Source organism: Trichomycterus rosablanca, chromosome 16, assembly GCF_030014385.1.
Source record: "Trichomycterus rosablanca isolate fTriRos1 chromosome 16, fTriRos1.hap1, whole genome shotgun sequence".
Lineage (NCBI taxonomy): Eukaryota > Metazoa > Chordata > Actinopteri > Siluriformes > Trichomycteridae > Trichomycterus > Trichomycterus rosablanca.
The window spans coordinates 1442052-1514140 of NC_086003.1; the positions used below are offsets into that span (position 1 = coordinate 1442052).

The window sequence follows — 72089 nt, forward strand, 5'->3', positions numbered from 1 at the left end:
TCAGTCGCATCGTAGAAACAGCTCCTGAGTTTTCTCATGATTGAAGAACAAACTCTGTGGCTCCAGCGTCATTAATTCTATTGCAAATGAAATGTGCTTTCAGTTTGTGCTGTCCGTGTCTGTGTGTGTGTGTGTGTGTGTTTTTCCTGAACGTCGGCTTTATTTCGCTGTGATAGGTTTGTGCTTGCGTCCCTACGTCAGGTACGTTTCTACATTTACGGGCAGGAATTGAAATATTTGGGACGTTATCAAAAACTCGGTTTGTTATGGAAGAATAAACTGATGGTCAGTTTTTGATGATTTGTTGACATGATGATGAATTTTTGCTCCGTTAGCCAGTAAACAGCCCCTCTGCCATCCCCACATCCATTTCATTCTTTGGAAAACATTCAGCCGGGGGCACAAGCACCCGCGCCCGGCTCCCGCTTCTTTCTCCTTCGTCTCGCTCCCTTGTGTTCTGAAAAAAATCAGACTTTGGTACAAGTGCTGGACGCCGACGAGGCCCCGCCCGGACTGCCCTCGTCCATCCATTTGTCCAGGCTGCGTCGGCGCGCGTTCATGAAGAAGTTGCTAACGGTGGTCAGTTCCAGTCCCAGCTGCTGAGAGATGGTCAGCTGCATCTCCTTGGACGGGCGCTTGTTCTCCTTGAAGATGGCCAGTAACGTTCTCCGCTGCAGGTCGGTGAAGACCAGCCGCGATTTCTTTGGTGTGTTGCCCCTGTCCTTGCCGGAGTCTTGCTCTTTTCTTTTGCATGCTTCTCCATGAGAGCCAGGGGGACGAAAAGAGAGAGAAGAAAAGACAAAACGGTGTATTAATGGGCGGTCAGAAACAAACACTCATTCATTCATCATTTATTATTCGTTTTTTATTATTACTGCTTTATAATGGTCACCACCAGTGGATGGATGACACCTAGAGGTGAGGATCAAACCCAGGTTCTGAGGATTTTAGGGATCTGGCTGTGAGTCTATACCAATAACCTGTAATATGAGGTTCTAAGCTCTGCCAGCTCACTTTAGTCTTGATCTGGACTTGACTTTGACTCTTAGCGGTCCTGGACGTCCTGGTGTCCAAGACGTGCCGTTTGACGTTTTCCATCCCTATTCCATTCTAATTCTCGCCCACTGGTCTTTATGTCCCGATGTCCCCGCGCTGCTACCAACCCCAATCAATGTCTTATTTTCGCAGGGTCCTTCCAGGAGCCTTGATTATCTGAGAAGAAGCGTGCTGCCCTTCAGGTAATTGCCTCCGTGGCTACTAAGATCCGTCAAACGATCCAGTAGGCGCGAGGAGAAGCTGCCGGGTATTTTTAGGCCTCGGCGCGGCCACTTTAAAAAGGTTTTAACACACGATCTGCGGGTCGGTACCAGCCGGAGGGAAACGCAGGCACGATCAAAACAACAGAACGGTACTGAAATAGAACAGCAGTGTGATGAGAGCTTTCAACCTGGTAGCAGGAGCACACGGCCAAAAGTGTCTGGACACCTGACCGACTGATTCCAAAAACCAGCGATATTAAAATAGAGTGACCTCTGTGTGATCTTTTCAGCTAGAACAGCGGCCGCTCTTCTAATAAGGCTTCTCACAAGGCTTTGAAGTGTGTCTGTGTAAAAAATTTGACAGCATTCGTCTAATGTCGGTCAAGAAAGCCTCAACTGAGATTCCGGTCCAGTGTAGTTTCTTTAAACCGAGCTTTTCTTCATGTCTTTATAGGGGACAGTCAGAATGGAACTGGAAAGGGCCTTCCCTAAACTGTTGCTTCAAGGTTATAAGCATAATTCCCTTTATAGAATTGATTTATTACACGTATTTGGTTTAGAAGTGGTGTCCCAATACTTTTACAGCATTTAGCAGACGCTTTTATCCAAAACGATTTACAGTACTGTGACAGTATACAGTCTATAGAAATTGAGGGTTAAGGACCTTGCTCAAGGGCCCAACATTGGCAATCTGGCACTGGTGGGGCTTGAACAAGTGACCTTTTGATTACTAGTCCAGTATCTTAACCACTAGGCTAGGTTTTATTAATGTATTCACTTCTTAATTCACCGATTTATCCTTGACGGTGCTGCCGTGGGCCTGGTGCCACTTGGCATTACTGGGTGCCAGGACAGGGCAACAGTACACTGCAAAACATTGCACACTTACACAATTACCCACTCGTATTTAGGGGCAATTTGAGCAAGGCAGTTCACCTTCAGAATGTAGTAAAGCCAGTGATTAGGGATCAAACCCACATACACAGGACACACAGGTTTACCAGCTTTGCCATGGTGCCACCCTTCTCATGCCTCACTCTTTTTCTTTTGTTTAGTGGTCCGTCAACACAATGTAAGCCAGGTCTAGTTACAACGCCAGGAAATTCTAATACCCCCGAGATGTCAGTTCACCACCCCCCAGCCTCCCTTCCCCCTCTTACTGGACAAATGACTGCAGGAGACGTCAATTTGGGGACCTTGCTATTGTCCCCGGCTTCTTCGATTAATGGTTCCCCTGGTCACCGCTAACCTAATCAGTTCAGTCCTCGGGCCTCGGGTGTTGCGTCTCAATTTTGTCTATTATATGAAAAGGTGAACGCTGTTCAGTACTTTAATCCCTATTAGTTTTGAAATTAGACCTATAAAAAACGTACAGAAGGTGGATTGGCTGCTTTGATTTGGACGTACATGATTAAACGAGTAGATGTGTGTCTGCTGCTCGGTGAAGGACCCACTGCAAACCTGATCGCAGCTGGATAAGTGAGCATTGCACAGCAGGATGGGTTCATTGACTGCCTAACCCACCGCAATCCTGACCAGGATAAACTGGTTAGTTAAAATTAATAAACTGCAGTAAAGTAAAAAGCATCAGGGCAGCAGTGGTAGGAATTTTAAATTCCCTTGACAGGTTATTTCTGTGTCTTACCCCCCACTTGACAAATTACATTGTGGGGGAGGTCAGATGGGGCATTTAAATTTGTCCCCAACCTCCTGTGCTTTCTCCTGCCCCTGTTTAGCACTAACCTAATCAAGCAGGTATCATGACGAATGTGTATGAATGTGAATGAACGAGGGTCTGAAGATCAGAGCTTTAATTTTAGTATTGTAAGTAAAATAGGGCTGATATCATTTGGGTACCGTATTACTGGAACGTCTTGTCCATATTTGGCGTCCGAGGCAAAACCGATTCAAGGTCTGTTCAAAATATTAAATAATAATAATAATATTTAGGTTTCAGGTAAGACCCTGTGTAGAATTCAAAGCAGAAATAAGAAGGACGATGCCATGGGGTTGTTTTTCAGGGGTTGCTCTAAACCCCTTAGTTCTAGTGAAGGAAAATCAGAATGCTTCAGCATACCAAGACATTTTTGACAATCATACGCTTCCAACTATGTGGGAACACTTTGGGGAAGGCCCTTTTCTCCTCCAGCATGAAAGAAAGCAAGGTCCATAACGGCATCGAACACCGCTGGGATGAAATAGAATGAAGATTGTGAGCCAGGCCAGCTCATCCAACATATCAACACAGACACACTCCAAAGTAGGAGTGAAAGCCTTACCAGAAGAATGGATTTATTATGGTATGTTATTCATTCATTCATTCATTTTCTTCTCCGTTTATCCAATTTGGATCGCGGGGGGTGCTGGAGCCTATGCCAGCTTTTCAATGGGCGCAAGGCACACAGTAACACCCTGGACGGGACGCCAGCCCATCGCAGGGCGGACACACACACACACACACACACATTCACCTATAGGGCAATTCAGTGTCTCCAATCAACCTGACTGCATGTTTTTGGACTGTGGAAGGAAACCGGAGCTCCCGGAGGAAACCCATGCAGACTCGGACAGGACCCGGACCGCCCCGCCTGGGGATCGAACCCAGGACCTTCTCGCTGTGAGGCGACAGTGCTACCCACTAAGCCATTTATTTATCCTTTTAAAGCATCTTTTCAAGATTTCTTTTCATAAACGTGTCTATTTCATTTGATTTAATAATAAGCAGTCCTGTGCTGTCCTAAACTCTGCTTCATTAGGGGGTTTATTATTATTTATAAATGAATAAATGTCCGAATCATGTAAAGCAAGACGTACAGCACATATAACAACAATTACAGCATGGAGACGATTATTTTCATGTGATCTGTAGCCACACACACACACACACACACGGCTGAAGATTTCATTTGATTACTCCTCTGAATTAAGTATGCACAAGCGAGGCCAGGCGAGATCAATAAAAATTAGGTTGAGTGAGCAATTGAGAACAAAACTATCATTTAGGAGGAAATTGTGAGTTAGGGTGCAAATAAACACTAACACCTACCCCCCCCCCCCCCCACCCCTTTATAAGACACACAACAAAACTAAAATATAATATATACACCGATCAGCCATAACATTAAAACCACCTCCTTGTTTCTACACTCACTGTCCATTTTATCAGCTCCACTTACCATATAGAAGCACTTTGTAGTTCTACAATTACTGACTGTAGTACATTTATTTCTCTACATGCTTTGTTACCCCCTTTCATGCTGTTCTTCAATGGTCAGGACCCCCACAGGACCACCACAGAGCTGGTATGAGTGGATCAGACACAGCAGCGCTGCTGGAGTTTTAAAATACCGTGTCCACTCACTGTTCACTCTATTAGACACTCCTACCTAGTTGGTCCACCTTGTAGATGTAAAGTCAGAGACGATCGCTCATCTATTGCTGCTGTTTGAGTCGCTCATCTTCTAGACCTTCATCAGTGGTCACAGGACGCTGCCCACGGGGCGCTGTTGGCTGGATATTTTTGGTTAGTGGACTATTCTCAGTTCAGCAGTGACAGTGAGGTGTTTAAAAACTCCAGCAGCGCTGCTGTGTCTGATCCACCCATACCAGCACAACACACACTAACACACCACCACCATGTCAGTGTCACTGCAGTGCTGAGAATGATCCACCATCCAAATAATACCTGCTCTGTGGGGGTCCTGTGGGGGTCCTGACCATTGAAGAACAGCATGAACGGGGGTAACAAAGCATGCAGAGAAACAGATGGACTACAGTCAGTAATTGTAGAACTACAAAGTGCTTCTATATGGTAAGTGGAGCTGATAACATGGACAGTGAGTGCAGAAACAAGGAGGTGGTTTTAATGTTATGGCTTATTAGTGTGTTTATATATAATATACTATAAAATTTCCTGAGGTAAGCAGGCAGACATTTAGAGAGCAGCATCCATGCAGCCTCATCACACCACAGTGTTACAGCTAAATATTTGATAGAGAGAAATGTTCAGGTCTCTATACTGCATGTATAATTCATACCCGATGCAAAGCTGCATAAACGCTATAATAGCTTTAAGGAGTGCATGGCTGCTGTCTGTAGAGCTCTATATGCACCCTGACAATACTGAAATACTGAAATACTGAAAAAGCACCACTCATTTATACTGAACCTGCAGCTTTAACCTGGATTTAGAATTTTTAAATGCATCTGCATCTTTAATTTCATCTGGAAATGTTCAGCGCATCAGCATTTTAATCTGGTTTAAAATATTTATGTCAAAATGACTTTTTAACATCAATAAAATGCATCAGTATGAGAATGATATTCCCGTCCTAAACCTAATGTGCTTAGATCAGTTTCTCTAACATCTCTAACATCTCTAACATCCTTTTATCTCACTATAAATCATGTAGAAATTCTGGATGAACTAAAAACATGAAATAATGAATTAAAAACAAATATTTGTCAATAAACTAATAAAATAATATCTCTTAATAATGACGAATTTCTATCCATAGTTATCTTTATTCATAGATTAATATTTTGTGGCTTGCAAGTCGCACAATCCACAAACGCTGTTAGGTTATTGACCAGTAGGGAGCAGCATTGACTCATAGCTCGTTCCCGTCCATACACAGAAACCTGAGTACTGAGGACCATCATCAGCATAAGACTAAAAACAGTTTAGGAACCCTTGTTCTAACAGGAAAACACTCTGGTCATAAATATTCCTGTCCTGTGTACCTGTTGTCGTTCTAACACAGTGATCCCCAAACTTTTTTGCAGCACGGATATATATAAGATATAATTTCATGGACCGGCAGGGATGGGAGGATTTAAAATATAATAACTGTACTGCTCACAAATGATGGGAAACCTGAGCGTTTTTCGCTGCGACGAGACACTCCCACCTAGTGGTGATAGGAGACAATAACCCTTAAAGTGTGTTGGAAATTGAAGCAGTGTTTTCATCCCTAATTATTTATTCTTTCTGTGCAGCCTGGTAATAAATGGCACACCGGTACTGGTCCGTGGCCCGGTGGTTGGGGACCACTGCTCTAACACATCTGATACACCTGTCTTATCTGAAATAAATAAAAGCAAGTAATAGAATAAATAGATAAATCAAATTTACTTTTAACATTTTTGAATCACAAATTATTAATATTATTATCAGATCTGAGTCACAGTGGGTCCAAATCCTAACCAGAAACTCTGGGAAAAAGGCAAAAACACACCCATACACCGCCATATCATCACTTAGTTACACCTACTACTATAATAAAGTTTAATGTTCTACATGAATCTGTGCAGATTCCTTCTGGGTGCTTCTGGGTGCTTGGGGATCCTCCGTATCCACCTCTCGTAATTGCAGAAGGTGGATCGGCCCAAACAAGTTGTGTCTAAGGTGTATTGGTGCTCTGTCTGGTACAGGATTGAACACAATCATGCTGAGAACTAAGCGATGCATGAATTATTGAATTATCTTAAACACACTGATCACAAATAAACTCCAGTTTGCTATTTCTGTTTGTTTAATTCATTTATTCTATTATTTGTTTAGTTCGTCTCTGTGTATCTGCCTGGTTTCAAGGGGCTCAAACTGTGATTCACGATAACGGAATCATCAACGATGCTCATCAAGTTCCCGTCCGAACTAAAAGTGAAACTACTGTTAGAAGGGATTTGGCATTTCCACAGTGGGGGGGGTGAAAACTTTGGGGCTTTTCAAACAGGGTAAGGGTTAAATCGATCGTTCTAATCAATACCGTTAGGTTTCCCTGGCCTTTCATCAAATGAGCAGGAGCTTCCCCGTCTCTCCGGGTTTATTTTTCTGCTCTGCCAAATGTAAATCGATGTTGGGCGTCTACAGTAAGGGCATCAAACTCACGTCCGGGAGGAACACTGGCCTGCAGAGGCTAGCAAGAACGGATCAGTCAGCTCATCAGGACCGGCATAATTAATCGAATCAGATGCGCAAAATGAAGGTGACCGCTAACTGGTTCCACGTTTATTCTGACACATTTGCTGTGACGAACCTACGCAAAGAAAAACTGTACAAATGCAAACGAGCGATAAACAAGTTATAAAAAAGGATAAAACGTGAGCAACACAAACGTACGCATGCTAACCTCCCCTTAACCCGAACAGTTCATCATTTATTTATTACATTCTCGTTTATCTTTAGTAACAGACTTTTCCCACATCAGTGTCTGGATTGGCATCTGTATTGGGAACACTGGGAACAAAGTAAAGCACAGCCGGAATACCAGTCCATCACAGCAGCTCTAACATGCGCTTCATGTAAAATAGAACTGTAGAAATATGGGTGGCAGAGGGGTGGTCGGAAAATTGTATATTTATATATTGGAATTGGAGCTAATAGTAGTACAACAGCAGCCTCGCTCAGGGGCCAAACCAGTGGCAACCTGGTTGTGGTAGGGCTAGAACCAGTGGCCTTCTGGTTACTGGTCCAGTACCTTAACCACTGAACCACTTCTGCACTGTTTTCTAATGCTTCTTTGAGGGCCTGATGTACATCAATACAGAAAAGTGTGTAATTAGCATTCAATTCTATCATTCTATTGTATTCTTCTGATATAACTTAATAATATTAATATTATTAAGTAATTTAATACTACTACTATTTTTATTTTTTGGTTATAAGCAGTGAGGGTGGGAGGAGGAGTAATCGCTCGTGTCTGAGAGACAGTCCAGATTTAGCTCCATCTGATTTCCACCTTTTTGGACGCTCAAAGAAGCTTTAAGGGGAAGAAGATTTTCATGTGATGATGATGATGCTGACGGCATTAAAAAGTTGAACACCAGAGCTGGGATCTCGAATACATCGTATCGAGTATCAGCTCTGCCATCCGGCTGGGCTGAGCGGCCACATGAACAACGATTGGCCTGTTGTTCATATAGGGGTTAGCTTCGTTCTCCTCAATCAGAGCGAGGATCGGCATTGGTGGAAAGGAAGCATGACGCAATTGGGCAACTGGACGTGACTAAAAGGGAGAAAAAGGGAAAAAATGCATAAATAAAATATATTTTGCGGAAGGCGACTGTGTAGAAAAGTGATGAATAAATAGAGTTTAAAAAAGTGAAGATCCCTTGTATGAATGTTTTTGTCATTTATACATACAGTATACACGTCTACAGTGTGATGACATTCTTTTTCCGCATGTACCACCTTCCCCTGGAGCCGAGAGGTCAAGAGTCTTGTTTAAGAGCCCAACAGTGGATTGAAACCCACAGCCTTCCAGTTGCTAACCCACTAGGCTACCGCTGCCTGCATATAGTGTACAATAAATCAACATGCATTTATATTCTTCTTGTTTATTTCCAATCTATCATTATTGCTTCTAAATATACGGAAAACGATTCAGCATTTCAGTTTCCTACTATGCAGAAGATGGATTGGCTGCTCCAAATCACATTTTAGGAGTGTGGGTACGTGTGTGGTGCCCTGTAATGGACTGGCATCTTGTATAGCTTGTTTTTTCTTTACATTGTATGAATTTAGAACATTTAATGTCAGTGAACAAAAAACTAAACATTACTTATGACCGATGGAGTAAATAATGTCACCGGCAGACGTGAGTGGAATGAAATGAAACAGAACAGCACTTTTCCCTACAGCGCTCGATACACGGTTAGATGGGCTTCCCTGCAAAAACATCCCACAGTGGTAAAATCATTAAATGTTATGATGCAGAATCAAGCTCTTCTGTTTCTTGTGTTGTAATAGAAAGCATTATTTTATAAATGTATATTATTTTTTCTGTATTTTTGTATATATAACCTATTGTTTGTGTTTGTGCAGCAGCAGAATCCTCTCAGGATAAAATGCCTGGTCTGGAGGAACACAAGCCGTCAGCGAGTGCTACTGAATTATACATGGAGATGCAGTCTAACCGGCACACGCTGAGAAGACGCGGCTCCGTCTCCATTTGTTTCCTCCTGTAAGCCTAATGTTTACTCCAGACAGAGACGGGTCAAAGAGACGGGGCATTGACAAAACGGATGCTCATTTCAGACAGACAGAAAGACAGACAGCAGACCCCCGACTTAAGCTTCGGAGGAACGGCTCAGGCGAAACCGAAATGCCAATTAAACCAATAGTCGATGGCTTAATAGCTAATAAAGTATGCAAGGGAAGCTAATAGCTAATAGTGCAATCGTTACACGCTATTTATAGACGGCGCTGACCAGGATGCTACAGACCCATCACACAAGACAAGCCAGACGTTCTGATTTCTCTGGTTTCTCTGGACGAGCACAATGCCATCACTTCCACTTTTAGTAGAATATTTTTATAAAACCCTCACTAATCATATAAGTCATATTAATATATTTTTTTTGTATTTATTTATTTATTTTTAATGCATTTTCTCCTCATTTTCCTCCCGATTGCATCCGAGGAGAGCACGTCGCTGTACACGCCTCTTCCGACACGTGTGCAGCCCTCCTCTTCTCGTCCTGCATTCTGCACGGGCGTCTCTTCCGCCAATCAGGGTCCTTACACAGCGTATGAAGACCCACCCACCCACACATAGTCCGGCCCCCACACTGCAGATACGGTGGCCAATTAGTATCTGCTGCAGGCACTGCCAATTATGTCCAGGCGACCGGTGGCAATGCCGAGTTTCGAACCGTGGAGTTCAGAATCTCGGTGCTGGCGTGCTAGCGGAATATCCCGCTGTGCCACCTGGGTGCCAGTAATATTAATGTTAACGTCAATAAAACCTTCTATTGGTTCTCCAAAAAGGATTGAATACAGCTTCACTCAACACCGGTCTGGTCTGGAACAATACTACATTTATTTGTATACGATAAAGCAGGATTTTATACACTTGATTTTAAACACTTAATAATTAGAAAAAGGTGCCCGCATACTCGGCACGCTGGCACTGTTGCCTCACAGCAAGAAGGTCCTGGGTTTGATCTCCAGGCAGGGCGGTCTGGGTCCTTTCTGTGTGGAGTTTGCATGTTCTCCCTGTGTCTGTGTGGGTTTCCTACCACAGTCCAAAAACATGCAGTCAGGTTAACTGGAGACACTGAATTGCCCTATAGGTGAATGAGTGTGTGTGTGTGTGTGTGTGTGTGTATGTGTGTCTGCCCTACGATGGACTGGCGCCCCATCCAGGGTGTTACTGTGTGCCTTGCGGCCATTGAAAAGCTGGGATACAGCGGGATTGGATAAGCGGTTAAGAAAGTGAGCGAGTGTCCACATACTTTCGGCTACAAAGTGTATAATACATATATAAGTGTATTATATATATATATATATATATATATATATATATATATATATTGTAAGATATTTCTTTTATATTCCATTTTCTATAAGGGACTGGGAAACGAAGCTCAGATTGCGACGCTCGTTCTGCATGAAAGCTATACAATACTCAGTCCTGCGTATCCTACATGTGTGTGTGTGTGTGTGTGTGTGTGTGTGTGTGTGAGTAATTGGTGTTGGATGGAATGGAAAGGGGGGCCCGGCAATCAATATTTCACCACAAAACATGAGCAGCAATGATGTTTCCTTGATGAGTGAAACCTTCACATAACAGACCAGTGATCCACACACACACACACACACACACACACACTGCTGAAATACGGGTCAGTATGGACTTACATACACCTTCATTGCTTCAGATCAGGCACATGTCCATGCTATCGTCCCTATTGTGGAGTGGAGATGTCTAGCAGCATTGGGTTGGGTTGGAACATTCACTACTGAGCTACAAACTTTCTCTTACAATATATCGGCGCTAGAGCTATTTAATTACAAGAGCTTAAGTGATTACCATTACAATGTGGGTAGTCTATGACAAAGGCATACCTCTACTGGACTCTGGAGCAGTGAAAGCACATTCAATAAAGTGATAAACAAAGCCGTATCATCTGTCCCAAAGCAAGCAACCCCATCCAGCACCCTACAGATGAACTAGAACCTCCAGCATCAGTACCTGAGCTCACTGATCCCAGTATCATGTTCCAGAATCTAGTGGAAAGGTTTTTCCAGAGGCGTGGATGCTGTTACAACAGCAATCGGGAATAGAATGGGGAGGTAAATATTTTCCAGACCTTTAACTGTTTGTCATTAGCCAAAAAAGGTTGAAGCACTGAGCTACACACCTACGTACACGGTTTAAGAATATAATGTCCCGTTCGTTATACTCTAGTAAGGCTTCCTAGCTGTGTTAGAAGATATCATATCACCACCATCTGACTGGGACATCATCCACTCTTACAGCGCTGTGTGTGTGTGTATGTGTGTGTGTGTGAGTGGGAGTAAAAGGACTTGGTAAATGCATTATATTACAGCCTTGCACTTAGCTGTGTCATATTGTGCATATGCGGATGCTCTTAATGTGCAGCTCAGGCACTTGAGATCGTGAGTGAGAGATGCTGAGAGAGAAGAAACGCTGAATATAAAGCAACACCATCACTTTTCAGGAGAACATCTACAGACTGAATATGTGCCGTACGTGTAGTTATTCTGTGTAGAGTGAAACTGACGAGCAATTCGGCTCCATCACCATGTTGTGTCTAGGGTCTGTGGTATAATTTATACTGTACAGCATACAGTAAACACGGTAAAAACTAGAGTACCAGGTACAAACCCATGTAGACTTTAGTCATACTGACTGTGTCTGGAGGTGAAGTCTGAGCCCAGTTTGTGTGCCACTCACAACCTAAACTGCCTCAGATTTTTTACATTTAAGGAAAATATCAGTGCCAGGCAGAGCAGAATTAAGAATACGATTTCAGACACCCCTAAAATGGACCGTACCATTTCTCATCTCGTCTGCCTGCCTTCACTTCCATTACTGGTCGTGTCTTCATGTTAATGTGAGCAGCTATCTGGCTTGTTTAATCCACTTTATTGCTTAATGAGTGTCTGAATTAGATTGTGTCGGCTGCATATTGTTAAATGCTAACATCAGCTAGTCTCTAAGTTTTGCCTGAAGTTATAGTTTAGCTAACTAATGGGGGTGAAGTGAAGGAAATGGGGGTCCAATTGTTATTTACGAGGGCCTACCACAATCCCACAGTATTTCAAACCATGGTACTTCACAAACATCTCATTTCAAACAGACTCCTATTTCCTCAGCAAGACTTGTGTGTCCTTGGGTGTGTTCGAAAACCTACTGAGCTGCCTTGCTGTCAAACGTGCTACTTAGACAGCGATTCCATCAGTTTTCGCTAACTAAGCTAACACAGTTAGCCTCATGCCATTCAAGCCAATGGGACGAGGTGGCACAACGCACCAGCATGTCAACTAACTAACTAACGGTTAAATTTGCTGACAAGCCCCGAATTTGCAAATAAAAACACTTGTGCACGTTTATACAATTATTTTTCTTTGAGAAAAGACATGCCGCACTGAATGCTGGGATTGCCTTCACCGTTAAGGCAGCGTCGGACGCTCCCTCGTTATTCTGTCAAAATACCATTCAGATTTAAGGTGACTTACTAGGCAGCATTTTAAGGCATCTAGGTTTTCGAACACACCCCCTATAACTGACCTGCCTGCTTGTAAATCTACATTGGTGTATTAATCGTACAAAGTGTTAGCCTAATAAACAAAATAAAAGCTAAAGAGAATAAACACACAACTCTTGTGTTTTGTGTTAATGTTTATTAGATAATTATTATATGTTAATGCTTCGCCTCTTTTATTACATTCATTTCTTGCACTTTTAAATCTTGCTCTTATTTCTGTTCTGCTTGTTCCTTTGTGCTTTGCTGCCTTTGCATCTTTCAATCATATAAATTCAGACAAAGTTAAAATCCACAACGTTTGCTTCAGTTAATTTCAGTTTAAAGGCATGAATTTATTATGACTGTTGTGGAACATTGATGCATGAGCAAGTTTGCCACACATGTGCCAGCCAATCAGAAGGAAGGATCGTTTCTTGGTCTTGGTATAGGATTTGCTTAGGTGCATTATTACAACACAAAGGTAATGAAATAGGATTATTTGCTTGTAAGAGACTGGACAGTCCCTCTAAGATTGGGAGCTGGGTTGCGTATCAGCTTTCTTTCGCCACCACTCTCTAATCCCCCATGTGCTTTGGCAGCAGAATGAAAGATCACCTGATCTGAGAGTTAGGCTGATACCGCCGGTGCTGGGCTCACACATTTCTCACTAATCAGATGGATAACGGGAAGTCTGAAAGTTCGTCCTGAGGGATCACACACACACACGCTGACATGTCGGGGCAGCCACTGATGACATCAGCAGTACAAAGGTTTGTTTGCAGCCAGAGTTATCGATCAGTGTAGATACAGCCAATCAGTGCACTCGGTCACACTGTGATGTAACAATGCGGCCTGTGATTAAATAATCTCATGTCGTGTCAGTAAAACACATGGGGTACGATAATGACTATAAAATAATCTTAATTATTTTACTCTGTATTAAAAAATGCTGTTAACTATTAGCTGTTTTACATGGTGTTCACTAGTTCATAGGGTTCACTAGTAATAAATTAGTAATACAATAAATATATCTTATGTATATTCATACACATGCATTTGTATGTGTATGTATATCTTGTATATGTATGTACTGTATGTATTATATCTATGTGTACACGTATATATGTTTACGTATGTGTATATACAGTATATGTACATACGTGTTTCTACTAGCCCATCTCAAGGTGCAATAATACTCGTCACTTTATTATTATTATTATATATTTATACCTGAAACCGTTTCATACTTGAAACTATATACTGGAAACTGTAATTTTAACTGTATACTTGAAACTACATCATCCTGCACATTCATTCATTTACATATTTACACATCTGCACATTCAAATGTTTATTCATTTATTCATCCATTTATTTAATCCTACTTGCATGGTGGACTTGCTACAGCTATCCAATATCTGTAAAATACCGTGTGTTTGTATACTTATATCTGTAAAATAAGCTCTATCTATCTATCTATCTATCTATCTATCTATCTATCTATCTATCTATCTATCTATCTATCTATCTATCTATCTATCTATCTATCTATCTATCTATCTATCTATTATCCATCCATCCATCCATCCATCCATCCATCCATCCATCCATCCATCCATCCACCCACCCACCCATCCATCCATCCATCCATCCATCCATCCATCCATCGTTCACAGCATTAGCTGCACAAATTCAGTGCAAAATAAGGACACAAACATGTAGCACTAAATCTTTACAATAAAATTAGTTTGTTTTAAAGCATAAACAGATTTGGCATCACTAATTTACTATAATGAGTAATGTTAATAGTTACATACATGTTACATACAGCTAATTGGCCAATTTCAACAAAGCTCACTTGTAACTCTGGTAATCGTGTTTACCTATGTACTCATTTGACATTATACTTAAATAAAATGGAATTTAATAATAAAATTAAACATCGGATCTGAACGAATTTTCCATGTATGTAATATTTATGTTACTTCATGTTAATTGCAGTGATGTGACATAATTACAGTTTTTACCTCTTTGTAAAATACACAAACAACTCCAAGTTTCTAATTTACTGGGGCTGGTAGAAAATGGCTAAACTAAATTTCTTACAGCCTCAAATAGAGACGTGTCTTTAAAAATGAGCAAAATCTCATTTAAATATTTCATACAATGGGTGTGAAATACTGGGCATTGTTAACGTGTGTATATTCAAAGCTTATTTTCAAGTCCTGCTCCAGTCCTGCTGTCCTACTGACGCATAATACTGTGTAACTCACAATCATAATACTTTGTTTAAGATTTATTGTCCACAGATGTGGAGCCTTACTGACTGTACATTTCATCATAAATTGCAAATACGTGATTCTAATGTAAGAGAGGAGCTTAACCTACGTAAGGACATACAGTAAATGTATTTTACTCAAACCTTTTGAATATTGTTTTACATGAGCACATTTTCTTAGTCAGCCACATCATAGCAACTAAAAAGATGAATAGTTTATTGAGCTGCACAGATATTTAAATTCGAAGTAATTCAGGTTGTGTCTGCGAAGCTCAAACAAGTAAAAGTGCAGTGAAGTGGGAGGCAGACCGAGACAGACGGACGGCACTATGACATGACATTATTAACTCTTAAACCCAGAATAAAGTCTGGCTCGCTCTCAGACTGATGTAAGACTAAGAAAGATGTGAGTCTTCAAACGGATCCTTCACACAAACCCTCAATTCAGAGAGCAAAACTCAAAACTCACAGCATTTCAGTCTGTTTACTGGCCGCAACACGGCTGGAGTTTTTTTAATCAGCTGAAAGACCAAAAGCTTTTGCTCTTTGCTCCAGTGTTGCGTATGTTGACCATCATCCCACTATCAGAACACCACTGTTTGTCCAGTGTTTTAGAGATAAAGAGAAAAGCTGAAGCTTCTGAGAAGATTCAGTACTTAATTCTAGTAGGAACTTAACGTAATCAATCTTAAAATAAATAATAAAACACTTTTAATTACAGACTTACCTACATTTATATTCGCATATGTGACATTTTATAAATAGCCAAGATGAATGTATGTAGTTTAATACTGTTTTAATCTAAAACAGGAACATGTGCCATTATTTAGTTTAGCAAATTATTTGAATACTTTTGTAAACAATCATATAATGTGTAGTATGTAATTAAAGAAAAACCCCTTACTAAACTGTAAAGACATTTATTATCTGATGGCGTGTGGGGATTGCTTACAGTTCTGTAAAAACAACTACAGGGTTTTGTCACGTTTTTGCACAATATCTGTTTTCATATGAAGATAAATAAACGTTTAACTGTGTGGTATCATTCTGTAATTAATTCATACATATTTACTGAGACATACATAATTATAAGCACTAAGTATTTCTAATCACAATCATGAGTATTATTTATAATTTGTATATAACATGTATTTATATTTATATTTAATCCTGCTTTCCAAATTGAACCTGCAGTGATTTAGTCATGTTATGCTACATCATTAGACATCTAATGGGATCTTATTTTGTAATGTGTACATAAGAATGACATTTTTATACAGTGTATTGGTGTTTCTTGCTCTAACGCACCTGATTTTGAGGTTAGTGCTGAAGCAAAGCAAGATGAGTAAAAGGTTTGGTCTAAAATGCCCCTAAAACCCATTATAGTCTTAACCTGGAAAAATACTAGGAAATTCACTGAAAGTGACCTGACTATTTATGAAATGTACAGTATTTTTATTTAAGTCTAATTAATCTAATTATGTAGTTGTTATTTACTGTAATATTAAAGTGTGGTTAAAATCATGTTTTACTATTCTCATTTCATTCTGTGGTTCCTAATCAGACACCAAATTACCGCAGAATGCCAGAATCAATGTCTCTATTACTAGTTTTTGTTCCTTGTCTCCTTTATTTTACCCTGTATTTGATAGAACTTCAGCATTTGAGACTTTTGAGACTTTTATGTTACCGGAATGCCCGAATAAATATCCTCTCATTTTTTCTGATACCCCTGACAGTCCTTGTTATTTCTGTGGCTAAACAATGACCCTTTAAACAGTATTTTAAAGTCACTCAGTAACAGATAAGGATACTTAACATTGTCCTTTAATAAAAACAAATCTGACCTAACAGCTATTATAAAATACTTTGTTTAGTAATAAATAACTGTTATTCTAACACTCCCCTCTCTGCAGCTCACTTTTTCAGCTCTAGTTTCAAATCTGGCAACCCTGAGCTCTTGAATTGAGCAGCCTTGGATCAAACATCATTTTTAAACAATCACACCATCCACTAAACCCCAGAACGGACCTGATGGGAGGATATTTTAGGCTACATGGAGTCAGTCAGGGAAGGCTACTGGAGAAAAAAAATCCCCCATCCGTCAGCTTTACCGGAATGAGTCCGGTATCCGGTTCCAGATCAATGCCATCCACACGTTTATGTTATTGTTGCCAACATTAATGCCCTTTTAATCTTTTAGAGATTACCCCCATCGATCTAGAGCTGTTCAGCTACAACAGATTTGTTTGAGACAGCCGTGTCATAACTAGCCAAAACTAAAAGCCAACACGAGAGTGAAAACATTGTACAGTGAGCACTGGACCTGCAGTTCTAGAGCTGACACACACTCTTCTATTGTTTACACTATAATACCTCAATATTATAATTACTTTACTATTAAAATCACACTTAAATTACACTTATTCACTGTAAATTGTGCATTATACTATTAAATAGTGACAAGCTCACGTTATCCAATATAATCAATCATTTTTCTGATGACTACCATGCTAATCTGATTTACTGGTATACTGGTATGCTACCTTATAACAAACTGGGATATATTGCATTGTATTGCTCTGTTAATGTAAATTATGTTACCAGCTCTACTCACATTTGCAAGTGAGACATTAACATTATAATGTACGTTTTGTTTCTACCAAGCTGGTTGATTTTTCACTCTTTTCTGTAAATGTATATTAAAAATCAATAAAAGTCTTCACATGCATAGATCAAACCTTGTCTTAAAATTAATTTGCTATTAATAGTATATTGTTTTAGTCTGAGATTATTACTAATCGTTTTGGAAACAAGTTTATAGTTTAATTAATGTGTTCTGTTCATCAAACAACATGATCATGCTGGATATCATGCTATACATCCTGTCCTGGATCAAAGCACAAGGTAAAACATGTGATGTGCTATATCATATCAGTTATACAGACCTGATTTACCTAAAAGTATCTTAATTGATATTTAAAAATGTTCTAATTTTGATTCTTATTTAAAACAGGCTTTTTAAATCTCTGAAGAGAATTTTGCCATGAACCCTGTTTAAGATTTAAAACTGTGAGGATAAACACTGGGGATTTTGCTTGATTTGATTTATATCCAATCACAATGCGGTACAACAGCACAGACGCTCCATTATTCTTCCCTTCAGAAACAGAAATGGAACAAAGCTAAATTCAGAACAAGAACCAAAACAGCACAAGCTTCTTATTTTATTCCGGTTAAAAAGATCAGGAAGGTTTTTGTCTTGTTTTGCTTTTTGGCTGCGGGGTTACGCGGACACTTCTATCAATAATTCATCTTCTGCTGCTTCTTTTCAATTCCCCCTGCCTGCCTCACCATCACATAATACCCCCCAACCCCCCAACCCCCCTAACCCTCCACAAAAAAGCGCCAGACCCCACCGCCATCTGCGAGAACGAGATTACAAAATGCGCCAAATATGATGCGCCAATTCGCTGTTATAGATTTGATTTATATAAAGACGCGACCTAAACCGCGTCTGTCAGCGTGAACCTGCCTGTGTTTTGGTATGCAGCTCGATTCTTATTTACAGATTCCTGTCTTTATTTCCTTAAATAATATTCAGCCACTTCTTTTATTGTAAATATTTGTTCCTCGTGCAAATATATAACCAACGTTTACCTACAGAGCAGCACATTTATATTGTTTATATTATTATATTCTAATGCGCACATTAATAGATAATTGCAAGTGTTGCCAACTTCAATTCACACTGATCGCAGAGTAATAATGCACTCATATATTTATAGACAAATAAATACATTTCAATTTAATTTCTCACAACCATTATTAATAGGTTAGATACAACAACAATCCCAGACCCAGACAATCATCCTCACAAGCAACTTATAGGTACAATTACAGCAGTACATGATGAGTCTGGTGTTTTAAATCTAATCAATCGATTCGAGAGCATTAAACACAAACCAAACGCTTCACTCTTTAAACTAAATCTAAATGATCCATGTAAAACATTTACTCCAGCCTTTATTCTGCTGCAAACGAACAAAGGAAAGTGAGCTGGGAATCCACTGACCATCGCTAGAGGGGGCAACAACCCTGGGCAGGGAGAGATTCGCCCCCTTGTCCAGATTCAACATTCACCTCAGAGCTTAGAATCAACAACACCATCAACCCCATCACAGACCACCTTTATTAAAGAAAACACGATTTTCTCTGCCAAACAAAAACACCTTTATGAGACTCGGTCACAGCATCAGTTAAACCTTTTATTTTAATCACAGCTTCTAATGATGCTTCTGAACAGATACAACAACGAGCAATGCAAATCATGCATAAGAATGAGGATGTTATTATAAACACTACTAAGATTTTTGCTATAGCATTATTAAATTAAAAAGTGCATTTTTAATGCTGATATATTCAAGTTTAAAAAGCAAATATATATATATATATATATATATATATATATATATATATATAGATGCGAATGTTTTGAATGTTTGTATTGGTGTGATTTATTAGGGCTAAAAAATATGCTTTCTTGAGAAAAAAAAAAGAGAGTGAAATAAGCTGGAATAATCAATCTTTTTTTTGGACTTTGAAACAATCTTTATTGGCGATCAATATTGATGACAATACTGTAATCGACCAAGAGTCAAAGGGTCCAGTCAGATCAACAAACAACAATCGGGTGTTTTGTAGACTGGTTGTTTTTATTTAGCACATTTATAGGAATTATATTTGTGTAAACACACATTTGTTTTTCTAAATTATTGAAATTTTACTGAATTTATGATCAATAGATTGTGAATAGTGTTTTGGAGTTTTTTTTAAGTAAGATGGTATTACTATGACATTGATCTGAGACTGTTATGGAAATAAGATTCGTGTAAATATATTTTACTATAATTATATAGTTTATTTGTGCACATTAAAATTTGGAAAACAATCACATTATAAAAACACCTGATAACAAAACAATCTTGTTTGTCAATCAATATTGATCGTGTTTATTGATCAATAGTCTAAGGGTCTTAGGTCGAGATAAAAAATGATGTGTTTTTGTGCGGTTGTATTATTATGATTAAAGTTATTTTACTGCTGTAACCAAATAAAATCCCAAAACAAATCAGAATGAATCTCTTTCTTACCTGCAAGCCTGAGCGCGGACATCCTCTGGAACTCGGGCTCCTGCAGCCACTTCCACATGCGGCGGAAAGTCTCCCGGCCGGACTTGAGTTTACTCCAGGGCTTGGGGTTGCGGAGCAGGTCGGACAGGGTTCCCTGCGAGCGGCACAGCACACGCTGGGCAAAGATGGCCTGCGGGATGCTGTAGCGCTTGAGCTCGGCGGTGATGCGCTGCGCGACCTCTTTGGTGTTAATCTCTTCGAGCTGCTGCTGCTGCTGCTGATGGTGCTGCTGCGGCTGCTGCTGATGGTGCTGCACCCCCGCGGAGGAGGAGGAGGAGGAAGAGGAGGAAGGCGGCCTGTCCCGGCCGGAGCACGCCAGCATGGGGGCGTGCGGGTGCGGGTGATGCATGGCCGCTCCGGGATGCATTCCGTTCAGGTGCGGCGGCATCATGCTGGCCACGGGGCCGCCGAGACCTCGCGTCAGGTGCTGCTGGTCTCCGCGGGCCAGCATGGCTGCGTGCGTGTCGAAGTTGGAGCCCAGCATCTTGTCGTGGCCGCCGCCGTTGGCGCCGTAGCCGTGCTGCGCGCCGTGTACGGGACCCAAGCCGTTCCCGAGCGGGCTCAAACTCGGCGCCACGCCGCTCATGTCCTTGTGGTAGGCGCTGTATAGGTTGTTCATGGCCGGTAGAGCCCGGTCGTCGCGCATCAGAGTGAAACTCCCGCTGACATTGCCCGAGAGCCGCTGGTGGTGGTGGTGATGGTGATGATGATGATGGTGATGGTGTGGATGCTGGAACTTGTCCGATACTGTAGAAATAGGCGGTAAAGGTTGCAAAGGTGTCAGCGTGGTATAGGTGCCGCTCATCCCCATACCTTGGGGCGACGTGTCGCACGGCACGCTCATGCTCATCCCGTGATGGAGCGGCAGACTCAGATCGGTCCGGTACTCTCCCGCGCCCTCCAGGATGCTCGCCATGCCGGACACCATGGCCGAGCGCGACGCCAGATCCTGGTGTATCCGCAGCGATGATGCCGATGATGATGAAGTGGTGCTGTTGGTGTTGTGCGGGTTGTGCAGGCTGTGTCCGGTCAGCAGGTCGTGATCATGGCCGCTCACGCTCAGCGCGCCGTGCAGGCCGCCCATACCATCCATTGTCATCTCCGGGTTCATGGCGAAAGCATCCAGATCCTCCTTGGCCAGGCATCGATAGGCGTTGTAGGCAGTCTTCATTCAGTCCATTGATTATAGAAAGCTTCTGTTGTTTATCTGTCCGTGCTTCGGAATGTTTTTTAAATCCTCCTTTTTAATTCTTAAGGCCTCTCGGTTTTTCTCCTATAAATAAAAAATCCCTCCGCGGTGGGTTTAAGCAGCCCAGCAGCACTGATCTCTCCCCATGTCCGACCCTCTCCTCCTCCTGCCGAGTCTGTCCGAGCAGCTGGATCTGTTCTCGATAGGATTCGCTCGGCTTTAGTTCTGCTGCAGCCAACCCTGATTCTAGCAAACGGGCGGGGTCGGGGTGTATTTTGCTTCTGTTCTCCTCTTGATGGACGTCTTGGTTGTCCAATCACATCATGAGTTGGTCTTGAAGGAAACGCCTATTTAACATTCCAGTCCAATTGCAGGCAGCATCAATTTTTGAAGGATTTTTGAAGGAAGAACCAACTGCAAAATAAGAATTAAAATTACTGTGTGTGCAGAATATAGAGAAGTCAAATCCTTTTTGAATTGGATTTTGAAGTCAAATCCTCCAAATCCATTTAGCAGACGCTTTTACAGCACTGTGACAGCATATTATTTAAGCAATTGAGGGTTAAGGGCCTTGCTCAAGGGCCCAACAGTGGCAAACTTACAGCGGTGGGGCTTGAACCAGCGACCTTTCAATTCCACTACGCTACAACTGCCCTTTAATCCAGATCCAGTTACAGTGTATCACAAAAGTGAGTACACCCCTCACATTTCTGCAGATATTTAAATATATCTTTTCATGGGACAACACTGACAAAATGACACTTTGACACAATGAAAAGTAGTCTGTGTGCAGCTTATATAACAGTGTAAATTTATTCTTCCCTCAAAATAACTCAATATACAGCCATTAATGTCTAAACCACCGGCAACAAAAGTGAGTACACCCCTAAGAGACTACACCCCTAAATGTCAAAATTGAGCACTGCTTGTCATTTTCCCTCCAAAATGTCATGTGACTCGTTAGTGTTACTAGGTCTCAGGTGTGCATAGGGAGCAGGTGTGTTCAATTTAGTAGTACAGCTCTCACACTCTCTCATAGTGGTCACTGAAAGTTCCAACATGGCACCTCATGGCAAAGAACTCTCTGAGGATCTTAAAAGACTAATTGTTGCGCTACATGAAGATGGCCAAGGCTACAAGAAGATTGCCAACACCCTGAAACTGAGCTGCAGAACAGTGGCCAAGATCATCCAGCGTTTTAAAAGAGCAGGGTCCACTCAGAACAGACCTCGCGTTGGTCGTCCAAAGAAGCTGAGTACACGTGCTCAGCGTCACATCCAACTGCTGTCTTTAAAAGATAGGCGCAGGAGTGCTGTCAGCATTGCTGCAGAGATTGAAAAGGTGGGGGGTCAGCCTGTCAGTGCTCAGACCATACGCCGCACACTACATCAAATTGGTCTGCATGGCTGTCACCCCAGAAGGAAGCCTCTTCTGAAGTCTCTACACAAGAAAGCCCACAAACAGTTTGCTGAAGACATGTCAACAAAGGACATGGATTACTGGAACCATGTCCTATGGTCTGATGAGACCAAGATTAATTTGTTTGGTTCAGATGGTCTCAAGCATGTGTGGCGGCAATCAGGTGAGGAGTACAAAGATAAGTGTGTCATGCCTACAGTCAAGCATGGTGGTGGGAATGCCATGGTCTGGGGCTGCATGAGTGCAGCAGGTGTTGGGGAGTTATATTTCATTGAGGGACACATGAACTCCAATATGTACTGTGAAATACTGAAGCAGAACATGATCCCCTCCCTCCGGAAACTGGGTCGCAGGGCAGTGTTCCAGCATGATAATGACCCCAAACACACCTCTAAGACGACCACTGCTTTATTGAAGAGGCTGAGGGTAAAGGTGATGGACTGGCCAAGCATGTCTCCAGACCTAAACCCAATAGAACATATTTGGGGCATCCTCAAGCGGAAGGTGGAGGAGCGCAAAGTCTAGAATATCTGCCAGCTCCGTGATGTTGTCATGGAGGAGTGGAAAAGCATTCCAGTGGCAACCTGTGAAGCTCTGGTAAACTCCATGCCCAGGAGAGTTAAGGCAGTTCTGGGAAATAATGGTGGCCACACAAAATATTGACACTTCAGGAACTTTCACTAAGGGGTGTACTCACTTTTGTTGCCGGTGGTTTAGACATTAATGGCTGTATATTGAGTTATTTTGAGGGAAGAATAAATTTACACTGTTATATAAGCTGCACACAGACTACTTTTCATTGTGTCAAAGTGTCATTTTGTCAGTGTTGTCCCATGAAAAGATATACTTAAATATCTGCAGAAATGTGAGGGGTGTACTCACTTTTGTGATACACTGTAGTTAAACTTAGGTAAGGCAGGTTAACTGTTCCATATATCACTTAATAATTTCTTGATTTTGTTAAATGACTAGTTTACCAAGTCCTGGTTATTTTTTGTTTTAGTAATTTCGTTCACATAGGTTAAAATCTAACATTTCACCCAGAAAACAATCTGCCCTAATTTATTGTATTTATTTATTGTATTGTATCTGTATTTAAATATAGGCCTAGTTGAAAATAATTTTGTTTCATTATTAGTTTTAATATACAAACAACCTACTTTCTTACACAACAGATTTTCAAAACAATAATGGACCAATACCAGTTTTATTGTGATGACCAGTCACAGTCCAACATGAGTCTCCTGTTTTTTAATCATTGCTTTGATTTGCATTAAAATAAAACGTTTTATACATTTTAATACAATTAAAAACAATCAGCTTAGTGCAGTCTAGCACCCTTTTTATAAGTAAGAACAATATGGGCTTATCAGAGATATTGTCTCTTTTTAATACATGATCCAAAACGTTCAGTGAGGAAACAGAGAGAACCTGAGGGCTTCGTATTTGTTTATCATTTTTAAAGTTTTAATTACAATGTCAAAACATCACTTGCTTCTCCAATCAATAGAAAGTGGCTAAGCCAGTTCGATTTTTATGCTTTAGCCAAAAGCATTCCCTGTAGCTAATGCAGTCAACACTTCTGCTGTCAGCTCAGCGTTTGGGAATATTTATATATTTTATATCCTTTATTTCTGCCTTTTGGGACTCGTGTAGTATTAATACAGTTAAAGTTAATATTTTCCTCGGTCATTTTGCAATATTTAAACCTTCATTAAACCTCGAAGTTGAATTAATTCATCAGCTTTTTATTACAGTTAGATAAATTGGCTTAAAGAAGAGGAGAGCCATGAACTGCAGTGGTGAGGCCAGCTCATAGCTTGTGCAGATCTTAAATCTTATAAAAAGTTTTAAAATATAAGCAATATAATAATGCTTATACGTTCTGCAGTGTACAATTTTATCCAAAGCGAATTACCATTAGGACTGAATGCAATTCGAGCAATTGAAAGTTAAAGGCCTTGTTCAGGGGCCCAACAGTGGCAATTTGGAGATGGTGGGGTTTTAACCACAACCTTATAATTACTAGTTCAGAATCTTATCCACTGTGTTACTACTGACTGTCCTGTTGTTTCCTAAAACAACTGTCAAACCTCGAATCGTTGCGTTTTCTACTCAGGACCATATTTTGAAAACAATTATTAGAACAAAGTGATGATTTTTAAATATAAAAATAAATAAACAGAATAATCCGGCTAATCAATGCTTTGCGTTTTTACGCAGAAGCCAAACACTCCTGCTTTATTGAGCCCTGTGTTTATATTGTAATGTTTTCAGAGTATTTCCTAAAAATAACCAGATTTTACCTTCTCAGGTTTTATTTTATGTTCAGCTGACCATGCATTATAAACTTTAATTGTTCACAGAACTAAGAACAAAACACTGGCCGCACTTTTGCACATTTAAAACTGCGCATTTACCCCGCAGGACCTCAGGGCTCTAATTTTACGCGCAACTTTATAGAAACTTCACTTTACAGCTCCCAGAGCAATCTGCTCCAACCCATTCAGAAGTAACAGATTTTTCTGGTGTGCCAGTTGCTTTGGAGCTTGAGCAGATGTGGCTTTTGTTTAAGAGAGTCAGTAATTAAGGGCGAAAGAACAGAAGTCTGAAAAGCGTGACCCATTTTTGTCTTTTGATCAGCTGTCACAGGAGGAGCAGGGGGGGGGGGGCATCACACTGAGACTCGGGCAGGACAAACACAGGTTCAGAATGGGATGAGCAATTTGGGGTGGTGAGTTTAGTGAACCAAAGTCTGACTGAGATAGAAAGGCAGAAGAGGAGAACATCAACCTTTGGCCTGGAGTTTGTGCTTAAGACAAATGCAATCACGCTGATGTTGTTTGTTAGTAAATGAGGACAATCAGGCACATCATCGTTTGTTGTATTTATTTATGCATGAATTTATTTATTTATTTATATTTTAAGGTCTTGCTCTTGCATCGTACTTTGGTTTAAGCATCCATTTCGTGGCTCTGTCACAGATGAGGAGACAATGAACCTTGTAAATTCTGGGTAATACCAATTCCAAATTAACAAAACGTATTAAATTAACATACACATTATTACCTAAAGTAAATAAACACACACACTTCTGTTGCTTATATTGTGCTGATTAGGAAATTATTACATGTTTAAATAAAACAACTTATAACCCTGGACTTTGTCTTATTTGGATGATTCATGTTGACGCTTTTGGATAAAATAAATAAATTAATTTTTTTACTCACATTTTCATAATAATAAAAAACTCAGTTCCTAAAATTCTTAAAATTTAATCTATTCCCACCACAAGCCACAAATCGACATGATTTGTACTAATTTATTTCAAGAGCAGTATTGTTTTTTTAAATAATGCTTAATGTAATAATAATAATTTAATTTTAAATATTTTTTCTGATGTTTGATTCTCGAGTCATTGCTACGGATAAAATCCAAAAAAGAAAAGAAGCCAATTGTATTTTAAAAGAAAAAAATATATATGCAATTCTTTAATAGGGACAGAATAGCTTTTTAAAAGAAAAAAAAACATTTTAGTATCTACTGGGTATATTTTATTAAAATAAAGAAGATTAAAATCATCCAAAAAAAAAATTCAAAGCTGGAGTCGAACACAAGGTGTGAGTAGCTCGGATTTGGAACAGTTTCTTTCCTCCTTTTTCCCTCCTCTCATTTGTTTTGTCCTCTCTCAGGCCATCTGCCATGTTAAGTGCAGCTTTATTGATTATAGTGCTGGCGGACCCCACGCTGATCTATACACCGTTACCGCAAATCAGTGACGCGCTTTTGCCTTGCATCTGTGGTGTGCGCGCACGCCGTGCACCAGTCCCAAGCACCCCGACCGCCCCCTCACACACACACACACACACACACACACACACACACACACACACACACACACACACACACACACACACACCGTTCCCTCCTTCCCTCTTTGCTTCTCGGCCAGTGAAGCATGCATATGCATACAGCCACGGGGGTAAGTGTGCCTCAGACATTCCTTTGCCACCGTCCGTATTGCACGCATGCTGCGGAAGGTTGGTGGGAGGGACGGACGAGGGTATTTATTTGCCCCTGATTCGCAATAAAAGCGGAGACGGTGCCGGTTTATTCTGTCACTTGTGCCCCGCACGCGTGTGCGACGTTTCGGTGCTGCAGCGCCGGAGCTTTAAAGACTAAAGTGTAATAATACAACATTAAATAGTGATAGTACAAGATTAAATATACTGATATTATTAGTACATTTTATATGCGAATATGTTGATGCAAATATTAAGTTAAATTACACACTGAAATAACATTTCCATAATTTCCACAGAGGTGCGCAATAAACACTTCACATTTCACATCAACACCGTTTATGTTCTCCTTGTGTTAATAGTATTTAAAATTGTGGAAATTCTGTTCACATTTGATCAAATGAACTGACTGTGACTTCAGTGAAGGATATCCTGTATTACATTACAATAAAATACCACAAATAATAAGATACGCATTATTGATCAAAATGTGAATTTAAATAAAACATATTCCTGAATTTTAATATATCGATGTTTAATTTTTAAACACGTATAATAAAATACATACATTTTTACTTAATTAACCCTGTATTTACGTGATTATATGGACGTGGTGAATAATAACGCAATAAATTTTTTTTCCAGAAAGGGTGAAAACAGATCCTCTTCTTGTTTGTTAAGGTGGTCTAGCTTTTGAGAATGAAAGTCAGAATGTACAGTAATGTGTCTTTGGTCTTTATTAGGCTTATAGCTGTCATTTTATTGTACATGCAACCAATATTGGCAAAGAAACTATATCTATATCTTAAAAACAAAACAAAAAATTAAAATTTTGTGAAACAGACTAAGAACTATTATTATTATTATTATTGGTTAGTGTTAAAATGATTGATGTTCTTTTTTTACCCTAAGTAGAACAGGACCCTGCAAATTTTAAGGGTCTCAATAAGATCATTTATCAGAAAGAGCTAAAGATCCTCTTCTCGTTTGTTAAGGTTCTATCGTTTTTGAGAATGTACCCAACATGATGATAATATATAACCAATAACCATTCATAAACTAACTAAATGAATAAAAGTGTGCACTTTATATAACCCACACTGTCATTATGTTTAAATACACAAACATAAACACATACAATTATATGTATTTAAAATGTTAAACAATTTAAAATCAAACCCAGAACCGAACCCGAGTCTAAAGTCCCTCAGCTTCGTCAACACACCGTTTCGATGCTTTGTGTTTGACTTCGCAAATCCCATCAGCTCATTTATCTGCACCTCCTCACTTCACTTCATCATCAGTGTCTCCTCATCAGTACAAAATTATAACCACACATGTAAGAAATCAATTCAGGAAATGTTCAGCTGATTGATTAAGAATTGATTAACGTGTGTTTACACTCAGAACCCCAGCAAACATCAGAGTACATGGCGAAAAGAGTCCAGGCTGACCTTCTCTTTATTATTATAATAATAATAATAATAATAATAATAATTATTATTATTATTACTATTATTGTTATTATTACTGAGTATAGTAATTATTATTATTATTATTATTGTTATTATTATTATTATTGTTGTTGTTGTTGTTATTATTATTATTGTTGTTGTTGCTATTATTATTATTATTATTATTATTATTATTGATGTTGTTGTTGCTATTATTATTATTATTATTATTTTTATTATTATTATTAATATTATTATTATTATTGATTGTGTTCCCACCGCTTTATCCTATTTAGGCTATTTGGATCCGATTCTCTGGGCGAAATGTATAGGTCCTTCACATAACAAACACACATATTACACACAAACCCAAACACACACACACACACACACACACACACACACACACACACACACACACACACAGGGCATTTTGGTATGTCCAGTTGACCCGAGTGCATGTCTTTGGACTGTGGGAAAAAAACGGAGCTTCTAGAGGAAACGCATAAGGACACGGGGAGAACATGCAAACTCCACACAGAAAGGAAATCGAACCCAAGACCTTCCTGCCACAGAACCACTGCGCCGCCCGATTATTATGATTATTATTTATTATGATTATTATTTTATTGTTAGCAGTAGTAGTAATAGTAGTAGTGAAACGTATAATAATAATAATAATACTAATAATAAAGCATTCATCCTTGCGGAAAATACTTTAATCCTATATAATACTTTATAATTTAATCCTATATAATACTTATAATACATATTATACAAATGATGACATTTAACCTTCCTTTTAGCCTCTGGTATTTTAAACAGCCTTTCACTGCTGTTCTCTTCACATCTGCAAACAGTGGGTAGAAAAACGCCAGTACATTCAGGCTGGATTACTTTAAGTTCAGACCCACTGAGGTCTATAGATTATTGGAAACTAAAAGTAGACCGAGCGCGGATGAAAGAGCGCCAGAAATAAGACGCTCGATATTTTCCCGCGCTTTCTTAACCCGAGTCAGTTAAGCGCCATAAATGTGGGTGAAGCACCGAGGAACGTTCTGTGGTTAAAGAGGTTCTAATGTTTTATAAACATGTTCTAACGTTTTAAAATGGTCCTGTCGCTTATATACGCAAAACGAAGGTGGTTTAAAGGTTCTATTAATTTAACAACGTTTTAAATGTTCTAGAGCATCGAGAAGATTCTAATATGCTCAATTATATTAAAAGAAAACGTAAAATACTAATAGCAGTTAAATAAAACTATATTATTTAAAATTCTGAGTATTGAATGAACATACAACGAAGGATTTCAGTTCTTTATAGAATATCTTGAAGGTTCAGACGCTTTAAAGCAACATTAACATGTTCTTCTAATTAAACTACACCAAACTGACCGTCTAAAACAAAATTAAGAAGTTTTAACCTTTAGAATAAAGTTCTAATATTTTAGAAAATGTTCTAGTATCGTTAACGTTAAAGCTCGCATGGTTTGTGCTGATTTTTATGCTGATTATTTGTCCCCTAATCCATAATAATTAACCTTAAATACCAGTAAGAGTAACTGGGAGGCCTGCAGGCCAAATGGACTCCTCTGATGGATCAGTAATATTACGTCCCCATTAACATACTGGGAATAATTTAGACATCATCAGCAAAACAGCACATAAAATTTTCTTAATAATAAAAAGCCAAACATATTACTGTATTATAATAATTCATTTGATCTGGCATTGCATTATTTTTTTAATTTAAGTTCATATTATCACAGCATAATCATTATATTATTATTATAATTTTTTCAATTTTTGTAAACTTGTTACAGGCTTCCACAAATGACCACATCAAACCCTCAAAACACACACCAGCCTATTGAAATGGGCAAAGGAATAAAGGGTTACGAGAGGTTACAGGTCATCTCATTGTGACCCTTAACATTTGCAGGGTCCTGTTCTGCTTAGGGTGAAAGACTTGTTCTTACTAAGAAAAGCCACCATCACCTTCATTTTACCACGACCTAATAATAATAATAATAATAATAATAATAATAATAATAATAATAATAGTTCTTAATGTCTGTTCCACAAAATTATTTCTTAGGCGATATTAGGTCCAATTGTACAATAAAATGACAGCTATGAGACTATAAGCCTAATAAAGACCAAAAACACATTATTGTACATTTAATGTCAAGCCTTTTAGCTTAATCCATACCTGTTTGATTTCCACAATGATCAGATCATGAGCTTTTTATTCTTATTTTTAATTACTCAGTCTAAGAGGGTTTATTGATTCCATCTTTTATATCAATAATATAACCTTTCCCAAATTAATCCTTCAAACCTGTAGAGCTGTCAAATACTGGAAATGACTAATGTTTTTACACAGCAATATAATGTAATATAATATAATATAATGTAATGTATTGTAATGTAATATCATATCATATAATATAATATGATACATAATATAATATAATATAATATAAAATAATTTAATATAATAGAATAGAATAGAATAGAATAGAATAGAATATAAAATAGTATAATATAATATAATTTAATATAATATTAAATCTTATAATATGATATCATGCAGTATTTGTGTCTGACAAAAAATGGTAAAAAAAATAGGTATTTGTAGGAATGTTTAGTTTGAGATGTTTGCTATATTTTGTTTTCACTGTTCTCATATGTTTTTAATTTAAACTCATAAAAACACAATATAATCAAAGCCACAACCAGTTAATGTAAAGAAAATACCTGATAATAATTAATAGATATAACAATACTCAGAACAACCTGAGTGCTTGTGTATTGTTTTGAGTTTTATGCAATTTAATACACATAACTAGTTTGAAATGTTTTTAAGATCCTGGGTTTAAAACCACCTGACATGATGAACCGAACTGTCCAACCACTGATCAGAAATGAAACTTTTGTACTTTAAGTATTTGTGAGGTGTAATAACATTTTTGTTGGTTGTACCACATGACGTCTGAATATATTTAAAGCTTATAATTTTTGATGCATTGAAATGTGTTGATAGAAAGAATACACTGCATTAAAGATAAATAATTAAACTACACACAAAAATGTGGACAATCTTAAGAGTCAGACAGCAGTTAAAATGATGTATGATTATTAGAATGCTTACCTTCTGTTTTCTGTTAGGATCTGATCATTGCTTGTATTAATTCCACTAATGCAAAAGCGTGTTTTTTGGCTCTGAATTTATAGTACATTTGCAGATTAACGTCCAGTCAGTAAGAGTTTGCATATCGACTAATACTTTTATAGTGATGATACCATTCTTCCCACATTAAATCCTCTCAGCAGGCCTGTAGTTGTAAATGTGAGTGTAAATATGTCTCCAACCTGCCACTACAAACACCATCCATTCTAAGTGATGGTGGTATTGATTTCTTCTTTTGGAGTGATTGAAGCTGCGTTTAGAAAGCTTGAGTTAATTAATAACCAGGCTTGGTTTGCATATGTGAGAGCTGTGCACACACCACCTACACCACCTACACCCAAACCATCCTGTTCATTCTCATACCAAATCCAATCCAATCCAATCCAATCATTTTATTAACATATACATGGTGTAAAGATGAACACAAAGCATGTCGGATTACTGAGTGAAAAGAAGTCACCATTTTACCTGCTGTGTGTGTTTTTAGGCTTTTCACAGGGGGGCGTGATTTTAAAAGGTGACCTTTAGCCCCAGCCTTTAACCCCCTTTATCGTAGACCACCAAACACACGCCTCCCAAAACCGGCCTGCACTTGCAGGATTAACTTTTCCTGATGCCAAATGTGCAAATCTGTGCAAGTGATTGTGAAGAGCTACAAAAACAAGCAAGATGTGATCTGAATCAGTGTTATTATTATTATTATTATTCTGAGAACCTCACAGCTTAAACAGCTTCTTCACAAAATCTTCACTGAATAATTCCTCCTAAAACCCTTTATAATTTTTGGATAGTTATTAAGGTGCAAAGTGCCTTTAAATAATGAGGTACATTGTGTTCAAATAGTAAAAAAAAACATAGTAAAAAATACTCCATTAACTGACAACTAAAATAGATTCACATTTAATGAACGCTTAGATTTGATAGATTGATTAGTAATATATTTGATTTATTAAGTAATATACGTTACAAATACATATATAATATATTGTCCACATACAATAATTGGCCACATTATTAGAAACACCAGTGTATTTGCTAATTCGTGTAATTATTTAGTCACTAATGTAGAATCATACAGACACTGATCAAAAGCCTCAGTTAATGTTCACAGAAAACATAAATAGCATTTTTTACCCTAAAGAACATATATATAAAGGATTAAAATCATGTACAATATGTGCTGTACAAAAAATGTCATTCACTTACAGTGGCTCCAACCACCAGGTCTCAGGCATTCTTTAAGGATAAATGGTCTATCTGACAGTACTGAATATAAAGAAAGCAGGAAACAATTTCCAGTAGCTGATGAATGAAAATGAAAGCTTTCAGAAGCAGGAATCCTCATTATTCCCCTCATTTCACAGCATGTTTATAAATAAAAAAGTCTCATTTTATTATATTTTCCTCTTTTTTATATTTGTGGTGCATTTATTCTCCTGATCCCCATGCACACAGTCCAGTCTCAGCAGGCCCGGCCATATTGATCAGCTCGGCCTGGTTTGCATAATTTCTGTTTGAAAGTCAGAAAAATGGTCTTTATCACGGCGGCGTGTCTATTGTCCTGTCAGAGCGGGCGGCCGCAGCCAGGGCCGTGTTTCTCTGTGGGGTTTTTATACAGGACGTAATAGGTCTGATTAGCATCTTAATATACTATTATTTACCGGCCTCATGCAAACCTGAAAAATAAATAAATATAAATGATCATGAAGTGATAGAACCTGCATGTCATTGTCTGTTAAAATGCATTTAAAAGCAGATTGGCTTGTTAATCCCTACATTATAATAAATTATGAAGCATTGTTGGGTTTGAGAATGGCCTAAGAGAACTTTTGTTACCCTGTTAAATGAATCAATAATGATAAAATCATGCAGTCGAAATTTATTTATATTTTATGTAACATAATGGTACACAAGCCTTCATAAATAAACCTGCCTAATAACATGTTTAATGTCTAATATTCTGTCAGGAAATGTATTATTATTATTTATTTGTTTTTGGCCACAATATTCATTCAATATACTGAGTTAAAATTGATAAATACTGTACACATATTCCACTTATCATGTTTGTGTAATGTTAGGATTCGTCAGTGCTCCCATCAGTTATTGATCTAGCAGGAACATTTTGCTACCTCCTAAATGTTCAATTTGTGGCTATGGCTTTGATTTTTGGGTTAAATGACATCAAACCTCCTGTACGCAATGTAAAGCCTAGGGTATTTATTTAGATATAACCTCTTACACTCATCACATGATTTTTATTAATACATTCTAATACTTCACAATCAGATAATAAATGAATTCATGGTTATTTAAACATGATAAATACATAAATAAAACACTATTATGTAAAATAATATCCACTAAAATGCATCATCATACCAGGTATTTTCTCCCCAGATTTTTTCACCTGGGGGCTTTACAGGAACAATATTACTACTGGGGCAGCTTGTTTGTTTACATACAGCAGGAAATACTTTCTGCTAAGACCAAATCAAACCACACATTATTGATAAATGGAAAAACTAATACATTTGGTTTATTTTGAATGGAACAACCTAATTTAAGTAGCAGTGTATTGAGTTGGGATCTGATGTGTTTAAAAGTAAATCAGTGTGGATCTTAAGCTCTGTTCTGGTGGTGTATGTTAAATAGGAATATAATGTGAATAAACATTACAGTAAAATTAAACCAGACGACACAAAGGCTTAACAAATACTTTAAAATACAAAAAAAGCAAAGCTTTTATCTGTACAATCTTTAGAAAGAATTCAGCCCCACACAGTGTGTATGATCTATTTATTTTTTCTGTGGTCTGATGTGAGTGCGGCTTCAGCAGCCATGCACCACGGCTCAGTGTTTAATGGGAATCAATGGCACTGCAAAGCCTTCCTACACAATGCAGAGCTCGAAAATAGCCTCAAACAGGCCACTTATTTCACCAAACGCTCGGCTTTGTGACTCAAACAGCACAAGCTTTGTAAAATCGCTGGCATTGTGCAGTCCTGCCTGTCGGCTCGCTGCTTTTCAGACGGTCTGAATGCTTGATGGTCTGATTTACTTAGAATTTTACAAAAAGTTGATGTACATGGGGGTCAGAACCTCTGAAGCATTTCGTCATCGATGCTTTAAAAGCAAGAATTTCGTCTGAAGCAAATCACAAACCTAAAATCAAGAAAAACTAATAAATAATAGTTAACAATTAATTATAAATGACTCTAGAAAATTAGCTTCCTTTAACAGGGGACAGAAACTAAACTATACCAGCAGTAGCTCACATTCAAAACATTCAAACTCAATATAGAAGCTGTGTTAGAACATTCTGGGTTCGTCTGAATAAACAAAAACACAATAAATACATATATAATAAACAAACAAACAAATATTGTAACAAGGTGGGCAGGTTCCAGGGGAAACTACATTTCCCATGGATCACCGCGCTCATCAATGCGTATTCGCAACACCTGCTATTAGCTCCGTATTAGCATGAGTGCATAATAACGCAGTGCTCCGTCTATCATTCTCATTGACTATGCTAAGCTAAGCTAAGCTAAGCTAAGCTAAAACTGTTCGAAAAAAGAGAACATAATTAAGCTATACTTTATTTCATTAACTTAAAAGAATCACGTGATTGTGGTGATTTCTCGCAGCCTGATCGCTAATTTAGTATTTAAAACTTAATTTATATCGCTATAGTTTATTAGTGATTTGTATTCTTTAGTACAATCCAGACTACACACTAGGTGACCACTGTTCCATCATTTCTATTACAAATGATTCACTGAGTGCTATAATTTACATAAACACTAAATATAGATAAATAGATATTTTATTAATCCTTTAAAGGAAATTTCCTCATTACAGCAGCCCACATCAGGCAAACAACTTGCCACATACATGCAACATCCACTGACACAGTAAAAAAGACTTTATAATCTAACAATACTAAATCTAAAAAATGATAGAAAACCTACACACATGTAAACATGAAGTAGATGTGTGCATAGAATACAGTAATTATATGTATTTTTTATAGATTATTGAATAGTCTGATGGCAGACTTCCGATAGTGTTCAGTCCTTCACATCTTGGTGCAATCAGCCTGAAGGTGCATGAAGTGGGAAAAATATATTTAAAGTTTAGCTTTGCATGTAAAAATTTTAGAGAGCTACCAACAACCATAACCAAATTCCTTGTGTGTGCAAACATACCCGGTGAATAAAGCTGGTTTTGATTCTAAAAATAACACAAGCACTAACACTGTGAATCCTTTGTGTCTGCATTTTGTGCCCAAACCTTGTAATGGTGAATAATATTTGAAAAATAAAGGCTGATGTTCTGATTATTCACCACTCATTCACCCCCTTACAAGTAAATAATCCAGAAAGCAAATGTAATCAAGATTTTAAATGGAATCTAATATTTAAATGCAATTTTATTTGTCTTATATGTGTGTGTAGGACAATGATTTCTCTTCTGAGCTATAATTTAAACCCACACCTTTCCTATCAATAGCCCAAACTCTACCCATAGGTGAACATTGTTCCATCATTTCTTTTAAAAATGATTCACTATCTGCATGTGAAATGTTATTAATTATGCTGCAGTGTAAAAAGGTAATTGATCCCCTGGTTACTCAATAATCTAGGTTAACTAATTAAAACAGCCATGTTAGATGTTGGCAGCCTTGTTAATCTGGCATCAGGCAAACAGTCTCTGTGAAGTTTCTACAGAAACATTAATACGTTCCTAAGGGTGTAGAACTCCACCGAACCACATTGAGAGCTGTTATCTTCAAATGGAGAACACTTAAAATGTGCAGAGAAATGAGAGCTTAGAAACAATTAACATAGAAACTCACCCAGCTCATGACCCAAAATAAAAGAGTCCTGTGTACAGATAGTGTTTTGCTGTGTCAGGGACGGAACAAATAGCTGTTAGCTGTAACGTGAAATGAATGCCTGCACATTGCATAATGCTTTAGGAGGGCTGCAGCATTCTGCTTAATCTCTGACCTTTTCTTTCAGGCATGAAGGTCAGGGGTCAGGGCAGGCACGTGGCTGAAACGTGGCCAGATACCAGATTTGCTGAGTATGCTAATAAGCCAGACCCCTCCCCCAAAAAACCCACATGACCTAAAAGCACTCGCACTGAACGTAATGAATCTTCAGCATCTGTAAAATCAGTGAGTTAACACGCTTTTCTGTGGATGTGAAGTGATAAGACTGAAGGGCAGGTACTAACAGAATGAACATTTTGCACCATGGCTGCATCTCAAGCTACAGAGTCGAAACAACGTACTGTGTATCAAGCCTGTAGACATAAACATCGAGGGGGGGTGGGGCAAATTAATGAAGAGGGGTACATCACCAACTTTATGCAAAGCTAGTAAATATTTACTTTAATATATTGGGGGCATGGGCAAGGACGGATTAAGGATAGTCTGGTCCCCCCCCACCCCCCCCACCCCCCTCCAAAAACATAATAAATTAATACATTAAACAACCTGTCAATAACTAACCCTAACACAAGAATCTATTTTATATAAGTTTCTTTCTACTCTTCTTTCTTGCAAAGTCATCCATTAATTCATCAAAATTAGGCTGTCTGTCCAAATCTGATTCAATGGCCAGAAGTGACGGTGAGTTCAGGCGGTTTTGGCGCATCCTAATCCTGAGTTCATTCTTAATACGAGCCAGTTTGGAGAATGAACGCTCCCCTTCACAATTTGTGATAGGCACAGTCAAAAAAAAGTCTAAGTGCTATGTAGACATTTGGAAAGGTTGACTGTAAATTCAAATTCATCATGGTTTTGAGCATTTTACTAGGACATTTTTCTTTTTCTGTTATGAATGATTTGTATTGTATCTGAAGGATATGCTGCAGCGAGTGAGTTAGCCTTTAAAGTGAGCTCACTGTTGGACATATTGTCAGGCATGAAAAGAACATCAAATAGCTCAGTTAAGTGTGTGTATGCATTCAAACGGTGGTTGAGACAGGACACAAGTTTGTCAATGACAACATTGAAAGTTTCGATCCGAAACTTGTCCTTTCCGTTAGGGCCCCCAAGAGGCCCTGGCGTCAAAGTCCCTAATAGTCAGAGGATCCTTAAAATGGAGGGCCCTCGGAAATAAAAATACATTGTATCATAAATGTTGATAGGCATCGCAAAATGTTTTGGGCCAGGGCCCCCCTGGGGCCCCCTGACCTCAAGGGCCCCTGGGCGCTGGCCCCACTGGCCCGGTCAGTAATCCAGCCATGGGCATGGGACATGTTAAGCATACCTGAATATTAGGGTGGACACCCCCCCTCAACAAAAAATGTTGTTCAACCTCCCCTCAGATCACTGTCCTTAGAAGTTTGGCATGTTCTCACCACCAGCGTGAGTCAGCGAGAGTTTTCTACAGGTACTGTGGTTTCCTCCAAATCCTTAAAATACATAAAGGTGGATGAACGCTCCTCTAAACGGCTCCTTAATTTAAGTGAGTGATGGTGTGTGTCCAGTTTTGAAATGCACTGAGCGCCTGTGTCTGTGGCACCTGGACCCACCGCAAACCTGATCAAGATAAACTTCAGTAAACAAGAATAAATAACTGAATGGAAAGAAACACAAGTGGTGCTCGTAGCTTCTGAAACATTATGACATCAGAAGAGTAAAAGAAAGTGATTTTATCTTTCAGGTGATCGATGAGCTGCATGAATCATGGATCACAGCGGAGCTCCTGTTACTCTTTATAATCCCTGTTTATCGGTTTAAATCACTTCAGAAAGTATTGTTAAAAGAAATAAAACAGAGAAAGTGTACGCTCTGCACATATGAAGCTTCGCCTAATGGACAGGTATCGAGCAGTGCGCTGTATAATCCTGATTTATGGGATCTGTAAACTAAACACAGATGAGATACGTCGACTCTGTGGGACGCGGTTACGACGGTCAGGATGCTAACGTTACAAAAGCATAAAAAAAACGGTGATCGTCTCCGACCAGGAAGAATCCAGCTATTCTTTTCTTATTTTTTATATGGTTATATTATTCATTTATTTATCTTACTGTAGTATCCACATCATCCTGACCAGGACTGCAGTGGGACCACAGTGAATTCCAGTGAGACTGGGGCAGGATTAAAACCCTCTCACTCACTCACTCCTTTTCTTAACCGCTTATCCAATTAAGGTCGCAGGGGGGTGCTGGAGCCTATCCCAGCTTTTCAATGGGCGCAAGGCACACAGTGACACCCTGGACGGGGCGCCAGTCCATCGCAGGGCAGAAAATCATACACACACCACATACATTCACCTACAGGGCAATTCAGTGTCTCCAATTAACCTGACTGCATGTTTTTGGACTGTGGGAAGAAACCGGAGCTCCCGGAGGAAACCCACACAGACACGGGGAGAACATATAACTCCACACAGAAAGGACCCGGACTGCTCCCCTAAGGATCAAACCTTCTTGCTGTGAGGCGACTGTGCTACCCACTTTGCCACCGTGCCTCCTCATTTAATTTCTATTCTAGTTTTAATTGTGATTGTAGATTAAGCAATAAACTTTTACTATTTTTATTTATTCACTTGTTTTAGGTTCAGTTTTAGTATTAATATCTTCTTATCTTAAAAGACAAGTGGTTGTACAGGTGGTGTGGTGGTCTATTACACTAGATCTGGGTTCGAACCTTAGCAGTGCTACACATATAATTGGCTATGATGAGATGGAGAATTGGCGCCCTGTACAGAACAGGAAGCACTGCAACCCTGACCAGAATGAAGTGCTTGATGGAAATGAATTGAAAAATGTTATCTTTTATTTACATTTCATATATTATTATACTGAGGAAAATAATATATTAATTTCATTTTTTACCACTGCTTTATCCTGGTCAAGGTCGTGAATTACCCAGAAGTTTGGCATGTTCTCACCAGAGTAGACATGAATTGTGTACAGGTACTGTGGTTTCCTCCAAATCCCCAAAATACACGAAGGCGGATGAACGGCTGCTCTAAATTTAACCCCTTAATTTAAGTGAGCGATGGTGAGAAAACATGTCTGTATATACTGTGGGCACCTGACCGACTGATAACACCGGGGATTCAAACCCTGCTCCCTGCAGCAGTTGGCAATGCCATTAATTCCTGTGCCACCCGAGTGCCCTCTGAGACACAACAATACAACACATTTAAATATAAATATAATATTTAAGTATAATAATAGCAGGTTGTTCTCAGTTTTGTACCGACTGAAGTGTCATTAGTGTTTAATAATCAAAAATAATTAATATTTAATAACTGCTTCATCCTGGTAAGGGTCTCTGTGTGTCCAGCGCCACCTAAAAATACAGTTTTTACACCAGTCCATCACGGGACACCACACAATTTTACTTTCATTAACTTACATCAAGAGGCAGGAACAGCCAATTCACCTTCTGCATGTTTATAGAAGTAGAAGGAACTTACACAGAAACAGGGAGAACATGTTAAACTCTTAACAGACAGTGATCAGAGACAAAAATTACATTTAGCTCCCCAGGACTCCTGCTGATTTCTATAAAACATTTATTATAGTGTTGTGAGTAAATAACTGGACACCAGATTCTGTTCCTCTTATTCACTGAGACGTTTATTTTATAAACCTGATCGTGATGAGAACTCAGCTGCTGTGTTACATTCAACCGGCGTTAAAAAACAAATACATGAACAGAATCCGAAATCCAGTCCAACGTTATATATGTGCAGATCATGACCTGTGTGCAGCGCAGAAATTCTGTAACACAAAACATGTAAATAATGTGGTGAAATTATTATAAGTTTAACATTCAGTAAAAGCTCAGATTTGCAGCCCGATTCTGATCCACCAACCAAAAACAAAACATTCAAATAAATAAAAAGAACAATAAATACATTCACACACATATAATACATATAATACATACAACATCCACACGCCATTTACATGATACGTCTGCAGCCTGCAGATCAACGATAACACGTAAATCTGTACACGTAACACGTCGCCATGTCCAGATTTTGGCACGATATGAGCGGAGCAGAAATGATTTGTGTTTTTTTTACACAACATGATATTTTAATGACATGAGCTCAGCTAGCCGACTACCTGGAAACAGGACTGATCTGAAGCCAGATAATATTAGTCTAATTAAACTGGTAGCTAAGTACTAATCACTTTTCTACATCGTCGCCTTACGATGCATTTTTCCCAACTTTTTAATACCATCAGCAAATAGTGTTTTCGGTTGAGCTCGTAGCCACTAATGCGCCGCTGCTTTCACATCATCATCACATGAGTATCTTCTTCCCCTTACAGCTTCTCTGAACATCCAAAATCAGATGGAGCTAAATCCGGACTATAAGCGTCTTTCAGTCTCTCAGACACGACCGATTCCTCCTCCTCCCTCACTGCTTACAACCACAATATAAAAGTGAGGAACCTTTTTGAAGATCCCTCGTAGCTTATTAATATCTATAATATACAGCTGGCTTTCTAGTCCACTAGCGAGCTCTCTACATGTGATTTAAAGGAACCAAGTGTTAGCCAAGTGTCAAGTGGATATGCATGAATAGGGTTGGTATGGATTGTGGGACCTGGAAATGACAAAACTGTGTGCAAACGCTATATCAGTACCTGTGTACCAGTATTTCTATAATAACCTCCGTTCGTCCTCATTTGTGTTTTTATAGATCAGAAAACCAGATCAGATCAGATCGATTTAATGGCATGAATTAGTAGGGTTCTAAAGGACTGAGACTAATGACAGGACGTGAGGTCACAAGTGCATCAACTAAGATGTATCCAGTTACTCACATTACCGCTACGCAGCTCTAATTAACGAGGAAACTGATCAGAAGGATTGATGAACCCGGACGCAAAACAAACTGTCCAATCAGACTCGTGTGTGTGAGCGTAACAGCGTACACACGGCGTACCGATGATCGTCCTGATCTCAGGTTTGTGTTACGTAAAACACTTGGTCTAATATATAACTTAACACTGTATATTATAAATATTCAGACAATCCTGACTTATTTTAATCAAAATATAAAGTAATACAGCGGTACCTTGTAACTCAACGTCCCCTGAACTCAAAATCTTTGAAACTCAACGCTCTTTGTCGAGAAATTTGTACCCTTAAACTCAACATGTTCAGTTTGTTTGTTAACAATGAACAGTCGCGTTCTTCAGCGCTCGGCTTGAGCGGTGCAGTAAAATGTTAAGTGTAAATCTGATCTGAATCTGCATGAGTGTGGAATAAGCGTCAGATCCAGTGTTACAGCTCCACATGTATCTGTGTTTATCTGGATTTCCCTCCCTGTTTCACTTTTAAACTTGTGTTACAGCTCCAGCTTCTGAGAAATTATAAGAATCAGCTTTTTATTTCAGTGTTTTTATATTATATTTGTGTTATTTTCAGTCTATAAGTGTCAAAAACAACCTCATTATTTTACATGAGACTAAAATATCTGCAGCTCCACAGGACCATGGAACGCATTAACAGGTTTCCCAAACATCCTTATGGGAAAAAAATACCTTGAAACTCAACGTCTTTAAAACTCAACACCACTCCCAGAACCAACTAACGTCGAGTTTCAAGGTACCGCTGTATAAGTAGCCTTTAGATATCACACCTAATTAAAACAAACAAATACCACATGGGCCATTTGTGCCACTGGGCTGATGAATTTATAAATAACAGTATTGTTATCGAATAATTTGATCAATAAATCAATAAAAATGAACTGATCAAAAAATAAATTAACAATCTGTAAAATTCAAGTGGAAACAAATGAAAATTTATATAAATAAGGAATTAACTTGTATATAAGAATAAAAATACATTTCATCTCTTGTAATGACTGAAACTTGTTTATTGCTTTGTTATTATGGTCTATTTAACCTATGTTTTGACTGATTTTAATCAATTTTATCATGGTTTAATTAATCTGTGTATCAATTTATTGATTTATTTAATACTTGTATTTATTTGTAGATTCATATTTCTAATGTGGTGTTAAATCTAGGAGTTTTAATTCAATACACAAATCAAACTGGATATCAAGTCCATTTTCTGATCTGATTGTGGTGGCAAACTCGCGCCAACATGAAGCCGTTATGGGTGAATAAATAAATAAATATATAAATAAATAAATATACATATTCAGTTTTGTTCTTTTTATTTGACTTCTTTTTGATCCGATTATTGATTCCCGTTGTTTTCAGGTCACTTACTGATTTGCTCATGTTGTTATGGAGTTATTAATGATCAACTGATCAAACAATCATCGTGGCACACGTACTGTAGATCCCCTTATAAATCCACTATTATTATTATTATTATTAATAATTAATGTAGAAAGTGGCCAAACAGAAACATCCCAAGGTATCATACAAACATTAAATGTTACGATCATCCTCGACATGACGTGTATTAATCTACAGTAATCTAATCTGCACATAACATGATACATAACAGATAGTTTCATCTACACCTACAGAACTAAATGATTCTGGTTCTACATTAATCCCTAAATAATATCAGTATATAAAAATAGCACGTCTTTTACCATGTGTACAGTATGTTTGTATCTGTATCTGTACTGTTGCTCTGAGCTCGGAGGTTTCATGTGACCACGCAGCGCTGATGAATAACAGAATGAATCTGCAGCGCCGGACTCATTAATCAGCTGAAACGTGATACCAGTAAATACTGGAAAACACTAAAATAAGCATCATGCAACCAACACTGATATTTTCCCGATCTGCCTCTGACGGTCGTGTTTCCCAAAAGTCGAGCACTTTTACGCTCATGTGCACTTCTTCTCTGAGACACACGTCTGAAGGGGAAACGTTAGACAAAAAGACTCCCTAATGTCACAAAAGCCACCCAAACCTGTATATGTCAATTCAGTAAGCCCAAGTGCTCACAGCCTGGGACCTTTAGCCACAAGAATGACCTCTAAATCATAAAAGAGCTTTCAGATACAAAGATGATATGTTCATATGAGTATATACTGTGTATATAAATATACACTGTCAAGTCATATTATTATGACCAGATTATTATGAGGGTGCATGGTGGAGGATCCATATAGCGAACACGATGATGCTTAATTGGGTTCAAGTCTGAGGAGGTAGGGGTCCTGGGTAGTACTTGGAAGTCTTGGTCATGCTCTTGATACAACATACCATCCGCCCCAGTGAAGACAATCTGCTACCTCATCTGCGAGGTCCCCAAATTAATTGAGAGTGCCTTCCACATGGATGCATGGGCCCAGAGAATGCCACGGAAACATCCTAATGGTCATTATAATGTGACTCGACTGTGTATATATCAATACTCATCCACCGATCTGTTATGCTCTCAACGTTTTCATTACAGCCAAACCTCCACTACGGGACCAGGGTGTCACCTACTGAGAACAGACCCGAACACGGACCTGTTTATACGATTCATACGTCCACATGATGCCTGGTGGGTGTGTCCCTGAATGAATAACATTCACCATTTAATTCTCAACCCAATATCCGAGCAAACGTATTCACATTCCTAGCAAATACATACTTGCATACACACACTCACATATCTCTCAAAGGTATTCAACCCTGACAAGCTGAGCTGCATTCAGACTCGCATCTTCTTTGGGAAATGCACGTCTCTAACTAAACATTAGCAGACAAAGCTGTTGTGATCATGGTAAGCATTGCTATTTAATTTAGATCTGTATATAGCACTTAGTCTTGAGGTGTTGCTCACATATTATCTCCAATATCATCTACATGTAACCTTTAAAGTTTTCACACTTGTTTCAGGCACAATTAGGAGACATTCTGCTCAAATAACTTTGCATGTTTGCATAAAAAGCTTAAATATACATAAATATACGCTGGCGTGTGCAAATAAGTGAAAGCTGGAGATATTGGGAGCGCAGCTCAGTATATATTGTGTGTTTGAGTTACTTAGGTTCAGGTAGCGCCAATGGTCCTTTATTTAAAGCTGTATTCATTTACATTATTACCACGGCCGTTGGCTTATCATTTGCTTTGAGATTTTGATGTGTGTGTTTTATGTACACTATAATAGGTAAGGTGCAAGGTGGTCTCCTCTTATACGTTCCCTATTTAGTATTTCATTTTCAACATTAGCTCTAATTAGTGTTTAATATATTCATGTTAATACGTAGAACAGTTTTAGAACTTTCAACCCTGATCAAACCAACTTAGAGCATCGACAAGAAACTGAATGAATAGAAAAAACCTATTACCACAAAAATAAAAGGCTTTTCTTATATTGCAAGGTGTATTCTGTATATAGATGTACAGTATATATAGTGTTCTGCCTTTAAAAAATCTCTCTTTTTCATGTCTTTATTTCTAATTTAGTATTTTTACTTTAAGTGGTGCATTTGTCTGGCTCTATAGGAACCATTTTAACCATTTTACACAAGCAAAGTGCATCAGTTAGAGGTGCAGCTACTGCTTTAGTCATTTGAACGCTCACCTCACCTTTATCACACCGAGCCCTTAGTGATACCGGTTCTAATCTGAGTGGATATGAATGAACAAGCTCAGGCACCCCATTAGCGTCCGTTTTACATAAAATATCTACATACTTACTGCACATTACTCTGTCGAGTTGCTTTAATTAGCCTGCTGGGTGTGGTCGCTAGATTATCACAATCATTACTGTGAATTAAAGCATCTCTCTCTCTCTCTCTCTCTCTCTCTCTCTCTCTCTCTCTATATATATATATATATATATATATATATATACGTATATTTAGCATTAGGTTGATATGCCATCTTAAATCCTAAAGGCACCATCACACTCGCTTTTATTATTTATGTAATTTAGCATAACAAATTATGTCTGTTAAGATTCTTATATGTGAATTTGTAACCCAGAAATAAAGCACAAGCTGCTCCGCGGTGCCGGACGGACGTTCCTTCGTATTGCAGTGCGATGGGTCCAAAATGGAGGAAGTGCGAACTTTATCGGTGGAAAGAAAATAGATTATATTTGTTATGGCTGCCGAGCTCGCTAAGCAAGGTTCGATGAATCTCCCCACCGCCCAAATTCATGTGAATTGTTCAGGTGACCACAACTCAGCACCGCTTAAATCAGGGCTGTGCGGCTCAACGTCCCGCGAAGCTCAGAACGCCGACGCCTAAGTGCAGTGCGACAGACTCAGCTTGACCACGCCCTCCGTGTGCATCTTGAACAGGAGCTTGAACTCGGTGGGCAGCTGGTGCGATTCCTGCCACTTGGTGGTGAACTTGGTTCCCTTCTTGTCGTAGTAGTGGTACGGCAGCTCCTTGCCCGTGTTGGGGTCCCAGCCGAAGGGCCAGAAGCCGTACAGGTGGATCTGCTCGCACATGGACGAGGCCAGAGTGAACATCAGGATCCCGGTGCTCAGACGCTTCGGGGAGAGCTGCTTCGTCTTCCAGTACCTGCGGACGGAAACGGGGACAGTGAGGGACGCGGCGAATTCATACATAGCTGATAATATAAATATACAGTAAAAACTCATGGATTTACCCACACCTACAGCTGAAGTTAAAAGTTTACATACACTTGGAGAACCGGAACACACAACCTGAGCATTCATTTATTTTATTAGGAACTTATTACTGGTACACGGTCCACAGTCACAACAAACATAAATCTGTCCTTTCTTTCTCCCCCCCTTTTTATCAGAATAGTGACGTTTACGTGCCCGTGTGTCTGTCAGCGCCGGCGTCTATTAAATTACCGGAACATTAAACTCTCAGGGTGTCTCAGGCCTATCAGAAGCTTTTAAAGGTGGAGATTGTGCCTCCTTAATGGGATTGGAGGAGATTACGGTGCGGCTCGGCATTCCCGGTGACCGGCACGCTAAGCCCCTCTTCATACACCTCAGCGGGGTTCCATTCACCCCACGCCTCTCCAATTCACTCCATCGATTCCTCTCATCCGTACTCACACTCTCCCCTCAATTTCATTCAAAAGCCTTTCAGGTTCGGTCTCTCGGCTCTTTCTTTCTTTTGTCCTCTCGCTCTCGTGGCCGCTCGAAACATACTCTCCGTACCTCCTTATTTTACTGCGTTTTTAATGCACCATTTATAGATCATCAGCTTTAGGTCCGTCCCAGACTCACCTGGTGTGATCCCGAATAAAAACAGGCTCCGGTAGAGCTCAGTTGCGTTCTGTTTAGTGTTTAAAAAGCCACGCAGCTCCACAAACACAAAATAATACGTTTAATAAGCGTCTAAAACATCTAAAAAGTTCATTATTATATTTTAGAGTCGCACAAAGTATCTGAGAAAATGTATTCACCATTTATTTATTATCCTGACCAGGGTCGTGGTGGGTCTGGTGTCTAACTGTGGTTATAACACAGGAATTCACCCTGAACGTGACCTTATTACCCACTCACACAAATCTAGGGGCATTTTAGACCACCCACTCCACCTTTTGGCATATTTTTGGGTGACGAAAGGAAACCTAAGTACCTACGTGAAACCAGGTGAGGATTGAACCCGAATGCCCAGGTCTTTGGGCTGTGTGGCACCTACACTGCGCAAATATGAGCCCATTTATTTAAAGACTCTGTGTAAGGTTAGGCAAGGGCGGAGTCATGCTGGAACAAGACAGGGGCCTTCCTTAAACTCTTGGCAATCAATCTGATAGTGATTGTACACACCTGTAAACAATGGGCGTGGCTAAAACACCTGACTTCAATAATTAGGAAAGGGGTCGACATACTTTTAACCATATTGTGCATTGTACTTTGACTTTCTGATGACCTGTATGCCTTTAAACATTTAAACAGTTTAGGGAAGGACCTAATGTCCTGATTTAGCTTGTTTGTGTCAGTGGTCAGTGCACACAGCTCTACGAGTTCTACGAATAAATAGATTCATTTTTTAGTAATCGTTTGATAACGGTCAGGGCTGGGGATGGTTTAGAGCCTAACACTGGGTACAGGGCAGTCGATTTCAGGGCAACAGGGGCAATTTAGAGTAGCCACTCCGTCTTCTTTGAGCGTTATGTCCTGCGCTGTTCTCTTGGTTTACAGAACAGATGAATACACTACTAAAAACCTGACTCAGCATTTTTTTCTGACTGAAGCTCCTGCCATTTGTGTCCAGTTGTCTGGCCAACCTTGTTAGAAATTGAACTGGACCTAGCATTATGCTTTACACCGGTCAGGGTTGTGGTCAGTCCATTCCCACCTAAATCACTGGTGTGCGAGAGAGGATCACACCTTTCGCAAGCGAGTCTACAGGTCTTTATCGGCTTTAGTATTGGACATCAGTGAAACCTCACCCATACAGGGGCAATTTAGAGTCGCCACTCCACCAACTGTCTTGTTTTTGAGAAGTGAGAGGAAACCGGAGTACCAGGAGGAAACCTTGAGCAGAGACCCCATGCCAGAGTCGGAGCCCAATCACCCAACCATGCAGGACCACCACCCGGGCGTCTCTGTAATAGTGGTCAGAATATCAGGCTAAAATAAAACACCTTTGTAGTTTCGGAGTGTTTAAAAGCTGGTGTTTCTGACCTGTTCACGTACTGCATGATGTTCCCAGGCCAGGCCAGTCGCACCTTGAGCTGCCCTTGGTGCTCCACGAAGAAGTCCACCAGCGTGCGCGTGACCGTGGCCGAGGTGTGGAAGAAAAAGGCGGGGATCCACAGCACGGCACCGTCCAGCTTCTTCAGGCTCAGGAAGAAGTTGTTGCGGTCCTGGATGGTCAGCAGGTTGTTGTAGTACTTCTCCAGGATGCTGGGGTTGAAGGTGGTGAGGTTGGTGCGCCGGCCCACGTCCTTGCGGAAGAACTCGGTGGGCGCGAAGTTGCAGCGGAAGACGAAGTCGTACGAGTCGATGGCGGCGCCGCACCGGCTGCCCGTGAGGATGCCGCTGTTGCCCACCACCGCGCACGTGTTGTAGCGCCGGCCGAGGACGGGCGAGGAGTCCGGCAGCAGCGAGCGGAAGTTCTCGCCGATGGAGAAGACGTATTTGTGGCTGGAGTAATCGTAGTGCATCAGCTGACCCACGCGCACGCTGCTCTTGGTCAGGGTGAAGTTACGCGCCATGTCGATGTACTGGCCGATCTCGGTACTGCAGAAACACACAGGTCAGAGGGTCAGTTCACCCTGCTGAGAGGTGAAATACTCTAGCAGCAACAACAGCTCAGCCGAGTGGGACGTACGTCATGCACGGCTAGAAAACGGAGGACGTTTACTACACGCACCAAAGTCGTGAGATGAATCGGGAGTTCTTTCTGTCTGTCTTTTTTCTTTCTTTGTCTTTTTTCTGTCTGTCTTTCTGTCTGTCTGTCTTTCTCTTTCTTTCTTTCTGTGTCTTTTTTTCTGTCTGTCTGTCTTTCTCTTTCTTTTTGTCTGTCTTTTTGTCTGTTTGTCTTTTTTCTGTCTGTCTGTCTGTCTGTCTGTCTTTTTTTTCTCTTTCTTTCTGTCTGTCTTTTTTCTGTCTGTCTGTCTGTCTGTCTTTTTTTTCTCTTTCTTTCTGTCTGTCTTTTTTCTGTCTGTCTGTCTGTCTTTTTTTTCTCTTTCTTTCTGTCTGTCTTTTTTCTGTCTGTCTGTCTTTCTTTCTCTTTCTTTCTGTCTGTCTTTTTCCTGTCTGTTTGTATTTTTTGGCTGTCTGTCTTTCTGTCTGTCTGTTTTTTTTTCTGTCTGCACAAGATTTTTTTTCTCCACAAGATTTTGGAATGCATCTGTGGGCATTTGTGGCCTTGTTGACTCTCAGTCGCTGTTTCAGTTCATCCTAAAGGTGTTCGAATACACATTTTAGCAACAGGGTGTGGATTAAATACCTGGACTTAAAAACCACAAGGGACGTCCAAAAAGCTCAGGTCAGGTGGTCAGGTGTCCAAATACTTTTTTGCATATAAGATACACAATATGGCCAAAAGTATTTCGACACCTGACCAACTGACCTGAGCTTTTCGGACGTCCCGACAGACGGACCTCTTGTGTGATCTTTTCAGCTTTGGAGTACGTCTGTGTATGGGAATTTTTCCCCAATTCATGGTACAAAAGATTGTTTGTACAGTCAATTGGTTGATGTTCCGGTTCATCCCAAACCGGGACCACTGGGTTTGGTGAAGGACCGTCCACAAAGTTTGACAGATGAAACACATTTTATTAATCAGATCTGATCAAAGATCAAATCATAATTTTAGTGTGCAGCATCAGAGCCCAAACTTCTAACGCTCGCACATGTGACCCACAAACCTTAAAAACTCGGCCCGAACCCGGCTCGCTGGAGTCGCACTTACCTTTGCTGCAGGTACGCAGTTTTATTAAACCTCCACTTGGAGGAATTGTCCTGCAGGTTCTCATTCAGGGCGTTGCTCAGGGGGGTGAACGCTGGGTCCAAAAACTTCATTGCCAGTTGGGACCTGTGAAAGAGAGAAAGAGGACAGGAGGCAGCATTAGTAGGGGGAAGGGGGGGCTGGATAGGGGGGCGGTCAGCGGTCAGCATGGGCGACAGGAAAATAAAGTTTCCGTTCCAATTCACAGGAAGCCCTGGTCCCGGTATCACAGCGGTGGCAGCTGCTGAAAGTAGCTCGGATCAATGCCACCCCATCGGCCCCAGCGCCAATCCCCCCGCCCCGCCACGCCCCGGGCAGTCGATGGTCACTCTAATTAAACAGCCTCTTTTAGACCCCAGGCCTGGTCAGTTAGTCCAGCTGACTCGTTAAGAGCTCGTGCTTTTCATTAGTGAGTTTAACAAGAGCACAACGGCTGCACCAGTAAACAGGAAATCAAATAAATAAAAGAAATAACGAGCTGTAAATTCTAATAAAGCTGAGTTATTTATTCACGTTTTTTATTTACATTTATATTTATACAGTACTTTACTTTTGAGTCATTGTTAATAAGGTGAACATGTTAAAGTCCTCACTGATGGTTCACAACCAGAAATCGGCTCCCAGCACGATGTTCCTGGGTTCGATTCCAGGGTCCTTTCTGTGTGGAGTTTGCATGTTCTCCGCATGTCTGTGTGGGTTTCCTCCGGGAGCTCCGGTTTCCTCCCACAGTCCAAAGACAGGAGGTCAGGTTAATTGGAGATGCTAAAAGTGTGTGTGTGTGTGTGAGTTCCCTGAGATGGATTGGTGACCCGAATAAACTTTTTTACCTCAATCACTTCTATCTGTCTTTTTTTCTGTCTTTCTTTCTGTCTGTCTTTCTTTCTCTTTCTGTCTATCTGACTTTCTGTCTGTCTGTCTGACTTTCTGTCTGTCTTTCATTCTTTCTCTTTCACTGTTATTTCTCACTTTTTAACTATTTTTCTTCATTTCACTTTTTTCTTCTTTACGTTTAAAGTTGCTCTTATTAGTGGGCGCTTAATTGTTGCAGTCAAACTAGCATCATTTGTATGTGCACAGAGAAGTCATAAGGAATTAGGAAGCCATCTCATAAAGTCTATGATATTATAGAACAGAAGAATATTGATGTCGGAACTGACGTTGCTGTCTGTATATTTTTGACCCAGCAGATTTTTTTCTGTCATGAATTTTACCTAAATGCCACTGGGCAGGTACAGGGGCACTTAAAGACAGAGACGCCAAGCATGGAATTTATTAATACATTATTATTAGAAATCAAATAATTAGGGGTGGGTTTATAAAATCGATTTTTCGATTTTAATCGATCTTTATTTGAACGATCCGATATCGATTCATATAAATGCGAGATCGATTTTTTAAATACGCCCCTTTTTACGGTGCACACGGAAATCTATTACTATTGTTACCCCCTTTAATTTCGCGTGACCAGCCACTGTTTTTTCATGCAACGAGATCTGACCTGCACATCAGTTTAGCATGGCAGAAGCTCAAGTTATGACCACTACACAACTTTCTGCACTGATTTTCGCTCGGCTCTGGATTCGGGAGGAACTCGGTGTTCGCTCTGCGATCAAAACTCGGCTCTCGATCAATGTGAGAAACAGCGAGGGGAAACACAGGGGCGAGGTTGGAAACAGGTGGTGGAGCGCAATATAGTTTCTATCAGAATACATCAGCACACGCGAGATCGTTCTCTACAAAACAAAATATTTATTAACCTCCAACTCACTACAGAACGATCCATGCTGCTCGTGTTGCCAAATCCACTCAGATTCATTTATTTCATCAGCGCACAAACTTTGATTGCTCGCTACTTGTTGATGTGCATGTTTGGACGTGGTATCATTAAACCTTTCATCACTTCTCACGTGTGTTTTCGTGACAAAACGTAGTTTTGGAGACCAGAGAAGCTCGCCTGTGATTCCCCCTGGTGATGGATGGTGTAAAACCCCCCATCGCCCATCAGTCGTGTAGTGTGAACATTACAGTGACCAGGTGTTAATCAGAGTGTCGTGTAGTGTAAACTTGGCATAAGCTGTTCAACAGCCAGGTGTATGTTTACATTACATTTACAATGTTGTAGCGTGTCAGACAAATGGAAGAAAACAGTAACATTCATTTTTTATTATTATTTCATTTGTCTGACATGCTACAACATTGTAAATGTAATGTAAACATACACCTGGCTGTTGAATGTTACTGTTTTCTGTTTTGGATTAATTATTTATGTAAACAAAATACACAAATATTTTTAATAATGAGTGTTCTTTGTACAATTATCACATTCGTTCTCTGAACATCTGTACATATGTAAACAAAACCTGTTAATGTAACTCAAATATGCCTAAATGTGTTGAATCGAAATCGAATCGAAAATCGAATCGAAAATCGAATCGAAAATCGAATCGAAAATCGAATCGAAAATCGAAGATCGAATCGGGACCTGGTGAATCGGAATCGAATCGATCCAGGAAATTGGTGGTGATACCCAGCCCTACAAATAATCCATTACAGTCAACATAGGCAAAATAATCAAAGCATCGGTAGCTACAGTACTTCTATCTACCCTATATGGCCAAAAGTATTCGGACACCTGACCGTGACCTTGTTGCACGTCCCATTTCAAAAACAAATGGCATTAGAACAGAGAGACCTCTGTGTGATCTGTTCACCTAGAACAACAGCCGCTCTTCTGAGAATGTCTGTGGGAATTTGTGCCCATTCGGTCAAAATATGACAGATTTGTACAGCTGGGTACTGATGTTGATGATCCAGCTCATTACAGAGTGGTGCTGAGGTCAGGGCTGTGTGCAGGACGCTGGCTGAAACACGAATTCAAAATGAGGAGGGGTGTCCCAATACTTTTGTCCATGTAGTGTGCGTGTAGATGTCAATACCCACACACACACACACACGTGTGGATTCTGTCTTAACCTACACACTCATTTACATTTACGGCATTTAGAAGATACTTTTAGACAGACAGAAAAAAAGAGAAAGAAAGACAGACAGAAAGAAAGACAAAAAAACAGACAGACAGAAAGAGAAAGAAAGACAGACAGAAAAAGAAAGAGAGACAGACAGAAAGAAAGACAAAAAACAGACAGACAGAAAAAAGACAGACAGAAAGACAGACAGAAAGAGAGAAAGACAGACAGAAAGAGAGAAAGACAGACAGAAAGAAAGACAAAAAACAGACAGACAGAAAAAAGACAGAGACAGAAAGACAGACAGACAGACAGAAAGAAAGACAAAAAACAGACAGACAGAAAGACAGACAAAAAGAAAGACAGACAGAAAGAAAGAAAAAAGACAGACAGACAGACAGAAAGAGAAAGAAAGACAGAAAGACAGACAGTCAGAAAGAAAAAGATAGAAAAAAGACAGACAGAAAAAAGACAGACAGACAGAAAGAGAAAGAAAGACAGAAAGAAAAAGAAAGACAGACAGACAGAAAGACAAAAAGAAAGACAGACAGAAAGAAAGAAAAAAGACAGACAGACAGACAGACAGAAAGAGAAAGAAAGACAGACAGTCAGAAAGAAAAAGAAAGAAAAAAGACAGACAGAAAAAAGACAGACAGACAGAAAGAGAAAGAAAGACAGAAAGAAAAAGAAAGACAGAAAGATAGAAAAAAGACAGACAGACAGTAAAAAGACAGACAGACAGACAGAGAAGGAAAGACAGACAGAAAGACAGACACACACGTGTATTCTGTCTAAACCTGCACACTCATTTTGCATTTTTGGCATTTAGAAGACGCGTTTTATCCAGAGAGACTTACAGTACTGTGAGAATACAGTCTGATCTATTAAGGGTTAAGGGCCTCGCTCAAGGGCCCAACATTGGCAACCTGACAGTGGCTGAATCAGCGACCCTATGATTACTAGTCCAGTACATTAACTGCTAGGCTACAACCACCCTTACTCCATCAAACTCTAATATATATCTGTACATGTAAACACACACGTGTTTGCGCACATACGAATAACCGCTGTGTGATCCGCCGCAGATCTGCACCACTCACCTAAACCCCGCATGAAACATGTACATCCGCGGGCCGCCACCTCCTCCTCCTCCGCTCGGGTATTTGGGGCCCGTGAAGATGGCGTCCTTCTTTATGGACACGTAGCTGATGAGAGACAGGATGAGCAGAGCCACGCTGAACATGATCAAACCCAGGGCGCTGAGGACGCGCACCATGATGCCCTGCTCTCATCCCCCGACGGGCTCGCACAGAAACGCTGCGGAATATTAAAGATGGAGGCGAAGCCGCGGCCGGATGCATTCAGACACCTTCATTCATGCGTGCGCAAACACAAACACACGCAGCACGGATGCGGATGCGGGAGCGACGCGGTGATGCTGCAGTGATGCTCGGCTTCTCCTCTCGCTTCCTCCCGCTGGGATGAGCCGGCGCACCGCGCTTCCATCACCGTCCTCCGCGCACAGATGCGACCTGCAGCCTGTTCGGATCTAGTTTGTTCGCCTCTGTGGATATTTAAAGGAGACTCGACCCGGTTTGTGGGATTTGTTTACTATAGAAATTAAATAATTAAATAAAGATGTGATGCACGCACGAATAGATCAGGTTTAATCATATCTGCAATATTAAAGTCACCATAAATAAACAAATATATAAAATAAATGCGCAAAATGTGACCAAATGTCCAGAATTATTGGGACCAGATGCATTAAACATGTGAAAACCAGCAGCATGTAAAATAAAAGGCTTAAAATGATTTGTCTTCTTGTTTTAATCCAACTATCGGAACCAACTAACATATTAAACTTTCCCCATATACTTATTGTAACCAGTGACCTCATCATGATCAGGGTTCTAATGGGTTTGGTGTCATCCGGAAACCCCAGACATGAGGCAGGATAACGTAGGGCAGTTGTAGCCTTGTGGTTAAGATATTGGACTTGTAATCGAAAGGCCGCTGGTTCGAGCCCCACCACTACCAGGTTGCCACTGTTGGGCCCTTGAGCAAGGCCCTTAAAACTCAATTTTTTTATGTAAATGTAACAACCATTAGTGCACCAGTCCATGTGATGGAAACATGTGTATTCATCCAGTCACCTACTTATTATTCACTTGATCTGTCATTTAAAACAGCCAATCCACCCTCTGCAGATTTGTGGGAGGTCAGAGGGAACTGTAGTGCCTGGAGAAATGCACACACGTATGGAAGAATATGCAAAACCTGTCACAGGTGAGAATTAAACCCAGGTAATTAGGAGCTGGGAGCTGTGTGGTACCCACACCATCGTCATTTTAAAACAATTCCTAAATAAAATGTAATAAGTTTGAAATAGGGCCACGTTAAAGTGTGCAAATCACTTAAAAAACTGCTAGTTTGCATAAACAAAAACAAAAAAATAATAATAATAAATAAATAAACACACAAGGACTTTTATTTTGGTATCCATTAAAAATGGAAGATTTAGTGAACTGCATTATAAAGAACACAAATATTACACAAATATTACAATTATATTATCATGGTTTGTGGAAGCACAGTCGCATTTTAATGTGGCGCTGGTGTTGCAGAAGCTGCAGGGATCTGAGGATCTTGGTTTGTTCCTCACATGACTGTGCTGGTTTACTTCAGGCACTCCGGTTACCTTCCTCCTCCTCCCCCAAAACGTTCATTCATTCATTTGTCGTGGTGGGTCTAAATCATTGGAAACACCCGGACACTGGATGGGTCACCAGTCCACCACAGGACACACACACACACCTATAATCAGGGGGATTTTTTAATCATTCTGCATGTCTTTGGACTTGTGGGAGGGAACCGGAGAACATGCAAACTTCACACAGAAAGGACCCGGCCCACCCAAACGGGGAATCAAACCCAGGCCGTTCTTGCTGTGAGGAGATGGCGCTACCCACTGCTCCATCGTGCCGCCCTGTGGGTTCCGGCCATCAGTATGAAGGATGAGGGCGGACGAAGAGGAAGGTCTGTGCCGTCCAGTCCTCTGTCCTGTGCTGTATAGCTACATTAACGCTCGGCCATGCTTGGAAGGAGCTGTCAGATTCCCTCTCGCTCTGCCTAATGGGCTGGAAGAACGCGACCCAATCAAAGCCCCATGAATCTCCCATTAGCCCATTTAGGTTAATGACCTGGCCTGTTTTCTGCTCCACGCGCTGATGGGTTAGTGTGTTTCATTCCTCCAGCTGGAGTCAGGCTGTTTATTTAGAAAGTTAGTAGTTTCTGTTATATTTCTGTTATATTTAAGGTTTTAAATAAAAGCTTATTGTGATTTAAAGTCTGTGGACGAACTGATGGATTTTATTTACACTTTTGAAAGCAATGCATTATCAACAGTGCACGTTTTGTGTTGTTATATGTTCAGTTTGAATTAGTGGTGGATCATTCTCAGCACTGCAGTGACACTGACATGGTGGTGGTGTGTTAGTGTGTGTTGTGCTGGTATGAGTGGATCAGACACAGCAGCACCGTGTCCACTCACTGTCCACTCTATTAGACACTCCTACCTAGTTGGTCCACCTTGTAGATGTAAAGTCAGAGACGCTCGCTCATCTATTGCTGCTGTTTGAGTCGGTCATCTTCTAGACCTTCATCAGTGGACACAGGACGCTGCCCACGGGGCGCTGTTGGCTGGATATTTTTGGTTGGTGGACTATTCTCAGTCCAACAGTGACAGTGAGGTGTTTAAAAACTCCAGCAGCGCTGCGGTCCGTCCTCTCTGACTGCCGGAAGTTTGTTATTGTCATCAGTGATGGTGGGTAACTGAAGGAAACACGGAGTATCAATCACGTGCCAGCCGGAAAAGAGAGAGGGACGGTAAAACCGGGATGAGGTACGGTGCACCGCGGCGCAGGACGAGGCCTTGAGTCGGAGTCGCGTCCGGGCCAAACGCCGGCCATTTCTGAAAGAACGCGGTGAGATGGATTGGAGCGTTAGGACAGGACACGGGGGTTTGTGTTTCTGATATATGGCCTGGAGGTCACTGCTCGTGTGTGTGTGTGTGTTTGGGGGGCGTACAGGTCGCCCCTGCAGAACGAATAGAGCCATGGTTGCTAGGCAATGGGTTGACCAGGGAGCCTTGGCCTGATTGGAGCTGCATTAGATCAGTTTCCGCACTGACCAGTATCAATCACCCACACACACACACACACATTCATTAGAGAGAGAGAGAGTAAGGACGGCCGAGCGAGATGAACCTACAGCATCATAAATCTCAGCCCGCGGACACGTTTCCTTTGTGCTCGCTTCAGCGGATTGATGTTCCAACAACGGTGTGGAGATTTGTTCGAGTCTCAAAGCCGAGGTTCGATATGATAAGGGAGGGCAATTATTTTCTATGGTTCTGACCCCAGCAGTGAGCCAGTGAGGTAAATCAACTTGAGTCTGTCTATAGAAGCAGGAGGTAGAACAATATCTCAATCAACGAAAACTGTGCACTGTGCAATTTTGGCATTAATGAATAATATATATAAAATATATGCATCTATTTTTCCATCCATCCTTCTGTTTATCCATCCATCCATCCTTCTGTCTGTCCGTCCATCCATCCATCCTTCTGTCCATCTATCCATACATTCGTCCGTCCATCTATCCATCCATCCATCCACCCATCCATCCATCTGTTTATCCATCCATCCATCCTTCTGTCTGTCCGTCCATCCATCCATCCTTCTGTTTATCCATCCATCCATCCACCCATCCATCCATCTGTTTATCCATCCATCCATCCTTCTGTCTGTCCGTCCATCCATCCATCCATCCATCCATCCATCCATCCTTCTGTCTGTCCGTCCGTCCATCCATCCATCCATCCTTCTGTCTGTCCGTCCATCTATCCATCCTTCTGTCCATCTATCCATCCATCCATCCATCCACCCATCCCCCATCCTTCTGTCTGTCCGTCCATCCATCCATCTTTCCATCTGTCCGTCCATCCATCCATCCATCCATCCATTTACTTACTGGATGTGTCTGTTCGTCTGTCCATCATCCATCCATCTGTCTAGCCATCCCTTCATCCATTGCTTAATCCATCCATCCATCCGTCTGTCATTCCTTCTGTCCATCCATCTATTCATTCTTTTGTCCATCCTTATATGCATCTATCTATTCACCTATCCAACCGTCCGTCTTTCCATCCATCCATCCAGTTTGGAAGTCAAATCCTTTGCACCATATATACAGATGATCCAAAACATTATGACCACCCCCCCAAAAAATGTCCATCCCAAAGCCTGGTGCATGTGAGGGTCAGGAACACATGAAACCTTGGGTTGATGCAGTAGATATGATCAGCCATGAAGATCTGGGAGATTTAGGAAAAAGCCAAATCCCAACGGCCAGACGACTGGGTCAGTATCTCCGAAACCCCCCCGACAGAGGTCTGGGACAAGCCGTGAACCATCCACAGGTTATTGGTTGGCCAGGACTCGTTGATGCCACTGAGATCTACTGTGGTTCAAACTGCAGATCATTTTAATCTGGTGTTGATTGTGTCCTAAAGGCGTGTCCTTCATCTGTACGTGTCCTGGCTGAATAAATATTAGTTCTTTTTATTAGACTCTCTCGAGCACATAAAGCTCCATTTTCCTCTTCCTGTTGGCGCGGTGTTGAGTGTGTTAGCGCTGGCTAATCGCTTATTCATTTACAGAGTGTCTGCCGCGCCTTCAGTTTCTCCGGCCGGGGTCCTTATCACATTCCTGCGGTGGTGCGCGACCTCTCCGCTCAGGCCTGATCTCCGTTATCCTGAAGCTCAGCGCTCTCTGATAACGTTAAACAAGTCCAGAGTTTACACAAACATATACTCTACGTCCAAAAGTATGTGGACACCTCGCATAGATTTTGAGTTCAGATGTCACGGCAACACCGTCATTTCAAACCCATAATTATTATCATAATCTGCTCTAGGCAGGCCAGTGAAACTTTTATGAGCTCACAAAAGGGCAAGATAATGGTTATAAAGCTTTCAGAAGCTAAGCAACACCTTGGGATGATAAGACTGAGATAAGACTGAGATAAGACTGAGATAAGACTGAGATAAGACTGAGATAAGACTGAGATAAAGATCTCTCAGTAGCAGCTCTTATAAAATCTCTAAATTACAACACTCACATGTTTTTAACGTCCGTTAGGATTGATCAGGTCACCCTCTGATTGACTCGAATCATTAATCCGGTTAAATAAGGACTTTACTCATCTCTGCTTTCAACAGGAACCTGATGAAGGAAGGAGGAAGATGACGACCACTGAGCTGAGCAAGCGTACGAGATAGCCAGAACAGAAAAGACTCAGAAGACTCAGAAGACAAAGAATAAGCTGGACTGAGAACATCACGATGTGGATCCCATACAAGCAACACGAAACAGTGAGCTTTGGAGAAAGCTGACCCATCTGTGCAGCCAACCATCACAAAGAGACACACACACACACACACACACACACACCTTAAGGGACTTTTGTATGTCCAGTTAACCTGACTGCACATCTTTGAACTGTCGGAGGAAACCGGAGCTCCCATAGGAAACCCACACAGACATAGGACACAGGGAGAACATGCAAACTCCACACAGAAAGGACCTGAACCACCCCACCTGGGGATCGAACCCAGGACCTTCTTGCTTCTTTACCTTTACTTCTTTATTGTTTCCTAAATTCCTTAATAATTAAGGGGAGTTTAGTGTTCCTGGGTCGTTCTTTTAGTACATTAATCCACGTTAACGAGAAGCGTTTTAGACCCGGAGAGAAGCTGATTCTGATTCTCACAATTTCTCAGAACCTCGAGCTGTAATACAAAGCAGCTTTTTATTGTTCATTTAAAATTAAATAAATACATTTTTTTAAAAAGGCTGAACTCGTCGAATTTAAGGGAAATGTTGGGTTTAAAGGTACAAATTTCTCCACAAAGGGCGTCCAGTTACAAGGTGCCCCTGCATGTGGTTAAAAATCATAGATTTTGCTGCTTAATACCGTGGTATTTGAGAATTTGATTACACCCCCATCCTCGTTACTCCGCGTTTGGCTCGTTTGGTGTCGACCTGGCACACAGTAATGTGAAAAGATGATAAAATATCGATTTCCCTGTGCTGAATATTTGACAAGTCGACGGCGGCTGTCAGGGGGAGAAATTGTAATCTTGGCGCAGGTAATTAGCGGCTGAATTATACGTGAGGCGGCATTCAGGGCCGATCCGGGCGGTGAAATGAGCCGTACCTATTAACCCGTCCCTCTCCCCCTCTCTCTCCGAGGCCTCATTCATATAAGATTAGCCGTTCCAGCGACCCCGAGCTTCTCCTTCACCCCTCACACGCTCGCCTTTCTTCTCCCAATTTTTCCATACTGGCTAAAATCAATGTGCATTTCTGATGCAGGGGACGAAACGGCTCGTCTCGCCGTCCTCAGATTTCTCGTTACCGCCTGTTTTTCTGTCCTGATATTTGAAAATTGAAATCTATAAATAAGTAATACGCGGGGGGCCGAGGGAGGGCCGGTTTCATGTCTGATTGGGTTGCTGATCTGGATGAAAACGAAGAGGGTGCGTCTTATGGGCGCGCTCGTCCTAAACGTGCATTTTTTTATTAATCAAAGTACAATTTAATGCAGCTCAGATTTCTAAAAGCTTGATGGATGTTAAACTCTCGGTCGACCTTTCACGGCTGGTGTGATGAGTGTAGATGAGTGTAGATAAGCTTGTGCCTCGGACAGCGTTATTTTTTTAGCTTCTCTTAATAAACCTTGACTTGTTCTGTCCTCTAATCTGAATCTCTGGGTTGATAATTAAACGACTGGAGGAAGTGAAGCTACAGAACCGCTGGATATTTTCTCAGCACTGATTACTGCAGGATATTCTTAGCTCCCTCAAAATGCTCCTCCTGAGGTGCCTTAATTCTGAGTGATGATCTGACTGAATGACGAGGGAGCGTCCGGCTGAAACGTGATGGATGAAAGCGGAGCAACCAACAGAGTTCTTTTAAAATGTAAATAAATTGTTATCGATTCGTTTGTATAAACTCTACATATAACTACGTTTATTTGTAAATTGGGGCTCGTCAGGGACAGTTTAAGGATTTTCAGTACATGGAGAGATGTTAGCTGGCGTGCTCCATCAGTTTGAATGGCCTGGTGCTAACTGTTTTAGCTTAGTAAGCTATCACTGTCTAAGTAGTGCATCTTAATAATCAGCCTTATCTTAATCTGTTCGGGGTATCTGTCTGTCTGTCTATCCGTCTATATATGTCTGTCTGTCTATCTGTCTATATATCTGTCTGTCTGTCTGTCTATCCGTCTATATATGTCTGTGTCTATCTATCTATCTATCTATCTATCTATCTATCTATCTATCTATCTATCTATCTATCTATCTATCTATCTATCTATCTGTCTGTCTGTCTGTCTGTCTATCTGGTCTTGATCATAAATGGTCTCAGTTGTTTTGTTTATTGGTCTCTACTTGTTATGGACCATTAAAAGTCTTGTCTTGGCTCAGATGGTCTAGATTACAATATTGCTGATCATTTGGCATCATTTTGGGTATAAAGAAACGTCGGATCTCGGCACCTTCATCCTGGTCTTTAGTGGGAACAGGAAGACGTTACTCAGAAGCACGATGAAGGAACGTTTTCTTCTCCAATCCCACGATGAGTGTTGAACTTCTGTATCAGTGCGGCTGTATTAATAATACGATGAATAATTTACTAACAAAGTCCATCAGTTTGTAATGACATTATTAATACAAAGTGCCGCTGTAGTCGAGGCCGTAAGTGGCTCTGTATCCGCGCATCATTATCGTCCCGTATCACCCAGGACTGACCGGCGGAACTGAAGTGCATCTCGCTCCCCAGAGCGGCTTTCACACCCTGGTCTAAATCGCCGGTGTCGTCTTCCTCGCCCCTGCGTTTCCCCAGAAGTGATTCCGGACTCGGGCTGGCCGCTCGCGCCGCTCGCCCAGGGTGCTCATGGCATTAATAAATGATCCGGCATGTGGAAGATAAAATATATGGAGGGCGCTAATAAACCGAGAGGAAGCCCGGTGGCCCAGCGGAGGATTTATGTAGGCTGGCGGAAATTAGCGCTAAAGCAGGACCTAGCTGTGCCGCGGCTAAAGTGAGCAGAGAGAAAGCATAATTACTAATGCCTTAAGCACGGAGCCTTTTAGCATGAATAAATAATGCCGATAGATGGAGTGGATGGCAGACAGACATATTACAGCGTTTTTTTCCACTCATCATCAAAACCAACTTTATAAATGAGTAAAACGAAGCGACTCCAGACGGATCCATCACGTCCGTGAGTGTGATAACAAACGCCTGGGAGGTGATATCACCCGAATACATTCATGAGCGTATTTCCTTCTCTCTCCTCTCAGCCGCTTAGCGCTACGGCTCAATCCGCCGCTCACTACTCACTAGCGATTAACGTAGTCCCCGGCGGTAATTCCCCGAACTCTATTTATCCAGATGCTGTGCTAGTCAATAATGGGGCCAAACGCCCAGGCCTTTTAGCACATTACGAGCCGAACCGCTAACACGTCCGCAGATTGGCACTCCACAAATAGACTAATCGTGCAGCAGCGTTAGTGCTTTCGTCTGGACTCATTTCTATTCAGAAATAGAATAAATAGAAGCTATGATACACAGCACAGCTATCGTAACGGTTGAATGTAAACCTAGAACATCCAGCGATGGTGCGACGTCTCAAATACAGCGATTCTCGTCCCTGTTTTGCATCCACAGAATCGGCAGTTACCCGAGTCGTGTTTTTAGCCGCTTTACTTCGACATCTTGGACGTTCTGACTAAGCGATCCCTAACTGAATTGCCGTAGGAACGCTAGGACGCCTCATAGTGCAGATTAACCAGTAAACGTGAGGCACTTGAACGCTGCACGGATGAACAATGTTAAAACGCTAAACACAAACCTTAAAGTGGGAGTTTCATAGCAAATTAAATATTACACAGGAACGGCGATGTGATTCTCACGATCGTGAATTAGGTAGCACCTTAGCTATGATGATCTTATAAAAATATATATTTTCCATACTCATTATATTACGTAATCTTTGGCATCTTGTGTATAGTGACGTCATCCTAGAAGAGATCGCACAAGGGTCTAGCATTCAGATCTCTTGCCCACCTTTTCAGTGGATGACACCAGTCTTGCACATGGAGAGTCACGTGCTGATCTCCACATTCCTTCACTTCTGTACAGGCGCCTCGGGCTACTAACCGGGGTCCTTACATGCTGTTTTTAGTCCCGTCTTTTCCCGTCCAGCAGACTAGTGGCCGATTTGGTCTGCTGCACTGCCAACTGTGCCTGCTAGGGGGCGCCCAGTCCAGCCAAAACTGCCATGATATACGATGAACGTCTCTCATTTTTGTGTGTATGTAAACTTTTAACCATATATAAGCTTCCCCAAAAACAAGAGTACAGACAGTTGGACTAGTAATCAAAAGGTCACTGGTTCAAGCCCCTTCACTGCCAGGTTGCCACTGTTGGGCCCTTGAGCGAGGCCCTTAACACTCATTTGTTTAGACTGTGTACCGTCACAGTACTGTAAGTCACTTTGGATTAAAGTGTACTGCACTACAGGTCTGATTCAATCTAACCACTGACTTCCAGACTGTCCTATTTCTCCTCTTTCCTTGAACTGTTTGAGAGACGCATGTTCCATCTCCCTGTCCAGCTTCCCGCAAGGTGTGTGTGTGTGCCACCTAGCCATAGGCAGGACGAGAGGAGGAAAAAACGCTTAACCCTGCCGTCCAGAGCGAGCGCTCCACGCGCGGATCCTCATTAACCTCCTCAGTAGGTGAAGCGTTCGCGTCCGCCGCCGCCTCTCATTCCAGGCAGTAACGGGGCCGCCTCGTTCTCCTTTCCAATTAAAAGAGAGCCACGTTCTATTAACCTCCGGTCCCCTCGGCACGCCTTCCCGCCGGGCCCCGTGCAGAAGACGGTCAGATCGTGCGCTCCTAGGTGTCGTATATAACCGTTAAACGTCGCAAAGTTTCCTCCGGCTGACAGCCGGCCGCCCGGTCCGGTTTAAAATATTACAGAACGTTCACGGGAGCAGGATCATATTTATCTCCCCGACGCCTCCTGACTCATTTCATTAGTAGCAGAATGGGGACGTGATCAGAAGACGTGATGGAAGCCGGGACATCAGCACGGAACACTTATTCATCCTGGTCAGGGTCACGGTGACCGGCGAATAAGAAGGGGTCGGTGGACCGCATCTGAGGGAGCGTGTTTCTGGCGACATACCCTCCTCGGACCAGATAAGGGTCCCCAGCAGCGGAGAGGAGTAACTGAGAGAGGATGCACAAATGGTACAATTAACACATGGAACACTGGTGCCACTGTTCACAGCCAAGCAAGCTTCATCTCACACTAGATGTAATAAAGTGGCTCCATAATCACATCGAGCCTCGACTGAACCAGAATCAGGGGATGCTTTCGTGTAGCGGTGCAGCTTGCTTGCCTGTGGACGGTGTTTATTTTATTGTTTGTATGTATTTATTTGACTTCAGCTGTAACTGGAGAGAGAGAGACAGATACACACAACATGGCCAAAAGTATTTGGACACCTGAGCATGAGCTTGTTGGACCAACGGTATTGAAACAGAGCGACTGACCTGTGTGGGATCTTTTCAGTTGGAACAACAGCCGCTCTTCTGAGAAGGCTTCACATGACTTTGAAGTATGTCTGTGGGAATTTGTGCCCAGTCAGAAGATGGATGGGCGCTCGCTCATGCTGGAAGAGGAAAGGACCTTCCCTAAACTGTTGCTGCAAAGCTGTCTGTTAGTGACTGTTGTGGCTAAAGCACACAAATTCAACACTCAGAAGTGGCGTCCCAATACTTTTGTCCATATAGAGACAGAGAGTGGTGGGTCTCATACCGAATCAATAGGTTCACTATAGCGTCTCTCTCTGTCTCTCTCTCTGTCTCTCTCTCTCTCTCTGTCTCTCTCTCTCTCTCTGTCTCTCTCTCTCTCGCCAGGCTGGACTTCACTCATCGATACTCTCATTGGTCGAGCCTCCGGAGCCCAGGGCTGCAGCACTGATCACATTTATTTTTAGAGGTCCAACACACAACCTGGCAAGGTTACAGCACCACACCGATCTACACCCGTCCCCCTCCCCCCTCACCCCCCTTGCCCCATCCCTATCGGACGAAATATCAAAATCAGTGAACGATATATCCTTCAGGAAGTTAATGTGAACGGCTTTAATCCGTCCAGGAGCGCTTATACAGGGTTTGTGCTGGAGTGTTTGGAATCTGGTGGTTTGAGGAGAACCTTTGAACCATTGTAGCACCACGAAGATCTGCTTTATGATCCAGGAATGATTTTAACCTTGATCTAGCCGTGGTTTCTTGGTCTTGTTTTGGTTTCAGGTGTTGGCACATAGTGTGTGTGTACCATGTTAAGAGTCGCGTCCTTCTGCATCGCCATATTTGGCCAGCAGAGGGGGCAGAAAGGCGCACGTGATTGACCTGTCAGTCTCTGTTGAGTGTTAATTCGCTCCAGGTGGAAGTTCTTCTACATAGCACGGTTTCACCCTGTCAGTTTTGCCAACTCTGACACTGATGCTGGGCCTGGTCTTCCGGTCCAGTGTTCTGCTGGTGTGTGATACATAACATTCTTCAGCTTTCTGAAAGAAAATATTGCCCCTCCCCCCCTTTTCAGAGCAAACCCAATCCCCACCTATCCTCCACATTCGATGTTCCAAAAAGAACGAGAATTTGAGACGTACCAACGTATTTTACCACGTAGCTTCGGTAGCTCTCGGTAGCTCTCGGTCACCTCACTTCACCCACAGTAACAGAACAGGTTCTAATTAAACGGCTTCACCTCATTAGGCGGACGTATCGAACCGAAACAGAGAGAGGAACGTCTCTAATATTCACCCGCGGTGCAGATCGTATCTCTCGCTCTGAGCTCCGTCTGTATAGATTTCAGAACGGAACCCGAAACACGCTCGTATTTGAAGGATGACGGTTAGCTCGGCTAATTTCTCATGCTCAGTGTTAATCTACTAACGGGTGAATTAACACGACGGCGGCGGCAGGACTTTTGAAATAATATACAAATTCATATAATATCCTCATCAAACTTCCTTAACTGAGAATTAGCACATGATGAGACCTGAAACTACAGCCGCTAGCGCATCAATAAGCTTCGTAGCTTTTGTGTGATTGTGGGGAGAACATGCAAACTTCATACAAAAAAGGACCCAGACTGCCCCACCTGGGAACTGAACCCATGACCTCCTTGCTGTGAGGCACTGGTACTACCCACCGAGCTTTTCATTTCAAATACACTTATATAGTTATTATTACACACTTTCATTCCTTTTATTTTACTTTCATTACGTTTATTTTACTTTTATTACTTTTATACTTTAATTACTTATTATTACACACTTTTATACTTTTACTTTTATACTTTTATACTTTTATTACTTTTTTTTATATATTTGTATGCTTTATTTACTTATAATTACACAGTTTTATTATGTTTATTTTGTTTTTATTACTTTTATACTTTAATTACTTATATATCTATTATTACATACTCTTTCTACTTTTATTGTACTTTGATTAATTTTATACATTAATCACTTATCTACTTATTACATACTTTTATTATTTTTATTTTATTTTTATTATTATTATTTATTTTTTATTATTATTATTATTTATTATTATTTTTATTATTTTTATACTTTAATTACTCATATACTTACTTACATACTTATTATAACACTTTTATTACTTTTATTTTACTTTTATTTTTATTATTTTTATACTTATAACTAAAATATGTATCACACATTTTTATTACTTTTATTTTATTTGTGTTACTTTTATCCTTTAATTATTTATTACTAAAATACTTATTACACACGTTTATTACTTTTATGTTATTTTTATTTTGTTATTTTATTTTTATTACTTTTATCCTTTAATTATTTTTTACTAAAATACTTATTACACAATTTTATTACTTTAATTTAATTTTCATTACTTTTAAACTTTAATTTCCTTATTACTTACATACATATTATAACAGCTATTGTAGTCAGTGACTTCTCAGTGCCCGTTTACGGACCCCTTTGCTGGAAAAGTTGGGATGTTTTGTAAGATGAAGTAAAAACAAGAATCTGTGATTTTATTCTGTTAAACTTTTATAGAACTGACAAAAGGGGTCAGAGCGCAGGTCAGCCATCGTACACCGCCCCTGGAGCAGACAGGGTTAAGGACCTTGCTCAAGGGCCCAACAGTGGCTGCATAGCAGAGCTGGGATTCCAACTCTCAAGCTTTCAGTTGATGGCCCAAAGCTCTACCCACTGCTACCACTGTCCCTATAAATATAAATATAATTATAAGCACATTTACAATCTGAAGCACCGTGTTCCATCAGCTTTGCTTTTAATGAGACGTTTGAATGGTTTTGGGAACGGAGGACACTAACTGTCGCAGTTCTGCATGTGGAATTTTTCTCTGATTTTGCTTGATACGAGATTTTAGCTGCCATGCAGACGTGTGGCATCACCCTGCCGAACTAAATAACCACGGACGTCACCGTCGTGGAAAGACGTCACCTGGATGGCAGCACGTGTGGACGTTCCTCACAGGAGGGAAAGTGATACGAACGGGTATAAAGACGAGTCGTTAGGGTAAAGACGCGAGAGAGAGAGAGAGAATGTGTGTGAGTGTGTGTGTGTGTGTGTGAGAGAGAGAGAGGAGAGGAGAGCGAGAGGAAGGAAAACCCCGTGAACTTATTCCTCATAATTAATAAATGTAAAACGTTACTGCAGCTGATCAATAAAGTTGTTAGTGGGAATCGATCCAGGCCGAGTTTCTCTAGTTTGCAGCTCTGATTCGACTCCGTTCTGGAGCAGAAATCCCCGAGAGTCAAATCTAAGTGATAGACACTTAGCACACTGACCCTGCACACACACACACACACACACACGCACACACACACACACACAAGAGGAATTAATTATCATCAGCACGGAACTGATCTGTCATCCTGAGTCATTAGTAACGACGCACACACACACACACACACACACCAGTGTTGTATAGCACATGTGGGTCATGAAGCATCTGTACTGGTCTGTGGACCAGGCTGTACTGAGCTATTGGTGCCAATCTTGTGTAAAGAAAAATGAAGCCACGCCCACTTCATCAGTGGTACAAGGCTTTTTGCCTGTGTCAGTCACTCTGGATAAAAGCGCCGCTAAATGCCAAAAATGTAAAATTGTCCATGACTGTTTGAGATTAAAAACTTGAACTGATGAATCTTCTGTAAGCAGTAACTACCTGCCCTGTAACAGGCAGAGGGCAGGAAAACACCCCGGACAGGACACCAGTCCGTCGCAGGAGAGCCGTCGCAGGAGAGCCGTACGTCGAACACACATTTTTGGGAGGTGGAAGGAATTCAGAGCACTCAGAGGAAACTGGTGCAGACACAAGAAGAACAAGCAACAAACCTCAGTCCTCAGGACACACACCATACCAAGCTCGGGTACCCACCTAACTATCTATCTATCTATCTATCTATCTATCTATCTATCTATCTATCTATCTATCTAACTAACTAAATACCTACCTAACTAAAAACGAACTGTCTCCTTAATCACCTAACGAGAAACCTACCTACTTAACTAACTACCTTCTTACCTACCTAACTGTCTATTTACCATCATACATAACTAACTAACCAACCAACTATCTAACTAACAAACCAAATAACTAAATAACTGACTCTTTACCCACCTAACTACCTAAGTACCTGTCTCCTTGCTCACCTAACTAAATACTTACCTACCTGACTAACTAACTGACTAACTACCCCCTTACCCATCTAACTAAATACCTACCTATTTAACTAATTAATTATCTCTCTACTCACCTAACTAAATACCTACATATTTAACTACCTAACTTAATACATCCCTACCTACCCAAATGTACACACTTCTGCACCTTCACATTAAGGACGGTGTATTGAGGAACATCTCTGGTGCTTTGAGGAACGTCTCTGGTGTTTTGAGGAACATCTCTGGTGTTTTGAGGAACGTCTCTGGTGTTTTGAGGAACGTCTCTGGTGTTTTGAGGAACGTCTCTGGTGTTTTGAGGAACGTCTCTGGTGTTTTGAGGCTGACCGGGTCAGTTCAGGTCAGCTTTATGATGTACGGATTATATATGGTCTGAGCCCCCAGCTCTGGGCGTCGCTCCAGATCTTCAGTAACGTTTGCGAGCCGATTTGCTAACGAACACGTTGTGGATATCCAGTGTCTAAAAACATCCAGACATCAGATCTGATTATAAATAATGACTATAATGTCGGCCTAAATAAAGAGTATAAAACGTGTGTGTGTGTGTGTGTGTGGGTGTGTGTGTGTGTGTGTGTGAGGAAGTGTTTGGGTGTGTGTGTGTGTGTGTATGTGTGTCACTGGACCCTCCATTAGAGTTAATAGGGAAGCAGACCTGTTGTCTCCTGCATTATTGCTAATGGAGGCTGTGCTGACAGGAAAGGTGGTTTCCTTTCATACCCACGGGCGTCACTGTCTGTCTGTCTGTCTGTCTGTCTGTCTGTCTGTCTGTCTGCATGCTGCCATCGTCTGTGTGTGTGTGTGTGTGATGTTACTGAGCTGTGTGTTACTGTGTGTGTATATAAGGTGTTTTTGGGTCCTAAAAAAGGCAGCGATCAAGAGCGAGTGTCATCCCACATCATGTCACGTGTGTGTGTGTGTGTGTGTGTGTGTGTGTGTGTGTGTGTGTGTGTGTGTGTGTGTGTGTGTGATGATACTCAGTCGATGTGTTTATCTGAGATGTGTATTCAGTGACCGTTTTTGGGTCCTAAAAAAAGGCAGCGATCAAGTGAAGTGAAGTGAGTGTCATCCCACATCATGTCACGTACGAGTGTGTGTGTGTGTGTTTGTGTGTGTGTGTGTGTGTGTTTGTGTGTGTGTGTGTGTGTGTGATTGGGGGTCTACTCTGTGCTACAGCTGCTGTTAGTCACATCACATCTCTGTGCACCAAAACCCGTGGGCACAGATGACCTTGAGTCCATTCTGTCACACACACACACACACACACACACACACACACACACACACACACACACACACACACACACACAGAGCAAAATAGAAACCTAACTAACTAAATAGCTCCCTCCAATCCTAGTACCTACCTGCCAACCCAATTACATAACTGACTAACTAACTTACTAACTACTTCTTTACCCACCTAACTAAATACCTACCTACCATCTAACTAACTAACTGACTAACTAACTAACTAACTAACCACATCCTTACCCACCTAACTAAATATCTACCAACCTAACTAACTAACCACCTCCTTTGCACCTAATTATCTACCTACCAACCTACATAACAAACTAACAACCATCTGTCTGTCTGTCTGTCTGTCTATCTATCTATCTATCTCCTTGCTTACATAACTAAATATTTACCTAACTAAAAACTGTCTCCTTAATCACCTAACGAGAAACCTACCTACTTAACTAACTACCTTCTTACCTACCTAACTGTCTATTTACCATCATACATAACTAACTAACCAACCAACTACCTACCTTACTAACTAACTGACTAACTACCCCCTTACCCACCTAACTAAATACCTACCTATTTAACTAATTAATTATCTCTCTACCCACCTAACTAAATACCTACCTATTTTACTAATTAATTATCTCTCTACCCACCTAACTAAATACCTACCTACTTAGCTAACTAACTTAATACATCCCTACCTACCCAAATGTAAACACTTCTGCACCTTCACATTAAGGACGGTGTTTTGAGGAACATCTCTGGTGTATTGAGGCTGATCTGCTTCAAAAAGCCAAAATCAGTTCAGTTCTTGATCAGCAGTAAATCTTATAAACATTTTATGTTCTTTATTTTTTTCCTGTCTGTATATAAGAACATTATTATTTAGTTTTTAAGTTTATGAGTTGAACCTGGACTGTTTCTTTCCTCGGTGAAGTACTCACCACGCCGGTGTGAACGGCGTCTCGTCTAATAACAACTGTAGAACCATTTGTGAAGCATCAACTTCAGAGCTCTCCAGAGAATAAATTCAATAGATGCTAAAGCAGAGGTGAGTTCTTCTGATTCATATCTGATATCTGATCTATCGCTGAGTTACTGGATGTTTTCCCTCTTTTCGATGTTGAGAGGGTCACATGGGGCGCGAGATTAAATCACCGCGTGTACGGGTTGCTCAGAAAACGTAGCGTGTGATGAATCCGCCGAGGCGTCTCCTCGTGCCCGGGGTAAACGTTTGATATCCGGAGCGGACCGGCGTGCGAGTGTGTACGTGGGTGTCGGAGATCGTCCTGCTCCGCCCGTCCCATCCATTAACGGCCTCTCTGTCCACACGCCGATTTGATTTCCGTCTCATGAGCAGCGGCTATGACCGGCCACTGAATTCTCTCTTTAAGGCCGGATTGTTGGATCGATGCTGCTGTAGCTTTAGCGAGACGTGCTAACAGTCCCCACTGAAGCCCCACCACGGGACCTCGAGACCCCTGGAGGAGGTTGTAAGGATTTTGGAGGAGGGTTGAGGAAGTGAGGGGAGATAAACACAGCCGTGTTTGATCTGTGTAGCTCCTGTTCAATTCCGTTCGGTCAGTATCACAAACCCAATAATACTGAAGCTTTTCACAAGATTTTGGAGTGTGTCTGTGGGAATTTGTGTCCATCCAGTTCTATAGCATGGCACAGCTGTATAATACGGTAGCTCATGACTGCAGAGCATTCCAGCTTTTAAGTTGGAGAACATCAGCAGTGCCGACAGACACAGTTTGCCGTGTCTGAGGGAGGGCGGGTCAGATGGCATCTCAATTCCCGGACTGGTTGAGGTGCCAACACGAGCGGTGCAGCGGCTTCACGACCGCTTGCATATCACAGGGGGTGCGTCCATGCCCCGCCCACTTCCTTCTCGGGACCAGTACGAGGACGGTGCGACTGGTGTTAAATACGAACGTTTGGCGGTCATGCCAGTCGACATTCCAATTCATTTCACAGTCGTTCAGTGTGGAGTTTAGGAAGCTCCTCCACACCGAACTCATCGAACCGCGCCTCATGGACCCCAAGTTGTCATGGTGACAGAATCACCACCCCCAAAGCCGTACCACAACGGGTACCAGTGGGTTCTTAGTTCCGGACCAGCGACGTTCCGGTGATCA

At 40.9% G+C, this 72089-nt stretch overlaps 2 protein-coding genes across 2 annotated transcripts; both read right to left on the minus strand.

Annotated features, from left to right (window-relative positions):
- Positions 1-467: 467 nt before the first annotated feature.
- Positions 468-21428, minus strand: onecut2 (one cut homeobox 2). Its single transcript, XM_063011785.1, has 2 exons — positions 20187-21428; positions 468-757 (listed from the first exon to the last, which is right to left on the minus strand). The coding sequence occupies exons 1-2, from the start codon at positions 21394-21396 to the stop codon at positions 468-470; spliced, it is 1500 nt and encodes a 499-aa protein (XP_062867855.1). The 5' UTR covers positions 21397-21428.
- A 24146-nt stretch (positions 21429-45574) lies between these two features.
- st8sia3 (ST8 alpha-N-acetyl-neuraminide alpha-2,8-sialyltransferase 3) lies at positions 45575-54072 on the minus strand. Its single transcript, XM_063011525.1, has 4 exons — positions 53889-54072; positions 49787-49909; positions 48052-48609; positions 45575-45958 (listed from the first exon to the last, which is right to left on the minus strand). Exons 1-4 carry the CDS (start codon positions 54062-54064, stop codon positions 45676-45678), a joined length of 1140 nt encoding a protein of 379 aa, XP_062867595.1. The 5' UTR covers positions 54065-54072; the 3' UTR covers positions 45575-45675.
- Positions 54073-72089: the final 18017 nt, after the last annotated feature.

Bases quoted from the DNA above. Each gene is read 5' to 3' on its own strand.
- st8sia3 (XM_063011525.1), bottom strand. From the start codon at position 54,064: ATGGTGCGCGTCCTCAGCGCCCTGGGTTTGATCATGTTCAGCGTGGCT. The intron at 49,910-53,888 runs GTGAGTGGTGCA...TCTCTTTCACAG, and splicing joins ATGTTTCATGCGGGGTTTAG to GTCCCAACTGGCAATGAAGT. The intron at 48,610-49,786 runs GTAAGTGCGACT...GTGTTTCTGCAG, and splicing joins ACTGCGTACCTGCAGCAAAG to TACCGAGATCGGCCAGTACA.
- onecut2 (XM_063011785.1), bottom strand. From the start codon at position 21,396: ATGAAGACTGCCTACAACGCCTATCGATGCCTGGCCAAGGAGGATCTG. The intron at 758-20,186 runs GTAAGAAAGAGA...GCTCTCATGGAG, and splicing joins GTCCGCGCTCAGGCTTGCAG to AAGCATGCAAAAGAAAAGAG.